Raw genomic sequence first — 72,089 nt, 5'->3', positions numbered from 1 at the left:
TCGCTGCCGGCTGCATCGTTCGCACGTTCTGAGTCTTAAAAAAAAAGTAAGGTCAGGAATCGCCGGGAATGTCGCCGGGGGGGGGGGAGGGGGGCAAAAAAAAGGTCCAAGAATTGCTGGACATGGGAGAGGAGAGGACAGGGAATGGAGAATTGGTGGTGGACATTGCTGGGAGGGGAAGGGAGGGAACGGAGAATTGGTGGTGGACATTGCTGGGAGGGGAGGGGAGGGCAGGGAATGGAGAATTGCTGGACATGGCTGGGAGGGGAGGGAACAGAGAATTGCTGGACATTGCTGGGAGGGGAGGGGAGGGGAGGGGAGGGAATGGAGAATTGGTGGTGGACATTGCTGGGAGGGGAGGGCAGGGAACAGAGAATTGGTGGGCATTGCTGGGAGGGCAGGGAATGGAGAATTGCTGGACATGGCTAGGAGGGGAGTGGAGGGAATGGAGAATTGGTGGTGGACATTGCTGGGAGGGGAGGGGAGGGGAGGGAATAGAGAATTGCTGGACATGGCTAGGAGGGGAGGGAAGGGCAGGGAACAGAGAATTTGTGGTGGACATTGCTGGGAGGGGAGGGGAGGGAATGGAGAATTGGTGGTGGACATTGCTGGGAGGGGAGGGGAGGGCAGGGAACAGAGAATTGGTGGTGGACATTGCTGGGAGGGGAGGGCAGGGAACGGAGAATTGCTGGACATGGCTAGGAGGAGAGGGCAGGGAATGGAGAATTGCTGGACATGGCTGGGAGGGGAGGGAACAGAGAATTTCTGGACATTGCTGGGAGGGGAGGGGAGGGGAGGGGAGGGAACGGAGAATTGGTGGTGGACAAGCTGGAAGGGGAGGGCAGAGCAGGGAATGGAGAATTGGTGGTGGACATTGCTGGGAGGGGAGGGGAGGGCAGGGAACGGAGAATTGCTGGACATGGCTAGGAGGGGAGGGAACAGAGAATTGCTGGACATTGCTGGGAGGGGAGGGCAGGGAACGGAGAATTGCTGGACATTGCTGGGAGGGGAGGGAACAGAGAATTGCTGGACATTGCTGGAAGGGGAGGGCAGGGAACAGAATTGCTGGACATTGCTGGGAGGGGAGGGCGGGGAACGGAGAATTGCTGGACATGGCTGGAAGGGGAGGGCAGGGAACAGAGAATTGCTGGACATTGCTGGGAGGGGAGGGCAGGGAACGGAGAATTGCTGGACATTGCTGGGAGGGGAGGGAACAGAGAATTGCTGGACATTGCTGGAAGGGGAGGGCAGGGAACAGAATTGCTGGACATTGCTGGGAGGGGAGGGCGGGGAACGGAGAATTGCTGGACATGGCTGGAAGGGGAGGGCAGGGAACAGAGAATTGCTGGACATTGCTGGGAGGGGAGGACGGGACAGAGGAGAATCGCTGGATATGGGAGGGCAGGAGACATGCTGGACATGGATGGAGGGGAGGTAAGATAGGAAGGAGATGCACATGGATGAGATGGCAGGGGAGGAAGGAGAAATGCTGGAAATGAATGGAGAGGAGAGCAGGAGATAGAGGAGAATTGCTGGACATGGATGGATGGATGGAGGGGTTGGCAGGGAGAGAGGCGAAATGCTGTACATGGAAGAATAAAGGAGGAAAGTAAAGAAATAAATGGAAAGGAAGCCCTGGAAACGGAGTTAAGAGAACAGATAGAGAGCAGCAGAATCAGACACTTGGACCAGTATGGATAGAAAACAGTCACGAGACAACAAAGGTAGAAAAAATCATTTTATTTTCATTTTAGTGTTTGGAATTTGTCCAATTTGAGAATTTACATCTGCTGTCTTATTTTGCACTGGGTATACTGGAGCTGTAACATCTTACAGAAATGATTTATAATGAAAAAAAATCACAAGTTATTGTTTTTCTACTATACCAGTATATTTTCAATGATGTCTGTTTATATGCGCCATGGCTGGTATAAGGGGTGTGGCTAATGTGGGTGTGGCTATCATAGGGGTGGAGCCATATGTGGTGACTCCGCCCATAATGAGTACCAGCACCTTTTTTTCTACAAAAAAAGCACTGTGAAAGCCATATACAATTGCTGCTCTGAGCATGTGCAGAACAGCCACCATAGCGATTGGCTGTTCTGCACATGCTCAACTGACCAACTAGCTTCCCTCCTATCGAGCTGCTTGGTGTTTTTGCGAACTGCTCATTTGCATGCGACTTGCTTTGGGAATTGCTCTGTTTTTCCAAATTGGTAATTTTTACCGAGGTAGAAATACCGGGCGGTTCTTTCCAGGGACGTTTGTGCATTTCCCAGTCAGATAAGAGTCCTTTTTGCCCATGAAAGACAGAGCTAGAATGAGTTTTATTCTCAGAATCTTGATGCTCTCCACTGCTGAGTCCTGAGGAACAGCCAGAAGCACCATCACTAGAACTTTATAGCATGAGCCTCTGCATCCACTGCTGGAACCTAGAACATAGGGCTTGCATCCTCACTCTCTACTTCCTATCCTAGAACAAGGATTCTCAACCCAGTCCTCAGGACACACCAAACCCAGTTTGGTTTTCAAGTTATCTCAAGCATGTTCATTGTTGATACATTTATATGCACTGCCTGCCCTGTATGCAAATCTATCTCATGCATATTCATTGTGGGTATCCTGAAAAACCTGACAGGCTTGTTGTGTCCTGGGTTGAGAACCCCTGTACTAGAGATAGAAGATTTCTCTCTCAGCTCCAAACCCTCTGACTGGATTATGTTTAAACAAATAAAGACAAAAAGCCTTAAATAATCACCCAACAAAAAGCTCAAAGTGATGTGCATTATATAAAATTAATACACATTATAATATAGATAAAAAAATATAAAGGAATCTAAAGTGTGATATTTCTCTAGAGCAAGGGTTCTCATCCCAGTCCGCGGGACACACCAAAGTAGTCCAGTTTTCAGGATATGCAAAATGAATATGCACGAGAGAGATTTGCATGCAGTGGCTCCCTCGTGCATATTCATTGCGGATATCCTGAAAACCTGACTGACTTGGAGTGTCCCAAGGACTGGGCCGAGAACCACTGCCCTAGAGTAGTGGTTCTCAACCCTGTCCTCGGGGCACACCCAGCCAGTCAAGTTTTCAGGATATCCACAATGAATATACATGAGATAGATTTGCATACAGTGCTTCCTTGGTATATAAATTTATCTCTTGCGTATTCATTGTGGATATCCTGAAAACCTGACTGGCTGGGTGTGCCCCGAGGACTGGGCTGAGAAGCACTACCTTAGAAATGTGCCATAGCAAAGGGTTCACTTACTGCTCTGACAAGCACAATATGGCCTCCACTGGCAGGAGGAGAGACCTAATAAAAGTGTTCATAACTCTCACTCTCCTTACTTAGGCATGGACTCTCCTTGTTTTGACACAAGTAGTACTCATTTTTGCTATACAATTCCAACATCATGGCAGCAATGCTGATAGCCGAAATCCAAAGAACAATCCACCGCTCAACACAGCAGAGGCAAAAAAACAGCAGAAGAGACAAGCACACAGTCAAGGTTGCTGAGAGACAAAGCTGGGCCTGCAGTAAATAATATTCAGAGCACCAATACTCCCCACCATCACCACCACCGCCCCCCTCCTGCAGCAGTGAATGAGAGTGCTCTGCCAGCTATAGGTCCTTCTTCCTGCCGTGTCCCGCCTCCTGTGAAGTAACTTCCTGTTTCCGGATAGGCAGGATGTGGCAGGAAGAAGAACCTGTGGCTGACACAGCAGTCTCTTTTGATCGCCAGTGCCAGGTCCTCATTGTAGGCCAGGCCTGGAGAATCTTGCCCCCCCCCCCCCCCCCGCCCCCTCTCTCGGCGACCCTGCACATGACTGGGAATTCAAGGTGTTGCTGTCAGTACTTTATTGGTTGAACAAAGACTCAACATGACTCGTGTTTTGGCACCTAGGCCTTCATCAGGAGTCTTATTGTAACCTATTTGCTCAACACAAGGTTCTTAACATTACGAAATACTAAACAGATAACACAAGATACAACCAGTAAAAAATGGCTTACCACAGGGTACGTTGAGGCATCCCAAGGTACTTTTTGGATGCGTGCGAGTGGAGAGTAGGCATGTTCTATGGTAATCAGTTATGGGCCGATGATCAGAAGCAAACGCAGGCTCTAGAGGCTGTTAGCGCCATACTAGCACCTGCATTTGCTACCACCTCATGATCAGAGCCCCTGAGTGCATGAAACAATGCTTTTGTGGGCTCTGAATGCACTAGCATGCAAATGCATGTAAAACAGGGCTCTTAGTGCAAGTAGCATGCAAATGCATGCTAAACCTATTCATCCCCAATGATCAGCGACCAGTGCGCCAAAGATTGGCTCGCTGGCCGCAGCAAACCCTACACCAACTCAGAGCTGGCGTTAGGGTTTGCAGAATATTGGGGAGGAATAGTGAGCCGTCCAGCATGCATTTGCATGCTAGCAGGCCCCCATTCCCCCCAATGCAGCAACTCCCCCGCAAGAACCGAAAATGCCCCCCAGCAACAGGGTGCTGGAGGTCCGGCGGACACAGGTTTGGGGGGGGGCTGGAGATCTGGTGGGTCTCCATCCCTCATAACCCCCTGCCAGCATTCCTGAGATGTCCCTGGTGGCCCAGTGGGCCACGGTCAGTCCCCCCACCCATCTGATGGTCTAGGTTCCCTTCCCCACCCCCTACCTGAAGTTGGAGGAGGGAGGTGGCCTTCCTCCTCTTCCATCGGCGATGCCTGCAAAATGGCTTATATGGTGTGAAGCCCCACCCAGCGCATCCCAGGATACACTGGGCAGGGCTGGGTGCCGCCATTTTGCAGGCGGCGCCGATCGAAGAGGAGGAGGCCACCTACCTCCTTCAACCTAAGATAGCGGGGTAGGGGGATTGACTGTGGCCCACTGGGCCACCAGTGACTTCCCAGGGTTGGGGGATGGAGACCCACCAGATCTCCAGCCCCCCCTGAACCTGTGTTGGGGGGTTGGGGGACTGGAGGTCAGCCAGACCTCCAGCCCCCTGTCGCGGGGGAGGGGGGTCATCGGTCGCCGTCTGAGCCACCAGGGACTTCTCAGGAATGCTGGGGGTTATGGGGGGCTAGAGACCGCCTGGATCTACAGCCCCCCCTGAACCAGTTTTTGGGGGGTCGGGGGGACCGGAGGTCCACCGGACCTCCAGCCCCTATTTCGCCTTGCTCAGGGCAGAGATAGTTGGCATCTGGTGGTCCCATGGACCTCTAGCCCCTGTGTTTGACAGGTCTGGGCTTTTGACAGCCCGGACCTGTCAAACAAGTGCGGGAGGATTGTGCCTGAGTGTACTTCTACCCCATGATCAAACAGAATTGTGTGCTTAAATTTGCATGCAATTATCTCTGATCATAGGTGCAGTAAAGCCCCATGCTGTTCCAGCGCTCCTTTTAGAGAGCTGTTTGGAACAGCACGGGGCTTTTGATCATCTGCCCATCAGTGCATGGGCATTGCCGCATGCTAACCGATTGGTGTAGGTTTAGTACTTGAGTCCGTATTACCTACAAAATAGGTGGCGGTAGGGGCTCATGTGCTAATGACTACATGCTAATGAGGAAATTAGCACATGGCCAATAATATGGAAAATTGAAAAATCGACCATTTTACCCCAGTGATAAAATGGCACTTAGCATGTAGGAATGAACTGCATAAGGGCCACGTTAATGCCATGTTTTACTGCTGTTTGGTAAAAGGGCCCCTGTGGTGTTGTCATTGCAAGTAGTATACCATACCATACTTTGTATTGTTGTTCGAATATATTTTTCTGCTCTAATTGCCTACTGCTCATGTTTGATCTATTTTTACTGTACACCGTCTTGAGTGAATTCCTTCAAACAGGCGGTAAATAAATCCTAATAAATAAAAAAATAAAATAAAAAAATAAATAATAAATATCTTACTTATGTTTACAGAAGCATATTTTTCTTCCATTTATTTTGTTTATGTTATTAATGTTTACTTAGTTATAAATTTTAAAATCATTAAAGTGTTTGAACCAAACAGAAAAAAAACACCACTTCAGGTTTGATCTTCTTAACATATGAAATGTGGCTAAAAACCAGAACTGGATCAACACACATCTGATAGCCTGGAGTCACTTGGTCATAAAAACAACAAGTAGCCATTGATTTTGGAAGACTGTCCAACAGCCTCAACATCTTAAAATCAGAGGCTATCAAGTTCTACCTTTCAGAGCAACAAATCTATGCAAAGTGATGCATGTGGCAAAGAGGAACCCGAATTATAGCTACGTCATGCAAGGTTCCACATTAGGAGTCACGGACCAAGAAAGGGATCTAGGTGTCGTCATTGATGATACGTTGAAACCTTCTACTCAGTGTGCTGCTGCGGCTAAGAAAGCAAATAGAATGATAGGTATTATTAGGAAAGGAATGGAAAACAAAAATGAGGATGTTATAATGCCTTTGTATCACTCCATGGTGCGACCACACTTCGAATATTGTGTTCAATTCTGGTCGCTGCATCTGAAAAAAGATATAGTGGAATTAGAAAAGGTGCAAAGAAGGGCGACGAAAATGATAAAGGGGATGGGACGACTTCCCTATGAGGAAAGGCTAAAGCGGCTAGGGCTCTTCAGCTTGGAGAAAAGGCGACTGAGGGGAGATATGATAGAGGTCTATAAAATAATGAGTGGAGTTGAATGGGCAGATGGGGGAGGTGTTGATGCACCGGGGGGGGGGGGGGGGGGGTGGTGTTGATGCGCCAAGGGGGTGCTGATGCGCCGGGTTGGTGTTGTGCTGCACCCTGGGGGGATGGACGCCGCTGCACCCGGGAGTGGGGGTGCGCAGTGCCGATCCGTCCCGGGTGGCAGCTGACCTAGGATCACCATTGTTGAACGGATAGATGTGAAGCGTCTGTTCACACTTTCCAAAAATACCAGGACTAGTGGGCATGCTATGAAGCTACAATGTAGTAAATTTAAAACGAATCAGAGAAACTTTTTCTTCACTCATCGTGTAATTAAACTGTGGAATTCGTTGCCAGAGAATGTGGTAAAGGCGGTTAGCTTAGCGGAGTTTAAAAAAGGTTTGGCCAGCTTCCTAAAGGAAAAGTCCATAGACCGTTATTAAATGGACTTGGAGAAAATCCACTATTTCTGGAATAAGCAGTATAAAATGTTTTTTTTACATTTTTGGGATCTTGCCGGGTATTTGTGACCTGGATTGCCCACTGTTGGAAACAGGATGCTGGGCTCGATGGACCTTTGGTCTTTCCCAGTATGGCAATACTTATGTACTTATGCAAATTACCTTACTTCTTAAACTTAGACCACATGTATTCAATAACATATATCAGTGGTCTCCAACCTTTTTCATGTAAAGTGTCGCAAAGTGGGCATGAGAAAGCTCTGGGGGCCACCAAAAGATTTTAGGCTTACACATGTAATTTTAAGGATATATTTTTTAAAAACTAATTTTTGGCTTATTAGTTGAAAAAAACCCCCAAATGTTACTAACTTGGAAAAGAAAATAGAACATTTAAATGTTCACTTTCCACTGATGAAGCTCAATTAAAGTTCAAGAAATCTCATGAGGTTCATAATCACTAATAATGTTTCCAGCTGAATGGAACCTTTTTATCTAACTGAGAATGGAGGGGGTTCAACTTGGAGCAGTCAATCCAAAGAAGTGTTTGATTGTAGCTGGACATGATGCGCCTTTGTATAGCTCATAAATCTGAGCAAATTTGTGCTGGCATTTATCACTGCTCATCAAAACATTCCCAAAACAAGTACAGCCGCATTTAAAGAAACTCATACCTAACCATCCTTCTGTGGGTATATTCTACATGCTACCCAAAATCCACAAACCTGGAAACCCTGGGAGACCAATCATATCTGGTATTGGCACACTCACGGAGGAAATATCTGGACTTATAGAGGGGATTCTGAAACTTTTCGTACACAAAACAAACAGCTTCATACAAGACACCACAGATTTTCTGAATAAATTAACATGAAGCAGTTACCACCAGGTACACCTCTGGTCAAAATGGATGTAGAATCACTATACAGCAACATTCCCCATGCACATGGCATAACTGCATGTGAGAAACTCCTAAAAACATCCACACTGGACCATCAATACTCATCGGAAACTATCACAGAATTAATCAAATTTATTCTAACTCACAACTATTTCCGCTTTAGCAATGATATCTATCTACAAATCATGGCCACTGCGATGGGCACCAGGACAGCACCCCAATATGCCAACCTCTTTATGGCTGAGCTGGAAGAGAATACATAGCAGACAAAACCCCTAAAATACTACTGGTTGGACTGAGGGAGAAGAAACTCTGAAACAATTTTACAGCTCCTTCACTGGAGTGGCCTAGTGGTTAGGGTGTGGACTTTGGTCCTGAGGAACTGAGTTAAATTCCCACTTCAGGCACAGGTAGCTCCTTGTAACTCTGGGCAAGTCACTTAACCCTCCATTGACCCATGTAAACCACATTGAACCTGCCATGAGTGGGAAAGCACAGGGTACAAATGTAACAAAACAAAATACCCTCCTACAATCAGATTCAAAATTAACTACTCCCCAGAAAAAGTCAATTTTTTGGACACCACAGTCTCAATCAGCAATAGCTATATACAAACATCCATATACAAGAAACCCACAGACAAATGCAGCTACCTCCACAACTCCAGCTTCCACCCTTCACATACAAAAAGACCCATTATTTATAGCCAAGCCACAAGATACCACCGTAGCTGCTCTGACCCAGGGGACAGAGTTAGACACCTCAAAATCCTGACTGCATCCTTCAAACAGAAAGGCTACAACCCCAAAATAATCTCCAAGAATATTGCCTCCTCCCTCAAAACACCCAGGGAAAATCTGCTACAGTACATGGTAAAGAAAGCCACAGACAGAATCCCCTTTGTAGTGGCATACAACCCAGAGCTGGACAAATTAAGAAAAATCATAAAAGATCTACAGCCACTACTCCAGGAGAATGAATTACTGAAAGAGATATTCCCATCCCCACCAGTGCTGGCCTTCCGACAGCCACTCAACTTAAAACACAAGCTAATTAGAAGTAAGCTCCCAACACAGATTCAAAGAGAAGAGAGTGGCACACATCCTTGCAATATATCCAGCTGCAAACTGTGCCAAAACATTTCACAGGACCCCCACGGTCATTCACAAAGGAAAAAATATATATTCAACATTAAGGAATCCTTCACAAGCTCATCTTCCAATGTAGTATATATTATTCAGTGTAAAAAATGCAATGAAGGGTGATACATTGGAGAAACAAGTCAGATGCTAAAGAAGAGATTTAATTTACATAGACATCTTATGAAAAATGCCAGTACCAACCAGGATGTCACCTCTGTGGGGCAGCACTTTACAAAACCAGAACACTGTACCAGTGATTTTATGGTAAGAATACTGAAAGGAAACTTTAAAACAATACAGGAACATAAGACCTTTGATGTCAGAATGATTAAATATTTTGACACCCACCAGACAGGACTTAACAAAGATTTGGGTTTTCTAGCCCATTATAAACCATAAAATTGTACTGCTTTGTTACCCTCTTATCTCCATGCATATCTCCATGTCCCTCATCCACCCAGCTCTCCCTATCTCTCACCTAACCCACCCTCATCCTGTTAGACTGTCACTGAAATGTTTTGATGTTTCACTTATATATGCTGTCATCTATCAACATTTGCTTATTTCCGATCTGACGAAGAAGGGCTACCTTCGAAAGCTAATCAAAAAATGTAAAAAGGTATCATCTTATTTTCTTTTCTATGTTTTATTTTGTTCTATTTCTATTGATCCCTGCTCATGAAACCACCTACATTTATTTTATTTATTTATTTGTAGCATTTGTATCCCACATTTTCCCACCACTTTGCAGGCTCAATGTGGCTTACATTTGCCGTAGTGGCGATTGCCATTTCCGGTTAACATAATTACAAATGATGTTGCATTCAAGTGCATATATACATGGTAAAAGAATATAAGTTCTACATTCCACCCAAACTCCTCTCTGGAGCATTCCTACTCTACTAGTACATGCCATAACAAAAAAATTGAAATTGGCTTACCTGAAGGATGCAGCAATGTTGGGGGGATTGATAACAGGCCCCACAAAGTTCTGCTGGGTAGTGTGTGCCTCATAGTTAACATGCATGTGCATGCACATCAATGTGACCATGCATGGCACGCAGGCACACGCAATCCAGAGAAAGTACACAGGGGGCCTTTTCTCTACCCACCTCCTGACAGTGCCACATTCTTCGGGTGAGCCAATTTCATTTTTTTTTGTTTTGGTTATGAGGCTGTAAACATGGCCTGCCAGGGCTGTATTGGAGGCCACCGACATATATGATGGTCTATTCATTGTGGATATCCTGAAAACAAGACCTGTTTGCAGTGCTTGCTGAGAGCCAGTCTGGGTTTTACTTCCACTGCTGTCAATGGAAGCAAAACTTGGACTGGATCAATGTGTCCTCATTTTCTGGAGACATATGGTAACCTGCCAACCCGAACAAGTTGATCGAGATTTAATTCTGACCCATGGAGATCTAGCTCCTACTTTTCTTAGGGAAATCTGAATTACAGCCCTGCCTGCTCATATGACCTAGGCATAGTGTAAAAGGTTAACAAATAAGCCAAGGGGGAGTAAAGCTCAAGACGCAATATCACATTTTTACTGAACTTAATCTATTCGCGAGACTAATATGTAAGAGCTCTACAGGCTTTCTGAAGTCATCGCAGATAAACTAAATCGATGTGCAGCAGAAAAAAAGCCGAAAAGGATAAACAAAACAAAACAAAGATCACAAGGATATCTCAAAGCCAGGGTTCCCGGAACTTTCAATTCAAAGCCCGCCCCCTCTGTCTGTCTGTCACCGGCTGTAGCCTGGCCCCCTCTTCTATTAGTCGTCAAGGCAAAGCTCCGTTGCCAGGCGACGTAAACAATCCCCAAAGCCGGACGTGGTGACGTGTGCGGCGGTGGAACGCTGTTTCCAGGGAAACGGGAAGGTTGTTTATTCTGGCTTGGTGGCTGCGAGCACGTGTGAGCTGAAGCAGCGACAGAGGGGGCCAGAGGGGACTTTAAAAACGGAACGGGGTGGGGGAGGGACCATAAATAAAACATACCAGTCAGAATTTCAGTTGGCAGCACACGGCGACTCTGTAGAAAATGGAACCATTAAAAATATGGAATAAAAGTAAGTCTCGCAATCTGAGTTTTATTTGTGATGCGGCCTGGACACCTTGAGCCTCTCTCCGCTTGTGATTAAGACACAAGTCATTTGAAAAAATTAGACGAGTTCTCTCGCTCCAGATAACATTACGGCTCTGAAATAAAAATTGCACTTATAATTTATTTGCCTCTGTGCGGTCCGGTTAAGCATCACAAGAGTGTGGCAGTGTAACAGGGATGAAAGCAATGCAAGCTGGTGGGCTAGAGGAAGAGACAGCCCCAGCTCCTCAGAGAACTACAAGTCCCTGCACACCCTGTGAGTGTGGGAGAGGAGCAGCCCCAGCCCCATCTCCTGCCTGCTAGACTCATGCTCAGCCGAGCGCTTCCTTTCTTCCTCCTATTCATTTGCAGGCTCGGGAATTACAACACCACTGCTTGTTTTGTTCTTTTGTTTTGTTAATTTAGAAGAGAGACTACAAAGGTTTAACTTAAGAACACGCAGTACTTGCCCAACTGGGTCAAATCAAAGACTATCTGGGACCAAAATCCACAGTGCTCTGAGATATGAAGTATTTTATTTCCTTTATAACTAATTTATTTTGTTCACACACTGGGTAGTTCCCTGTCTGGCTAAGTTTATACCAGAAGCAATGGAGGGTTAAGTGACTTGCCCAAGATCACAAAGATTTGAACCGGCCACCTCTGGACGTCGAGACTGGTGCTTCAGCCACCAGGCTACTCATCAATTTTTCTCGTCTCTCATATTTGGAAAAGAAAGGTCAGGTTACTTAATGTCCTCATTTTGTACAAAGGACAAAGTGCACTTTCTGTAAATCGAGAATCAAATATTTGAAACAAGTTTGTGTGTCCCTAGACCTATATTCAAGGCTGACCTAGTGCAGGAAGGCATCCCAGCTATTCTGCATCTGTAAACAGGGATTGCGTGATCCAGTGTCATTTCCACTCCCCAGGAATGTGCTCAGGGTTGCCCAGCCTCTGGGATCACAGCCATTCTTTCGCTGAACAGCAGACAAACTGTATTCAGCACTCATGGAGACAGCCATTGTGCACCACAGTGAAAGAGACAAAAGGGGTGAAAAGAGGGGCTGGAGGCAGATTTCAATAGGAAAGGGAATAGGAAGAAAACCAACCTATCAAAAAAGGAAGTAGGGTAAGGAGCTGCAGCACTCTGTACTCAAAACAAGAAAGATCAAAGAGAGAAGAGAAATTGGGAGGGGCAGGAGAGCAAGCCACCAAGGCTGGGATTTACAAGTATGACATGACTCAGCTGGGTTGTGTTAAGCATCAGAACACATGCCTATGTCCTGACATCACTGTGCTGTGTCACTGTCTCCCAACCACTGGAAGTACTTTGCCAGCTGGTGTATCCGAAGAGCTGTGAAACTGATTCATAGCCTGAATCAGTCAAACCCTTTGCATTGGAGGGGGGAGGGGGAGGACTGTTGCACAGAATTATGTATCTGAAATAGTAACTAGAGGGTGCTAGTGCTCCCACCTAGTGCTAATACTTTGCTATCCCTACATAATAACTATAAAGCTTGTCATTACAAATCTTCATTTACACTGTAAATGTACTTGCAATTATGCTGAAAAAACATTGCTCACAGAGGTCTCATTCATTAGGCTCATATTACTTTATAGTACAAATATCTGATGAGACCTCTTCTATATATGTATTATATATAATAGCAGAAGGGGTCTGCCTGTCTGCATAGGTAGGGTGTGCATGTGTTGGACACATATATACGCCACTGCATTCAATCTTACCTCCTCACCCATCACACATTCCCACTCACTACCCCTCTACCACTACACTCCTTCTATCTGCTTATATCGCTCTGTCCTATAATGTGCCACTCTCCCACCAACTGCTGCATACAACACTTTTAGGAGCAGAGAGGAGACTGAGGGCCATATGCACAAAACCTAATGAGCCAGCAACGTGGGTTTTACACTGGTTCTAGCCGGTTTAGCAAACATGGAGTTCAGCGAGACATGCACAAAAGCTCTACAAGCTCTTTTCCTATCACGGTAGCAGGTAATGAAAATTGTATGCAAAGCTATTATAATGAGCTAATTACTATACAAATGTGCATGCAAAGCGATGCACAGCCATTTTCTGAGCAATGCACAGAAGTAGCCCCTATCTTTACTGTGGAAAATTTAACGGGAGGTCTGAAGCTGTCGGTCCTGACAGTTCTTCATTGATGCAAGTAGGAGAAGTGGAGAAACAAGATGTGCCAGAGAAGGGAGATCGCTGACTGTGGTAGTGAAGTGTGGATCTAGTAGAACATGCTCACAGGTGGCACGGATGTCTTCTGCATACTTGAGCCCTGGAACGTTTTTTCATCCAATGGATCTTTTTGTGACTAGCAACAGCATCTTCAACAAAATTATAAAAGACTAGCTTTTATTTCTTTCCCCCTGAAGGTGGATGCTGCTTTCTCCTGGCAGCAGGGAGGCAGGGAAGATGCTGGAGCCCCAAAACTAGTCTGCCTGTCAACTGCTGCTCCAGCCCTGGATGTACACCCCTGAGCACACCCCACAACATAGAGAGAAAAAAAAGGCTACACCGGCTTTCATACACACAGCTTTATTTGCATGTATGAAAGCCATATACAAGCACCGTTCTGAGCATGCGCAGAGCAGCCACGCTTAGCGATTGGCTGTTCTGCGCATGCTTAGCTGACCAACTGGCTCCTCTCCCCCAATCAAGCCGCTCGCTGCTTTTCCGAGCAGCTCATTTGCATGTGTTTCACTTTGGGAATTCCTCTATTTCTAAATCAGTAATTTTTATCGAGATGAAAATATGAGTGATTCTTTATGGGGACCTTTGTGCATCTGGGCCTGGAGGGGTGGGTGGGTGGGTGGAAGGAGAGTGTTTGGATGAGGCTGGAAGACATGTAGATTTGAGCACTTCTCAGCACTTAGGGTAAGGAGAATGTATTTGATATATGCACTTTTTGTGGTACAACCAAAGCTGTTTACGTATTATATATAGGTACTTTTTCAGTCCATAGAGGGCTCACAATCTAAGTTTTTGTATCTGGGACAATGGAGGATAAAGTAACTTGCCCAGGTTCACAAGGAACTGCAGTGGAATTGACTCCTGTTATCCTAGTTCTCAGCCAATTGCACTAACCATTAGGCTACTCCTCTATGCAACCAGACTAGGATCTGGTTACTTCCCATCTAGACATACTGTTCACTATGAAATTGTAAAAATAAAAGAAAAATAAAATTATTCAATACACTTTATAAGGCAAAGAAAAAATATCTTCCTGCACAAAGTTGGAAAATAAAAAACGAAAAGTGTTTCCAATAAAGAGAATAAATCAAATAAAAAGTAGGAATAAATTGTTATTGCTGGTAAATATATGTACTGGCACAACTGAAAATAAAAAAAAGTCATTGGGCCTGATGTGTATGTCCCAGATTACTGATGGGCTGATGCTCAAAATGTAACACTGGCACTACAGGCAATTAGTGCCAGCATAGAATGCACAAAGGGCTCTAGCGCGGGAGACAATGTGCGTGCCAAAGGTTAGCGTAAATAGCATGCTCCTAATGCTCAGAGAATGTACAAAACAAAGTCTCTCTTACTGCTGAAAACCTAATGCCAGTTTGGAACAGGCATTAGGGTGTTTGAAGATAGGATTTCTCTTGATTCTTTCTTTAAAGATGTCTTTTGGAAGTGGAAGAAAGCCTCTGCAAACCTGTAAGCGCCAGTATTAAGAAATAAATGTGTGCAAGTCCAAGCAAAAGTGAAAGCACACATTGGCGCCTATTTCCTGGGCTTAAATATAAACCTTCCAAATTAAAAAAAAAATTTGAAAAGCTTATATTTAAAGGTGCAGAAAAAAAGTGCTAATGTGTGCTTTGCTTTTGGGTTTGCCTGGTGCATGTGAACAAGAGGTGAGCTTACCACAAGGCTCTGGAGTGGAGGAGTAGCTAGTGCAGTGGCCTGGGGAACTGGGTTCAATTCCCATTGTGGCTCCTTGTGACTCTAGGCAGTCACTTAACCATCCATTGCCCCAGGTACAAAATAAGTACCTGTATATAATATGTAAACTGCTTTGATTTTTTTGTTACATTTGTACCCCATGCTTTCCCACTCATGGTAGGCTCAGTGCAGCTTACATGGGGCAATGGATGGTTAAGTGACTTGCCCAGAGTCACAAGGAGCTACCTGTGCCTGAAGTGGGAATTGAACTCAGTTCCTCAGGACCGAAGTCCACCACCCTAACCACTATGCCACTCCTCCACAGAAAGGTGATATATCAAATCCCATCCCATTCTGCACATGTGCCAAACACATTCCCCCTTGCTTTCACTTTTACAGCAATGGATGGGCAGGGATCCACCCAGTTTTGCTTCAGACCCACTCAGTGGCAGTGCACACCATTAGTGTAGCTGGTGGGAATCCCCGGTCCCCGCCAGCTGATGAGTTCTCTCTAGAGATTCCTCCCCTGTCAGTCTCATCCCTGGAGCAGTCAGCAGCACATTTTCAGCTGCTGACACCAGCACCCCCCCCCCCCCCTCAATTGGCACCCGCACACATGTGTGCATGGGGCATGCTGGTTGAACTGAGCATGGGCAGGAGCCTGGAGTGGAGCAGTGCTGGTGTCGGCGGCTTTTAACAACCATGAGGATGAGACTGCTTGGGATTCTTTGGCTGGCAGGGCCCGGGAATCCCCGCCACCCAAGGTATTTATTTTTAATGCTGTGGGGGTGGGGCAGGGCAGTGGGACTAGCAGGCAGAGAGGAAATGTGGGTCATGCCCACCTGGTTTACTCCCTGGCCCTCCCAATAACTGTTTTACAGTGCTCTTATAATTTGAATACCATTTCCTTTGAACATTGGAGAGCTAGTTTTCCAGCGGTATGGCTTCTGCGCTGTTGGCTTTACTGCAGGATTCTCAGCATCAGCCTGTGAAGGACTAATGAAGGTGCTGCCTATCCCACACATAGTAACATAGTAACATAGTAGATGATGGCAGAAAAAGACCTGCACGGTCCATCCAGTCTGCCCAACAAGATAAACTCATATGTGCTACTTTTTGTGTATACCCTACCTTGATTTGTACCTGTCCTCTTCAGGGCACAGACCATATAAGTCTGCCCAGCATTATATCCGCCTCCCAACCACCAGCCCTGACACAGACCGTATAAGTCTGCCCAGAACTATCCCTGCCTCTCAACCACCAGTCTCGCCTCCCACCACCGGCTCTGGCACAGACCGTATAAGTCTGCCCAGCACTATCCCCACCTCCCAACCACCAGCCCCACCTCCCACCACCGGTGCTGCCACCCAATCTCGGCTAAGCTCCTGAGGATCCATTCCTTCTGAACAGGATTCCTTTATGTTTATCCCATGCACGTTTGAATTCCGTTACCGTTTTCATTTCCACCACCTCCCGTGGGAGGGCATTTCAAGCATCCACTACTCTCTCCGTGAAGAAATACTTCCTGACATTTTTCTTGAGTCTGCCCCCCTTCAATCTCATTTCATGTCCTCTAGTTGTACCGCCTTCTTCCCCTCTCCGGAAGGAAAGTCTGGAAAGACTATTATTTTGCTTGCAAAATTTTTCCAAATTCCTGGGCCGCCATGGACATCGACCCACTTGTGAGAACAAGCAGCCTGCTTGTCCTCGGAGCATAGAGGACAAGCAGGAAGAGGGAAAAACTTTTTCACATTACTGTATTAGGGAAACTCTGCTTCACAAGTTTAAAGTAATCTAAAGTCATGGGAAACAATCACTTCAAGAATAATATAGCATCAAGAAATGTAGGCAATTAAATACACAGAAGAGACCACCTGTATTTCTGGCTTCTGTTTATTTTATCAGTTCAAAGTGGAAAGAGTTTGTAAGAGAGTGGAGAAGAGCTTCACAAGGATGAGGACTTAAGAGAAAGTAGGAAACTACTAATATATTAGTTTGACATTAGTGAGGGACACAATAGTGTGACATCTTGAAGCCAGTGGGGTAAAGGATCACAGGCAGCATGTTTCACAATGGGAAAATTTTGCAAAACAAACATGATTTATTTAATGGATTGTTTGGGGGGGGGGGAGGGTAAACATAACCTATCTAGATTCCAGTAAAACCTTTGACCACTCAATTTGTGCATGTTACATGCTATGGGATAGGAAAATATGGGCTTATATGGATGTGGAAATGCTGCTCTTTTGCCACCAACATCTATGTATGTCTCTGTGTTTCTACATAAACATAAAGAAATTAGTAAAAAAAATCACCCCAAGGCTTCCAACTGATTCCATTTTGAGGGGGTAAAACTAGGAGTGCATCTACTTGTCCAGAAGATATGGAATCAGCTAACAAACGCCAAGATCCTACAAAAGTTAATTAACATGAAGTATAAATAATCCTTAGAAATGCTCGTGGTGTAGGAAAACATGACTATAATGAATGGGATGCCATTGTATAATAAACGAGAAAGTGTCAGTTTGGTGGCACTGAGAAAAATATTAGTTTTTTGTTCATAAATGGAAATGAACAATCCAGAGAGCAGTAATGATGCTGCTACGATGCAGGCCAACCAGACAGGTCAACCCAACCTGGCTTAATACTTTGAGACGGCAAAAGAAGCATTGTGTGTGTGGATGTTCAAGACCCCTTATTTGGTGGCACATATAAAGCCCCTGAAATTAAGCACATGAGTGATACTCAGGGAAAAGATATACACGGATACTGGCTTTGTATTATGGTTGTTAAGGACTCGTCAGGCAAGAAACATGACGGTTAGGTTTACGGCCATTGGCAGATCGTGGTAAAACTGTAACTTGTTCCAGAGATATAGATAGGAGAGGGTAGAGGGAGGGTCGGGCTCCTGTGCTTGTGCAGCCCTGGCTTGTTTACTGCTGGGTCTCCTGCGCAGCCTGCATGATTCAGCGCTGGCCTTTTGGCTTCACCAGACGAAAGCGAGACGGTTTTGTCACTCGCCACCCCCGAGCCCTGACACGCCAGCAGCGCCCTGTCCCTAGATGTCCCTGCCCAGACCAGGGCTCTTATTTATAGTCAAGCCTTCCAAACTCGATTGATCTCAGACTTGCCTTTTGCTAGTTTAATCACGATAGCACATTTATAAATAAAGCAGATTGCATCAGATCATGGTGAAATTTAATAATTCTTCTTTAATGCAATACAGGTAAAACAAACATGATAAAAATACTCTGCTGAATGACTCCTCCAGGAAAATGTATTTATGGGGCTGCTGCAGCGTCTTTGCTCCTTCGAGGTTGATGCTTCTTTACATCGGTTGCAGGATCCAGGTCGTGTCTCCCTTCATCAGTAGGGGGCAGCACAGCTATCAATTGAATAAGAGGGGGGTAGGTCGCTCTACGTCCTCAAGCCCTGATTCTCTTCTCTACATCCATCCTGTCTTCTGACCTTCAGTAATGCTTTTTATCATTATCGTAATAACATGTCTCTGTACTGCACATTTCATTCTAGCATGTTTTAAGACTTTTGCACATCTACCCAAATAGCAATGCAGCAGAATTCCACATCCCCGTATTGCACGCATGAAGGGATGAAGGAATGATTTAGTTTTTCTAATTTCACATTGGCAAACTGAGTCACAGGGACACGGAGTTGGTTACAACAGCTGAAGCTTAGACTTGAGAAGGGTTGCCAAGTGGCTCTAGCATTTGCCCAGTTTACCCCACTGCATGCAGGGATTTGTAGTTCAAATTTCCCTATGCGCAGCAACTCCAGCCATGCACTGGGCTAAACCCTGGAGTAGATAAATCTGATCAATTCAACCTTAGAAGTAGGTACTGAGAAATAAAGTGACTCGCCCAGAAGTCACACAGACAGAGTCAATAGTAGAACTAAGGCACAAGGAGATGTGAATTATCATAAAGATCACACTCAGAGAATCAGATGTGGAATCAGGGCTTAAAGAATAAAGTCAAGGTTTTGTCTCTTAACTACAGTTGCTGTGTTTGATTTGCCAGCCTGACTCTCTTTCCCAGACTCAATGGTTAGAACGGTGGGCTGAGAACTAGCCAAGTGTGGTTCAAATCCCTTGTGACCTTGGGCAAGTCATTTAACTCTCCATTGCCTCAAGTACAAGCTTAGTGGGTCTTTTACTAAAGATTAGCTCCAGTTATCTGCCACAGGACTCATTTTATTCCTATGGGCCCTGCTGTAGATAACATACACTTTACTTTTAAAGACCTCAGGGTCAGGGAAATATGTGCTGTACCTGAATGTAACTCACCTTCAGCTATAGCTGAAAAAACACTGTAATACATTATATTTTCCTGAGACTCACCAATTTCATTGAATTCTTTGACAGATCTGAATTCACTTGTTTATTTTTTTTGACAGTAACACGCAACAACTCAAGGAGGTGTTGTTTTGCTGTTCTTGATCAGGATTGCAATCAAACTGGACACAAATCAAACCTACACTATCTCCTCTGCTCCTCCTCCAAAATCTTAAAGTCCAAATTAGATGAGTTGACTGACGGTGCTTCTGACATGTACCTCCTATCTATGATGGGCCAATGTTATAAAGCACTGTACTGTACCTGTGTGGATGAAAGCCCCTTTATAAATCCAAAAAATGACCTTGTAAAGCCCTGTGTACACCTATGGCATTGTACAACTATTATGATTGTTACATTTAGAGGGCAGGATGTGGGTACCTCCTCCACCCCCACATTTAGATAGGCTATTACAAGAGGGCATCAGTAACCAGGAAATGCCCCAGGCAACCTCTTCTCCCTTACAGAATGTAAAGACAAAAGGCTGTCATGGGAACAGACACAATTTTGTTTAGTTTATTTAAAACAAAATAGGGCTTGTAATGATTGTTCCCTAGCTAATAAGAGAATGTCCTTTCTTAAAAAGATATTTGTGCCAGCCAAATCTCAGTGTGCCAAGTTTCCTGCAGGAACAGGGGCTCTTGCTTACTAAGAGAGGGCAGCTGAGTTTCACCTCCTGTCTCTCTATAAGTGTTTGGCTTGAAGATCAGCTCCAGGCTCAGGACCTGTCCTCAAAGTGGAACTGCTGGAAACTGAAAGGGCCTGGCAGTGGAGGAAGAATTTTACAAACTGTTTTAAATATCCTTTTCTTAGAGTTCCTGCTACTTGCTGCTGTTGGAGACAAGATGCTGGGCCTATGTGGATCTCTTACCAAGTCTGATGGTCCTTTTGGCCATTCCATTGACTAACTGAGTAGAGTAGAGTAGAGTAGAACTACACCAAATAGCATATTTTATTATTTGGTCGAATACGAATACTGAATATGAATATTAGACACTGAGCTTTAAAAAAACAAACAAAAAAGCAATGTGAAATCAGAGATTAAATGTATATTTCAGTAGGAATTAGCACAGTAGAGCCCTGGATTATTTGTATTCAAATTTAAATCACTATTCAGCTGAATATGAATAATGTATTTGGGACTGAATCGAATTGAATACGAATATTTGGTAAAACCCTACATCTGAGTAAACAGAACAAACAGTCCAGAGCCAATAAAGCTTATCTAAAATAAAAATGCACAGCAACAAGCAGAACTGAAGAACACAGGAGAAGGAAGAAGAAGCCCCTTCCACTGCCCAGCTGCCCAGGCTTGTTTACAGCTGCAGTGCTGATCCTGAACAGAGGATTTTCCAGGCATCCAGAAAAGAAACCCAGATCCCAGATTATATCAGAGTTTGTTTCAGGAAGAATATTTTAAAACTTCTAAAATCTGTTAGAATCAAAGGAAAATAATGGGATATTATTTCGTAGGGCGGCTACGAAATTAGTAAGCGGTCTTGAATGCAAAAATTATAGGGACAGGCTTATGAACCTCAACATGTATACAATGGAAGAGAGGAGGGAGAGAGGAGACATGATAGAAACGTTTAAATATCTGAAGGGCATTTATGTACAGGAAGAGAGCCTTTTTCAAATGAAGGAGAGCTCTGGAATGAGGAGGCATATGACAAAGTTAAGAGGGAATAGGCTTAGGAGTAACCTAAGGAAGTATTATTTCACAGAAAGGGTGGTGGAGGTGTGGAATGGCCTCCCGGTGGAGGTGGTGGAGTCGAGGACTGTTCCAGAATTTAAAAAGGCATGGGATAAGCATGTGGGATCGCTTAGGAACAGGAAGAATTAGGGGTTACAGAGGATGGGCAGACTGGATGGGTCATATGGCCTTTATCAGCTGTCATGTTTCTATTACTATTAACAATCATTGTTATTATTGATTATGTCCTTTTGATCTGTGTATTGATTTGCATTATGTATGTTTTATTTTTATGTTTGACTTTAGACACCTGGATTTATTTTACTGCCAAAAAGATCATTGTTTGACCCTGGAGACTGTGACTTAGTAGTGTGTGGGCCCTCGCCACTGACTCCTCATTCCTCCTCAGACAGCAGGGGCGGGGGAGCAGGGGTCTGAGGTAAGGCAACCCTGCCTGTTCCAGTTTAATAACAGGCAAATGACCTGGCCTTGTCTGTGTCTGATTCCTGCAGTAGCAGCAGACGACGGGTTTATATTTGGGGACAGGCCAGTACAATGGGCAGTGCCCGTCTCAGCCGTCTTTGTCACTGTCTTGTCTATCTCAAGAGATGTAGACTGACAACCACAGACCTTGATGTCTGTGGGTCGCCTCTGCAGATGATGCTTCCCTAAATACATCTTATAGGCCAGCTGGTGGTAATGAGCCATATCTTCAAGAATGTAAACAGGAGCCTTGATCAGAAAAGTACTTCCCTTTTCAGGCCCCTGGGTTTAGCACCTCTTTTAGGAAACTCTCTGAGCAGATGTTATCCCCCACCCACTCTGTGAGGATTCCCCTGCCTGGGGTTGCCCTCCCCTGGGTAAAAGGGAAGGAGGAGGGAAATGGGAGGTTCCACTTTCTCCCCTTCTGAAGCCTGCTCTACTAGTTTTAGATCTCTGTCTCACTGCCAGCTCAGCAAAAACCAGCTGGTGAGGAAACCTCAAAGCCAAACAGAAAGATTTATAGCACAAGTCAAACATAGGAAGCAGCAGACAGGGGCCTCTGCATATACACATGTTATTGCTAGGACACAGGACAAGGGAATTAGAGAGTTTGGTTTCTTCCCCCAAAATCTGAGGCCAAGAACCTCCAGCCTTCTACTAGTCATCTAGAAACCTCAACCTAACACTGTATTTTTATAATTAGATAGATTTATGACACTATTATATTCAGTAAAACTACAAAGTGGGATATCCAGTAATTCTATGGCATAAGGGCATGCATAGACTTGTGGAGGGAATTGTATAACAGGACATCTATAGTGAAAGTCCAACAAGGTGCCTGTTTTATCCCCATTTTATAAAGGTAACTAATGTGCTTTTATAAAAGAATCTCCCAGAACCAATTCTGACAGCATGCAAATGCCAATGCAGATGTGTGTGTGTGTGTGAGAAAGAGAGAGCGAGGAGACAGTATGTATCTGAGTTGGGTATTATTAGGAAAGGTATGGAAAACAGGTGTGAGGATGTTATAATGCCGTTGTATCGCTCCATGGTGCGACCGCACCTTGAGTATTGTGTTCAATTCTGGTCGCCGCATCTCAACAAAGATATAGTAGAATTGGAAAAGGTGCAGCAAAGGGCGACTAAAATGATAGCAGGGATGGGACGACTTCCCTGTGAAGAAAGACTAAGGAGGCTAGGGCTTTTCAACTTGGAGAAGAGACGGCTGAGAGGAGACATGATAGAGGTATATAAAATAATGAGTGGAGTGGAACAGGTGGATGTGAAGCATCTGTTCATGCTTTCCAAAAATACTAGGACTAGGGGGCATGCGATGAAACTACAGTGTAGTAAATTTAAAACAAATCGGAGAAAATTTTTCTTCACCCAACGTATAATTAAACTCTGGAATTCGTTGCCGGAGAAAGTGGTGAAGGCGGTTAGCTTACCAGAGTTTAAAAAGGGGTTGGACGGTTTCCTAAAGGACAAGTCCATACACCACTACTAAATGGACTTGGGAAAAATCCACAATTCCAGGAATAACATGAATAGAATGTTTGGGAAGCTCGCCAGGTGCCCTTGGCCTGGATTGGCCTCTGTCATGGACAGGATGCTGAGCTCGATGGACCCTTGGTCTTTTCCCAGTATGGCATTACTTATGTACTTATGAGGAATGGCACACATGTGAGAAATAAAAGAAGGCAATCTGTAAAGGTTCTAGACTTCAAAAAACCCTAACTTTTGTCAAGATAGAGGAATACCTTAAGGACTTGTTCACTGAATGGAAACATCTGAGGGATACAGAAAAGCAGTGGGCAAAATTGAAAGGAGCTATTTTAAGGATTACAAACCTGGAGGGCTCAGGGGACAAGATAAGGGAGCAAAGGTGAGATGTGTACCTGGGAGCATTTTTATGAAGTGCACAGAAGTGCCCACTAGGGTGCCCCATTGTTCTCCTGGGATGTCTAGGGGACCAGTCTGCTAAAAATGCTGGCTCCTCCTACATCCCAATGGCTTGAGTTTTTATGTTTTGCACTTATTCGTTTTTTTTTATGAACCAAAAAGCAAAATGTCCAAAGCACAAAACCTTGTATGAAACAGTATCTTCCAAAAAATAAATAGACATTTTTCTTTTTCAAAAATGACCTTCTTTCCTATTCGGATTTTGGACGTTTTGTGCAAAACATCCAAAGTCAGACTTAGACGTCATATTGAAAATGCCCCTCCACATCAGGTGTGGATGTTATTCAAAAATACCATCTTGGAAGACCAGACCAGATGCATTCCACATATTTGCAAAGATGGAAAGAAGAGAAAATGACAGCCAGCAAGGTTAAAAAGTGAAGTAAAAGAGACTATTACAGCCAAAAGATTGTCCTTCAAGGAATGGAAAAAGGACCCAAATGAAGAAAATAAGAAGCAGAATAAGCACTGGCAAGTCAGATGCAGAGCATTAATAAAGAAGGCTAAAAGAGAATATTTGTGACCTGGCTTGGCCACTGTTGAAAACAGGATATTGGGCTAGATGGACCATTGGTCTGATCCAGTATGGCTACTCTTATGTTCTTATGTCAGACAAATCTGATAAATTTTTTTTAGCCAAGTGAACAGTTGGTTCGAGGAAGAGTGTATCAGGCAGTTCCACATAGGCAATTTAAAATAAACTGAGTGCTCATGCTATGGGTTCTAAAGTGACTGACTGGATTAGAAACTGGTTGAGTGGAAGGCAATAATGGGTAGTGGTAAATGGAGTTCAACCTGAGGAACCAGTGATGTGCTCTAGCATGTTTTTGGTCTGGCTCTTTTTAACATTTTTGTAAGAGATATTGCGGAAGGGCTACCTGGTAAGGTTTGCCTCTTTGCGGATGATACCAAAATCTGTAATAGAGTAGACACCCCTGATAGTATGGATAACATGAGGAGGGATCTAGCTATGCTTGAAGAATGGTCTAGAATTTGGCAGCTAAGATTTAATGCTAAAAAATGAAGGGTCATGCATTTAGGCTGCAAAAACCTGAGAGAGTGGTACAGTATAGGGGGTGAAGTACTTACGTGCAGAAGAGTGGGACTTACCTCTGTATAAGTCTCTATTGAGACCCCCATTTAGAGTACTGTGTACAATTCTGGAGACTGCATCTTCAAAAAGATATAAAAAGGATGGAGTTTGTTTAAATGGCAGTTACTAAAACAGTCAGTGGTCTTTGTTATAAAATATATGAGGACAACAATCTCAATATGTATACTTTGGAAGAAAGGTGGGAGAGAAGAGCTATGATAGAGAAATTTAAATATGGTATATATGCATACTGGGCAAGTCTCTTTCAATTGAAAGAAAACTCTGGAATGAGGGGGCATATAGTGAAGGTGAAAGGACATAGACTCACTAGTAACCTAAGGAAATACTTCTTCATGGAAAGGGTGATGGATCTGTGGAGCAGCATCCTGGTGGAAGTAGTGGAGATGAAGCTTGTATCTGAATTCAAGAATGAAGGGATAGTAGATGGTATGCATAGGAAAATGGGACTTGAAATACTGCCTTTCTGAGGTTTTTGCAACTACATTCAAAGCGGTTTACATATATTCAGGTACTTATTTTGTACCAGGGGCAATGGAGGGTTAAGTGACTTGCCCAGAGTCACAAGGAGCTGCAGTGGGAATCAAACTCAGTTCCCCAGGATCAAAGTCTAGGGACCAAACCCTAGGCTAGGAAGACTGGATATGCCATATTGTCTTTATCTGCCATCATGTTCTATGTTTCTATTTTTCCAGAGAGAGGAGGGAGAGAGATGGAGGCACTGTGTGAAAAAGAGAGAAAGAAGGAAAGGAGGAAGTATATGTTTGAGAAATAGAGTGTGTTTGTGTGTGTGCATGATCGGGGGGGGGGGGGGGGGCATGTGTGTACATGCCCCTGATGATTTCCTTCCAAATTTTAATAAACCATAAACCATAATTCTTTAAAACAACTCACATGTGCATTGTTTCATACTTCCACTGTGGATGAATTTACACATGTAAGCTCCATGGCATAAGAAAATACATGCTGTTTCCATCCCAAGAATGCAATTTTGAAAGTAACCTGTCAAAGTTGAAAGGGGACAGGGATAGACAGGGCTTTTTTTGAGGGGGTACTTGAGGGTACTGAGTACCGGCACCTTTTCCATTGTCTGCTAAAACTGACCCATGATACCCAAGTTTTAAAGAAAGATCTTAGGTTCTACATACCAATTCTGTCTTGTCATAGATTCTGTGACTGGTTGCAGGGGGCCTGGCTATTGTGGGGTGGATCCCTCAGTAATCACCTCACTCCTGAAGGGTTGCCTAGCATTTGAGTACCGGCACCTTTTTTGCTAGTAAAAACGTACTGGGGATAGAATTCAGAGCCAACATCAGGCAGTTCCTGTATAGAGCACTGGTTTATAAACTCCCACTCCAGGGAGTGACACTAGTCTACTAAGTTCATGTCCCTTTAGTTAGATATCCGAAGAGAGAGGGGGATCTCTATTCATATAACCTTTCTGTTGGAGAGTTTTCATAATATCAAGGAGGGGTGGGTGTTAGAAAGAGGCTAATCATTCAAGAAGTCAGAGAGAAGGACAGTGAGAATAACCTAATCCACAGATTTACAAAACTGTTCTCAAAGAGTTAAAGATTAACCAGATGTTACAACAAGAGTAACTCTGATACAATAAATATATAATTAACTAAGACAAAGGAGTGGGTGTAGCTGCTTATTTAATTCTTTGCTTCACCTTTCTGCTAAGCTGACTCTTTTCAGCCCACCAGCAGTTAAATAAGTATGTGACTTTTGCATCCCCCTCGCCCCATTACGGTTGTGTGACTCCTTGCTGCTGTGTGTATGTGTTTTGAAAGGTGCTCTGAATAATGAGAAGGGTTCCATTGCTAGTCAGGGTATAGAACACCTTTAAATAATCTAAAAATCACTTCAGCAGTGCCATGAATTACACAAGTCCTGCACTTTTTAAAAACTGTTTTGTTATGTCATTGCAGGAGATGATTGTGGTATGAACAACACACTGTTCGAATTTCTCCTGTTCTGACACTATGTGGGGGAATAGTTTAAGACTACAAACTAGATCTCAGATGAAGTAGCCCCCACCCTGATCTTAGATGAAGTAGCTCCCACCTCTTGCCAAACCAAGCCATGGGAGGGGGCTCATCAACATTTGCCTTGTTTAGAAAGCACTGCATCTGAGCCATTAAGAAGTGCATTGGGGGAGGAGGAAAGTTTATACCTAGACTGCTCCAAAGGACAAAGGCAAATATGTGTTGTCAAAAGGACTGAACAGCAGTAATCTGAGCTGTCCATCTTCACACAAGTCTGGCCTGCTGACAGACACAGGCTAATCCAGTCAGCCATAAGAAAGTCACAAATGATGAATGAAAACAGACCTCTGGAGTTACCAGGACTGACCCAAGGGTTTGGATGCCCTAGGTGAACCTTCAACTTTGTGCCCCCTCCCCAGGGGTGGCTTAAGGTCCTACAATACCCCCATCCATTGTTCAACATCTCCCCTTTCCTTCCTTGTGTTCCCAGGTTGCCAGCATCTCTCTTTCCCCTCTCTAACCCACCCTTAAAAGTGGCCACATCTCCCTTTCTCCTCTCTACCAGGGTCATAAGAACATAAGAGTAGCCGTACTGGGTCAGACCAATGGTCCATCTAGCCCAGTATCCTGTTCCCAAATAGTGACCAAGCCAGGTCACAAGTACCTGGCAGAAACCCAAATAGTGGCAACATTCCATGCTACCAATCCCAGGGCAAGCAGTTGCTTCCCCATGTCTGTCTCAATAGCAGACTATGGACTTTTCCTCCAGGAAATTGTCCAAAACTTTTAAACCCAGATACACTAACTGTTGTTACTACATCCTCCGGCAAAGAGTTCCAGAGCTTCACTATTCGTTGAGTGAAAAAATATTTCCTCCTATTTATTTTAAAAGTATTTCCATGTAACTTTGAGTATCCCCTAGTCTTTATACTTTTGGAACGAGTAAAAAATCGATTTACTTCTGCTCATTCTTCTCGGTTTAATGTGAGCCACAGGAAAATGTGGGGTATAAATGTGATAAATAATAATAATAATAATACCACTCAGGATTTTGTAGACCTCAATATTATCTCCCCTCATCTAACTTTTCCAAGCTGAAGAGCCCTAACCTCTCTAGCCTTTCCTCATATGAGAGGAGTTCCATTCCCTTCATCGTTTCAGTCGCTCTTTTTTTAACCTTTTCTAATTCTGCTATATTCTTTTTTGAGATATGGCGACCAGAACTGAAGGCAATACTCAAGGTGAGGTCCGACCATGGAGCGATACAGAGGCATTATAGTATTTTTGGTCTTATTCACCATCCCTTTCCTAATAATTCCCAGCATCCTGCAGCACTCCACTGTTCACCCTCCTTCATTAAGAAAAATGACCATTTAACCCTACCCTCTGTTTTCTGTCCAATAACCAATTCCTAACCCATACCAGAGCATTGCTTCTTATCCCATGACTCTTTAATTTTCTTAGGAGTCTCTCATGAAGAACTTTAGCAAAAGCTTTCTGAAAATCTAGATACACTACATCAACTTGCTTACCTTTATCCACATGTTTATTCATGCCTTCAAAGAAACAAAGCAAATTGATGAGGCAAGAATTCCCTTGGCTGAACCCATGCTGACTCTGTTCCATTAAACCATGTTTGTCTACATGTTCTGTAATTTTATTCTTTATAATAGTTTCCACTATTTTGCCCAGCACTGATATCAGGCTTATTGATCTGTAATTTTTCCGGATCACCACTGAAACTCTTTTTAAAAATCGGCGTCACATTGGCCATCCTCCAATCTTCAGGTACTACAGATGATTTTAATAACAGGGTACATATTACCAACAGTAGATCAGGAATTTAATGCTTGAGTTCTTTGAGTACCCTTGGATGTAAGCCATCCGGTCCAGGTGATTTACTACTCTTTAATATGTCGATTTGGCTCAGTACATCTTCCAGGTTCACCAAGATATCTTTCAGTTCCTCCACATCATCACCCTTCAAAACCATTTCCGGTACAGGCAGATCTCTTATATCTTCTTCCATAAAGACCGAAGCAAAGAATTAATTCAGGTTCTCCACTATGGCCTTGTCCTCCCTGAGTGCCCCCTTTGCTACTTTGTGATCTAACGGTCCCATGGATTCCCTCGTAGGCTTTCTGTTCTGATGTATCTGAAAAAGTTGTTACTATGAGTTTTAGCCTATGCAGCAAGTTTCTCTTCATATTCTCTTTTAGCCTTCTATATTAATGCTTTCCATCTGACTTGCCAGTGCTTATGTTGCTTCTTATTTTCTTCATTTGGGTCCTTTTTCCATTCTTTGAAGAACAATCTTTTGGCTATAATAGCCTCTTTCACTTTACCTTTTAACCATGCTGGCTGTCATTTTCTCTTCTTTCCACCTTTGCAAACAAATATGTGGAATGCTTCTGTTGTGGGCTTCCAAGATGGTATTTTTGAATAACATCCATGTCTGATTTAGTGTCCTAACCTTTGCTGTCAATCTTTTAAACTTCTTTTTAACCATTTTCCTCATATATTATAGTCACCCTTTTGAAAATTAAATGCAGCTACCTTAGATTTCCTTTGTGGGTTCATCCCAGATAGTAGCTCAAACTCGATCATGTTATATAATCACTGTTTCCCAGGGGACATAAGTACATAAGTACATAAGTACATAAGTAGTGCCATACTGGGAAAGACCAAAGGTCCATCTAGCCCAGCATCCTGTCACCGACAGTGGCCAATCCAGGTCAAGGGCACCTGGCACGCTCCCCAAACGTAAAAACATTCCAGACAAGTTATACCTAAAAATGAGGAATTTTTCCAAGTCCATTTAATAGCGGTCTATGGACTTGTCCTTTAGGAATCTATCTAACCCCTTTTTAAACTCCGTCAAGCTAACCGCCCGTACCACGTTCTCCGGCAATGAATTCCAGAGTCTAATTACACGTTGGGTGAAGAAAAATTTTCTCCGATTCGTTTTAAATTTACCACACTGTAGCTTCAACTCATGCCCTCTAGTCCTAGTATTTTTGGATAGCGTGAACAGTCGCTTCACATCCACCCGATCCATTCCACTCATTATTTTATACACTTCTATCATATCTCCCCTCAGCCGTCTCTTCTCCAAGCTGAAAAGCCCTAGCCTTCTCAGCCTCTCTTCATAGGAAAGTCGTCCCATCCCCACTATCATTTTCGTCGCCCTTCGCTGTACCTTTTCCAATTCTACTATATCTTTTTTGAGATACGGAGACCAGTACTGAACACAATACTCCAGGTGCGGTCGCACCATGGAGCGATACAACGGCATTATAACATCCGCACACCTGGACTCCATACCCTTCTTAATAACACCCAACATTCTATTCGCTTTCCTAGCCGCAGCAGCACACTGAGCAGAAGGTTTCAGCGTATCATCGACGACGACACCCAGATCCCTTTCTTGATCCGTAACTCCTAACGCGGAACCTTGCAAGACGTAGCTATAATTCGGGTTCCTCTTACCCACATGCATCACTTTGCACTTGTCAACATTGAACTTCATCTGCCACTTGCACGCCCATTCTCCCAGTCTCGCAAGGTCCTCCTGTAATCGTTCACATTCCTCCTGCGACTTGACGACCCTGAATAATTTTGTGTCATCGGCGAATTTAATTACCTCACTAGTTATTCCCATCTCTAGGTCATTTATAAATACATTAAAAAGCAACGGACCCAGCACAGACCCCTGCGGGACCCCACTAACTACCCTCCTCCACTGAGAATACTGGCCACGCAATCCTACTCTCTGCTTCCTATCTTTCAACCAGTTCTTAATCCATAATAATACCCTACCTCCGATTCCATGACTCTGCAATTTCTTCAGGAGTCTTTCGTGCGGCACTTTGTCAAACGCCTTCTGAAAATCCAGATATACAATATCAACCGGCTCCCCATTGTCCACATGTTTGCTTACCCCCTCAAAAAAATGCATTAGATTGGTGAGGCAAGACTTCCCTTCACTAAATCCGTGCTGACTTTGTCTCATCAGTCCATGTTTTTGTATATGCTCTGCAATTTTATTCTTAATAATAGCCTCCACCATCTTGCCCGGCACCGACGTCAGACTCACCGGTCTATAATTTCCCGGATCTCCTCTGGAACCTTTCTTAAAAATCGGAGTAACATTGGCTACCCTCCAGTCTTCCGGTATTACACTCGATTTTAGGGACAGATTGCATATTTCTAACAGTAGCTCCGCAAGTTCATTTTTTAGTTCTATTAATACTCTGGGATGAATACCATCAGGTCCCGGTGATTTACTACTCTTCAGCTTGCTGAACTGACCCATTACATCCTCCAAGGTTACAGAGAATTTGTTTAGTTTCTCCGACTCCCCCGCTTCAAATATTCTTTCCGGCACCGGTGTCCCCCCCAAATCCTCCACCTCCACCAACACTGCCACCTCTCGCACTATGCCCTGCATGCCACCAAGGACCAGATCCAAAATGGCTCCCCGTCTTGTCAGTTCCTGGACCAGTTGCTCCAAGAAGCAGTCGTTTATTACATCTAGAAATTTTACCTCCCTGGCACTCCAGATGTAATATTTATCCAGTCAATACTGGGGTAATTGAAATCAAAATAATACCTCATTATTATAGTGTTGCCCAATTTGCCAGCTTTCCTCATTTCTGTAAACATTTCTTCATCTATCTGTTCATTCTATCCCCCCACAAGAGTACTCCTTCCCTTCACACATGGAATCTCTGTCCATAATGATTCCACGCTGCTATCTGTTTCATGTGGAATGTTTATTTTATTTGACTCAATTCCCTCTTTAACATATAGCGCAACCCCCCACCCTATCATTGTGATACAATTTGTACCCTGTTAACACAGGGCAGAAATTTAGGAGGGGCCTCAAAGCCTGTCCAATGGGTTATATCTCCTGCACCTTCAGACAGATTTGGGGCCCCCATTACATGGATACCTAGGACAACTGCCCTGTTTACTCCCCCTCCCCCATGCTGGCCTTACTCTCTACCTTCCCCCAAATGGACACCACCTTCCTTTCCCCCCTCTCTAATCCCCAGGTTGCCAGCATCTCCCCATCCCCTCTAATCCCTCCCATCTAGTTGCCCAGGATCTCACTTTCCCTTCCCTACCCCCTTCTAGCATATCCGTCCTTCCCTCTATACTCCTGAGTCATTGCAACGCCTCTACCTCCTTTGCTGCTGGCTGAAGTTAAAGCAGAGTCAGCACTGTACAGAATCTGTAACCACAAGCCTGCACTGAAACACTGCCATATTCTGCCCTCCTCTGACAGTAAGTCTGCCTCAAAGGGGGGTGAGGCACTGTAGCAATTCAGCCCATGCCTATAGTTGCAGGGCCCACTCAGTATTCACTCTTATCTAACTCAGGCCAGTGCAAGAGGAAGTAGTAGGCAGCAGAAGGCTCTCATGTGTGCCACAGCTGTGCTGCCACTCCCAAACTCTGCTGCCCTAGGCACATGCCTAGTCTGTCTAGTGGCAGAGCCAGCCCAAACAGTAACCATCCAAATGCTTTTAGTTACTGGAGAAGTAAAAGGTGTATGAAAACAGATTCCACCCTTCCATGTCACTAAAAGGTGGGGCAGACTTCCCAATAGTGAAAGTAACTGTCTAGGGGTGGCTGCTGTTGGGACAGGGATGGCAACCACCCTGCCATCAGATGTCCATCCTGTCACTGCTCCTATGTAACTGTGCTGCCACTATATTAGGAAGCCAGGCCAATGCCTATTGAAGAGAAACTCCCCACCAGGGCTAATCTCAATCTACAGCTCCAGATGGGAACTCCCCAGGATGCAAATTTGGAGGAGAGACAACAACAGTTCATGCCTACGCGTGGCTAGAAAATAAAATTGGCCATTGAGTATGGATTTTTCATACACTGCATCTACAAAAGCCTTTTGCAATTGGTACAATATCTTTTTTTAGGGAAAATAAAAAGATGTACTTTACTTTGTTTAGTAGAACAAATTCAGACATATTATCTTACATGCATAATCAACTGGAGGAGCCCCACAACTAGTTATGATCACTTTGGTTCTGGTAGTCCTCGGTGAGTCTGAGGCGAAACTCCACACTCCTGGGTGTGGGCTCTGATTTATACATTGTTTTACATTAACAGGAGTTTGTATCTCTGTCCAGTTGGTTTAGTTTAATGTTTTTATTGAAATTTCAGCAAAGTACAAAAACAAGTATCCAATATGAACCAAACAGAAAGGATGAACATCATCTGCATGCACAATTAACCTAAAGGTTTAATTCAAAAATTCCATCCCCCCTCCCCCAACAATACCATCCAACCCTCCCTCTCATTCCCTTCCACCCTTTCTCTCTCACTCCCCATTGAACACCCTCATCCTCCTCCCCCTCCCCCTCCCAGAATAAACGCCTAACCATGACAATATCCCAATCGAAGGCCTGTGTTCTTATAGCCTCCTGCTAGACAGAAGCTACTCCCCCCCCCCCCCCATTTCCCTGAGTTTATGTAAGTACCCTCCTTAGTCTAACCATACCCTCATCCCTACCCTCTTCTATTCCCCCTACCCTCCAACCCCTAATTGGGAATAGAAATGTATCTTCGATCTATAGGAACCTACATATGCAATTCGTTGAGAACTAAGCTGCAAGTTTTAGGAGATAGAACTTGAATATACCTTTCCCAAATCAACATGAACTTTTTCTGTTTCTTTAAAGTAAGATGTGCATCTCGGGCCTCCATAAACATGAGAGTATGAAAATCCCCCAAGACCAGAAAGTTGGGGGGGAGTGATCCTGCTTCCAGTGTTGCATTATACACTGCTTCCCCACCACACAAACCGTTAGAAAAGGGGATCATCCTCCCCTCCCTGGGGACCTACTATGATCTATTTTCCCAAACAATATCCCTAAGGGATGAGCCACCATGGGTTGTCTAAGCACACTGCTAAGAAATCCCACAATGTGGTCCCAAAACCTTTAGACAATCGTACAGGACCAGAGTGCATTAGTCATGGTATTTTCTAATATTCCATATTTACTACGTTTGAGAGACAGAATGCAGTCTGCATGCCATGCCTGCACTTGCAAAAAATAAGCTCTAATAATTGTGTGAAAAGAGCACAACTAGTACAATATTTTTTTTAACTTGGTCAGGCTCAACAGCTTCTTTTGAATTTATCTATTTTTATTTCTTGAACTTAATTATCTATTTGATCAAAAGCTCTCTAAGAGGCCTGTTTACTAAAGTGTGGTAAAGCTTGCCGTTATTGTGTGGTAATTGCCAAAATTACTACATGGTACCTGCAAAGCCTTTAAGTGTTGATGGCATTCCCAGCGTCTTCCCATACAGATAATGTGGAGGTAATACACATTAATCACATTAAGCGTAAGGTCCATTCCTCACCTATTCACTATCTATTTTCCACCTCATTCTGTATTAGCTGTTAACATAAAAATTAGCGTATGTTAATTGTAAGGATGCTGCAATGGCATAACATGGCGTCTGCTTTAACTGCTGCATTCATAGTGATGCTTACTGAATAAGCCTCTAAGTTTGACACATCAGACTTAAAATACAAATGAATAGATAGAGAAGTGAAATAGTGAGCTAATAGGTGGAAGATATGTTAGACCAGCTTAAATAATGATCAGATGGAATGTGACGTTGTCTTTTTTTCCCATTTCCTGTATATTGTTTCAATGCCTTTCTCTTCCTTCCTTGATGAGGACTAGCGTGTTTTCTTGATGTGCTTGATGTACTTATTATAATATTTAAAATTTCAATAAAAGAAATACAAATTAGCATATATAGAATCATAAAACGACAGAATACAAAGTGCAAGTGGCTTGAACTAGGACCATGGGGCCCTAAGTGAAACCCCCTTCCATACCTGGACAGGACAAGAGGACAAATTAGGAGCTGCTGAACCATCATGCAAAGTGGGACCCCTTCAGCAGATTTTAGCTTATAAATAGGGTGTCCTCAATATGGGCCTTAAAGTGATTGACTGGGTTAGGAACTGGTTGAGTGGATGGTGACAGAGGGTAGTGGTAAATGGAGCTCACTCTGAGGAAATGGATGTTATCAGTGGTGGGCCGCAATGTTTGGTTTTTGGGCCACTCCTTTTTAACATTTTTGTAAGCGATATTGCAGAAAGGCTATCTGGTAATGTTTGCCTCTTTGCGGATGATATCAAAATCTGCAATAGGGTAGACACCCCTGATGGTATGGATAACATGAGGAGGAACCTAGCAAAATAGTCCAGAATTTGGCTGCTAAGATTTAATGCTAAAAAATACAGGGTCATGCATTTGGGCTGCAAAAACCCGAGGGAGTGGTACAGTTTAGGGGTGAGGTACTTCTACTCACAAAAGAAGAGCGGGACTTGGGTGTGATCATATATGATTATCTTAAGGGGTTCAAACAGATAGAAAAGGTGACAGCGAACGCTAGAAGGATGCCTAGGTGTATAGGGAGAGGAATGGTTAACAAGAAAAAGGAGGTGATAGTGCCTTTGTATAAGTCTCTGGTGAGACCTCATTTAGAATATTGTGTACAATTCTGGAAACCACACCTTGAAAAAGATATAAACAGGATGGAGTTGGTCCAGAAGGCGGCTACTAAAATTGTCTGTGATCTTTGTCATAAAGAGTATGGGGACAGACTTAAAGATCTCAATATGTATACTTTACTTATCCTCTACTTCTATCCCACTGTCAGTTGGTGTACCTCAGGGATCTGTCCTGGGACCCCTTCTTTTCGCCATCTATACTTCTTCCCTTGGTACTCTGATCTCATACCATGGTTTTCAGTATCATCTTTACACTGATGACTCCCAGATCTACCACTCCACACCAGAAATCAGCCTGCCTGTCTGACATTGCTGCCTGGATGTCTCAGCGCCATCTGAAACTAAACATGAACAAGACTGAGCTTCTCATCTTTCCCCCTAAATCAACCTCTCCTCCTCCCCCATTCCCTATTTCTGTGGATAACACTCTCATCCTTTCTGTCTCATCAGCTCATAACCTTGGGGTCATCTTCGACTCCTCCCTCTCCTTCTCTGCACATATTCAGCAGACTACTAAAACCTGTCGTTTCTTTCCCTATAATATCAGCAAAATTTTCCCTTTCCTTTCTGAGCACACTACCAGAACCTTCATCCACACTCTTATCACCTCTCGCTTAGACTATTGCAACTTGCTTCTCACAGGTCTCCCACTTAGCCATCTTTCTCCTCTTCAATCTGTTCAAAATTCTGCTGCACGACTAATATTCCGCCAGCGTCATTATGCTCATATTAGCCCTCTCCTCAAGTCACTTCACTGGCTTCTTATCCGTTTCCGCATACAGTTCAAACTCCTCTTATTGACCTTTAAGTGCATTCACTCTGCAGCTCCTCAGTACCTCTCCACTTTATTTGTAGCATTTGTATCCCACCAATTTGCAGGCCTACATTCCTCCCCGGGAACTCCGTTCACTGGGTAAATCTCTCTTATCTGCACCCTTCTCCTTCACTGCTAACTCCAGACTCTGTTCCTTTTATCTTGCTGCACCATATGCCTGGAATAGACTTCCTGAGCCGGTACATCAAGCTCCATCTCTGGCCGTCTTCAAATCTAAGCTAAAGCCCACCTTTTTGATGCTGCTTTTAACTCCTAACCCTTATTCACTTGTTCAGAACTCTTATTTTATCATCCTCACTTTAATATTCCCTTATCTCTTGTTTGTCCTGTTTGTCCTAATTAGATTGTAAGCTCTGTCGAGCAGGGACTGTCTCTTCATGTTCAAGTGTACAGCGCTTTGTATGTCTAGTAGCACTTTAGAAATGATAAGTAGTAGTAGTAGTAGTACTTTGGAAGAAAGGCAGGAGAGGGGCAATATGATAGAAACATTTAAATAACTCAGTAGCAGAAATGAACAGGAGGCGAGTCTCTTTCAACTGAAAGAAAGCTCTGGGATGAGGAGGCATAGGCTAAAGGTGAAAGGGGACAGATTCAGGAATAACCCGAAGAAATATTTATTCATGGAGAGGGTGGTGAATTCATAGAACAGCCTCCAGGTGGAGGCAGTGGCGTTCCTATGTCAGCTGCCACCCAGGGCAGATCGCCACTGTGCACCCCCTGGCGCATCACCCCCCCCCCCCCCCCCCCGGCGCATCACCTCCCCCGGCACTTGATCTCCTGGAGGTGCAGGGTGCAGTCATGTGGCTGTCGGCTCTGCTGGTTCCCTGCTCCGGAACAGGAAGTAACATGAGAAGGAGCAGGGAACCGGCAGAGCTGACAGCCATGCGGCTGCAGCATGCACCCCGGGTGGACCGCCTCCACTGCCCCGTCCTTGGTATGCCACTGGGTGGATGTAGTGGAGATGAAGAACGTATCCAAGCTTGGGAAAAGTACATAGGATATCTAAGGGAGAGGAAGGGATAATAGATAGCATGGATGGGCAGACTGGATAGGCCATACGAGGATCGATATTCAACAAGATGTAACTGACCGGAAATGGCTCCTGGCCAGTTAAATTGCCTGTTAACCGGCCAGGTTAACTGCATAAATAGGACCGTACAAAAGTCAGTCCTGTGGTGACCCATAGCAGGTTAAGTGCTGAATATCGCACTTGACTCGCTATGAAAGTCAGCCAGCTCCATAAACCCAGAAATTCAAAGCTGGTGTCCGGACATAGCCCAGCATTGAATTTCTGGGTTTTGCATCAGCGGCAATTAGCAAAATGCTGATTGCTGCTGGCTGAATATCAAGCATATGGGCAGGAGCGTAGCCAGACCTCGATGGGAGGGGAGGCCACAGGCCAAGGTGGGGGGGGGGGACACATTTTGGTCTGCCTCACTGCTGCCGCCATCCCGCCGCCTTCTCTGGCCTCCCCACCGTTTCTGCCTCCTTGCCGCCGCCACTGCTGGAAGGTACCTTGGCTGGTGGAGGTCCCCAACCTCTGCCAGCTAAGCTGCTTGTCCCGCGCTGGTCTTACATTGCTGGTGCCCAGTTCTGCTTTCAGCACCATGCATGCTTGATTTAATGAAACTGAGCATGTGCGAGCATGCTCAGTTTCATTAAAATGAGCATGCATGGCGCTGAAAAACAGGCAGGGCACCAGCAATGTAAGACCAGTGCAGGACAGATGCCTTAGCTGGCAGGGGTTGGGGACCCCCGACAGCCAAACCAGGGGCCTTGGAGCCAGTTTGAGGGAGCCCAGGCCCCTGTAGCTATGCCACTGCATATGGGGCCTGATATTTAGCTGGCAGCACGTTTGCTGTCCACCACTGGCATTAAACCTGGATATTTAATTCCAGGCCATTTCTGGCAACCGGCATTGAATGTCCAGATTTTGGCCACTAAAAGGTTAACCAGCTATGTCGATATTCAGCACTAACTGGTTAACGTTTTAGCAGTCAAAGATAGGCCTGCTATATGAGCAACCTGTTTTGACTGCTCAACATAGCTGGTTTGTGCAATAGAGCTGGTTAAGAGCTAGCCACTAACTGGGATCACTGAATATCCACGGTTAGGCGCTTTAACACTATTTAACCAGCAAGGAGCTATTTATGGCCAGTTAAATAGTTCTGAATATTGGGGGGATAGTCTTTATCTGCCTTCATTTTTTCTATGTTTTTATGAAGCCTTGCTTTAAGGACCATAGGGCCTGGAACTGAACAAACAAACTTCCTCTTGGGCTTTAAAAACAAAAACACATCCACATCAAATTGTGTTGTTCAAAAAATGTTTTAAGTTTACTGAGAAACTTCTTGAATGGTGATAAATTGACAAAAAACACATTTCCATCTGCAGGGCTAATGCAAGGGTACTGGGTGCCCTAGTAAACCTTTCACCTTGTGCTCCCCCACACACAAACCTGCTGTCTGCTTCACCCAATCCCCAAGACTCCACTCCCCCCCCCACCCAAATTGCACCCCTTCTTATTTTTCAAACAAAACGTCAGTTTCATAGTTGAAACCTTGAATTTAGATATTAGCCAACAGGCCTAGAAACTGCTTTTGAAGAACCAATTATAGGTAGGGTTTAAATTAAATGAAAGAGGACAATGAGTTACTGCAAATGTAATAATACTTAGATGCTCTTTTACTAAGCTGTGTTAAGCACTAACGCATGCTTAACGCAGGGAAAATTACCTAACATAGGACATGCTACAGTGTTTTGTACTAGTTTTTCCATTTCAATGCACTAAGCACATGGTATTTATTTTTATTTATTTATTTTGGAGAGGGTTTGTCAGGGGCAGAGAAATGGGTGTGAAAGTGCTATTCAGCTAGCCCACTAACATTACTCGCATGCTAACTGGTTAGCGTGTCCATAATGCAGGAGCCCTTAGTGCCACCTAAATAAGAGGTGGTAAGTGCTCCTGTGTTAACTTTTAAATGTCCATGTGCTATTGCTTACCTTAGCACACAGCCAGAAATTCAACAAATATAAAAATACCTATTTTACAGCCACGCTAGAAATGGGCTTAGCATGCAGTAAAGTCCTCCATTAGGGCTTGCTAAGTCCATTTACTAGCACAGCTTAATAAAAGGGCCTCTTAACCATTAAATATAACCATTGTCGTGAAGAAGAACTAACTGGATAAGGATGTAAAGCAGAACTAGGATAATCATAATTAATATGATTTTATAATAAGAATAGCTCACAATCAGTTCAATTAGCTGAATAAGAGATGAAGTTGAGTGGACTGATTTGAAAAGTGTGTCTGCTTGTGTGTACAGAAAAAGCGAATTTAAATACTGAATCAATATAATTAAAATTAATATCGTACATATATATACATACAAGCACATATATTTATTTCAGTCCTCTCAAATTTCCCCCATTCTCCATACATTTTGCAGCTCACAAGTTCCTTGCCTATTTTCTGTCTCTTTCACCTCGCCTTCTTGCAAAACAATTCCGAGAAGTCTTATTTTTAAAATGTTTCCTTTCTCGGACACTAGGGCCTTACTCTTTTCTTATCCATATATACCTATATATTTTACAGACGCCTGAGGATGAGAAATCTGTCTGACTTTCCACCATTTCCAGATCATAGTAAAAGTTTCTATTTATAAAAAAAAACCCTTCTCAAGTCGATCCCCGCCGCGGCTGTGAGAACGGGATTCCCTCTGACGTCATTGCTAGGTTACCAAACAAACACAAAGACAACGCCATATATGGCTATCTGCGTCACAGGAACTCCAGCTGGGCGGGGTTAGGAATCCCGGCTCCAGTTAGGGGGGGCAAGAGAAAAGCCCCGAAAACTCATGAACGGCGGGGCGCAGGGGTCTAGACTTTAAGGGGGTACTGATAAAGGACCTTCTGAGAAGGACCCTCAAATTTGGAAGCCCCATGTAGTCTCGATAGCAAGTTTCGGGGCGGTTGTAGGCAGGCTTCCCGGTGACGTCAGGAGAAGGGGGCGAAACCTCTTCTATAAATAAGGAAGCTGAGCCGGGTTTCATTCATAAGATTTCAAACAGATCTGTAGCGAAGATCTTTCTCGTCGAGTCGGTGGAATTTCTTGCATTTTATTTTATTTTATTTTTAGCAGAAAAGTAAACGGGGGAAAGGTGGAATAAGAAAACTCCGCCTCCAGTTTTATTGTTTTTTTTTAATTATTATTTTCCGCAAGGCATCTAGTCTGTTTGAAAATCTGTAAGAGAAGACAAGCATCAAAAATTGCGTTGGAACTTTCCTTCAGTTTCACAGTTTTTGCAGTCGGTACCCTCGGATTTGCTTCTTTCCTTTTTCTTTTAATTTATTGTTATTTTTCGCTGTGGTTTGAGATTGCAAAGGGAAAATCTTAACGGGACCCGCAAGGCACTTTTCATTTCATTTATTTATTTATTTTTTAAGACATCAAAGTATTTCCATTACAAATATGCAGTATTTTTCTGACTTCTGCCCGAAGATTTCCAGACGGACCAAAGGTTCTTCTTCTCGAGGAAAGTAACATTGGAGTGGAAAGAAGGAGCAGAAATTAGAACTGCCTGGCTGCTTGCAGACAAGGTTTATCCTTCTGAAGTTGCTTCCTATATGTTTCAACCATTATAAAAAGAACTAATACAGACGGAAAGAAGGCCAGCAATCGAACTCCTCGGGCCAAGAAATTGAAAACAACCTACAAACTCTTTGTAATACTGTGTCCAGAGAGGCACAGGCTTCCAATTTAGTATCGTCCTTTGATCTACCTATATACGTTTACATTTGTAGTGACATTTACTCACTGCTGGATTACAGGCACCCCAGACGCAAACCGCCCTTGCCAGAGGACATGTATCAGGGGTTCCCCGGAGACTACGATTCGACCTCCAGGTGCAGCTCTTCGCCCTCTGCCGAGTCACAGTATCTGTCTTCCGTTGATTCTTTCGGCAGCCCCACTACCGGCGCCACCTCGCAGGTAAGCGAGTATAGCGCTCTGCTTCTGCCTCCTGCCCCTACCCCCACCCCAAGGGCTTTTGGATGGGAGAGGAGAGGGGACAGTAAAGGGTGAACTTACACGTGCTGAAGGTGCAAGCCAAAAGATACACTCTCTTTCAGTCTTACACTATTGTTTGCCATTTTCTCACCGTCAAAGAACTTTTTAAAAATAAAAATTAAAGAAGTGCAGATTATGGGTGTTAAGAAGGATCAGGGTTGACAGATGAATTCAGAATCACGAGATCAATGGATAGTAAACAGTTGGTAGTTCACAGATGGAGCTTGAGTTTGTTCAGATATGGAAGACGTGCAATACATTTAACAGAGAGAAATCGAGGGTAGCGAGGGTCGGGGGTCACCAAGGAGGACAGGCTGGCTTCTGAAGTCCTAAATTTAGTTCACAGAATTATGAATTGGGGGCGAATGTTATTGTTTATTCCTGCAGAGATGCAAAAATATTTATTATAATTGGACCTGTTCAATATATTTTTAAATTGCTGATCAAATAGGAATAACGATCCTTTACAACAGTCATTATTTTGCCAACTATTGATTCTTTTAGAGGAAACTCGCCGGTGCACAGTATGCAGGCATGCATAGAAACCAATGGCACTCTTTAGGTCTCGCCAAACATCATCAAGGGTCTTCCGGGATGCGAAGAAACCCGGGACAGTGCTATGATTCCGCAAACAAAAGAAAACTCTATTGCTCATAACTCACAGGCAGATTGCTCTAGTCCCATAGCATAAGTTGTAGGGTAAAAAGGTAGCACCCTCTGAAAAAAGGTCTGAGAGGAATCGCTGTTCGTTTCTTCCCGGTAGTCTCTTATTTTAAAAAATTGTTGATTTTTTTTCTTGCCGTGTCGACTCGTTGGTTGTGCTGACGTGATGACTGTGTGGCGTCAGCGAGAGGGCGGGGGAAGTAGGGCCACGCCCACGACTTTACACTGTAAGAGACACGTGGGAAAACTTTAACCTGATTCGAATAAGAGGGGGGGGGGGGGCATTTGTATCACTTTCCTTGGTTATTCCAGTACAATCAATAATGCAGGACTATACTATGATGTTTTTTTTTTAAATACACTAATAATACTAGAGAGTTGTGTTAGAAAAAGGCTGCCACAAGTCCCAAAATAAAATCTTTATTTACTTTCTTAATAAAGAAAAGCTCTTTTTTCTAATATTTAATTACTGTTAAAGTAGAAACACATTTAGTAAGGGGCCCTTTTACTAAAGCTTGAAGTGCATTTAAATGCTAAGAAGTCCATATACCTATGGGCTTCTTAGCACGCGCTAATTCTATTAGCGCGTGCTAAGCTTTTGTAAAAGAGCTTCTAAATCTTAAAGCACTCCTTCTCTTGGGATCTCGGAAAATTACTCTTACGAGTGCTCCAGTGAAAAACCAGGTAAAAATTATACACTGGAGTTTTTCAGTACTGCAGATAATTGGAGTGAGACATTTTTATTATGGCTATATGAAATACAACTAAATATATATATATATAAGGGAAATATATGCTCAAGTAAACTGGGAAGATGAGCCTAATATCATCAGATGGAGAAAGGGAGACAAGAAGCAAGGAACACAGATTTCAAAGACCAATTGGTTCCACTTTTTTCAGGAAAGACTGAGCCAGTACTGGTTTAACCATACTGCATGCATGGGCATGCAATTCTGATGTACAATCATTATTTGTATAGTACTACCAGGCATATGCAGCTCTGTACAGAGATACAAACCTGTCCCTACTCAGTAGAGCTTATAATCTAGTCAAGACAGAGAAGACACACAGAAAATAAAATATTACAGGCTTTAGTTTTTACACACAAATTACATTTTGAAAAGTTATGAGCAAAAAAGGTATACATTTACATGCTTACTTTACCCTCTGTTTTGCAATGGATAAAGTACTATGGGCTAGATTCTATATATAGCGCCTGAAAAATCTGCACAGAAAAAAAATACACCTAAGCGTATTCTCTAAAGTCCACCTAAATTTTATAGAATAGGCTTAAATTTCTGCTTGCTATATAGAATACACTGAGTGCCTCTCCACGTGACCAAATTTGGTTGTGTCTATTTAGGCCATGTTTTACATGGCATAAATCCCGACACCTAAACTAGGTGCAGAGTGGGTGTATTTTATAATTATTTTATTTAATTTATTTATTATGACATTTCTACCTCCGCATTTTCCCAAGAAATCTCAGTTTCAATGAGGCTTACATAACAAATTAATAAGAAGCATTACAAGACAATCAGGGCCCCTTTTACCAAGCTGCAGCATTGGCGCATGTTTTTCATGTGCACCAAGGCCCCCTTTTACCACAGCAGGTAAAAGGGAAGTCTTTCTTTCCTGCAATAAATGGCCACGTGGCAAGTAAACCACTTGCTGCGCGGCCATTTAGGGAGGGAGCCCTTACCGCCACCCATTGAGATGGTGGTAAGGGATCCCGCGCTAACCTGCATAGCACTGCCCGATTACCACCAGGTACACCCTGGCACTACAAAAATAAATATGTATATATTTGTAGTGCTGGATATGATGGCGCACTAGGAGTGGGATGTACCACTGGGCTGCTGCGGTAGCCCAGCGGTACTTCCTGTTTAGCGAGTGATAAGCCCGTGCTGGGCTTACCACTGCTTAGTAAAAGGAGCCCTTAATATTAATACAAGAATAATGTGCATAGATTTTAGAAATATCCAATCCACGCCCATGGCCAGCCCCCTCTTCAACTATGCGACTTAGAATTTACATGCACTACATTACAGAATACACTTAGTGAGTTGTGTGCATAAATCTTAATTCCAATTAATGCTGATAATTGTGTGTTAACATCCAATTGACAGTGCTGATTAGCTAGTTAAACAATTAAGTTACGTGCATTGTTATAGAATACACTTCGATTTCTGCACAGAGATTAAGGCACAATATATAGAATTTTGGGGCATGTGCATAACTGGCTGAATAACAACTCAAGAATCAAACCCAGTTTGTGTGTGACTAAGAAAAAGGTTTATGTCTATCAGCTAAAATCAAAAACTGATTAGACTGTATTGAAAAACGCTGTCAGATGGTAACCATATGACACTGTGGTATACACCTTGTCCAAACTTTCATGTAACCATGTGGATATGCATCTGAGGAGTGGACTCTTGTCCTTCTATAAGGTATCACAAATCTGTCATTTTTGTGTAGATTGCAGGATAATATGCTGGCCATATATTTGTCATCATTTGTCACTGTTCTATCTCAGGTTAGTATGTTATTTACAAATCATTTCTGAGAAGTAAGATACCAGTTGGAGAATTCTAGAGGAGATCTGCTTTTAAAGAACCCCCACCCATTCACAAATAATATAGGGAGAAAGGGAAGTTGGCAAGGGTCATAGCTGAGGACACAGATGAGCAGTAATTATTTTCAGGGTTCAGAATTGTGGATCTTAAGATTGTTGAGAACTATAAATATGAAAAACTATCAACTGTGATACTGTACACCCCCCTCAAAAGTGCAAAACCTGTATGATCAGAGTCCTGTCTTGGAAAGCCTTATTGCAATGTGAATTTGTATTGGTGATGTCCTGTAATGGACTAGTTAAAGTGACAGCAGTATACCGTTTGCTTCTTAGTGGTTCAAATATATAGGGAGAGTACTGTTGTTTGCCAGGTGCATTTTTGAAACACTGCGCTGTGTCACACTACATGATTTCTGCATGATTTACCTTAAAGAGGCAATGCACATTATCCCCTATTTGGGTTCTTAGGTGCACTTTGCTATAAGCCAATTAAATCCACTAAATTTCCAAAATCCCATTTTCAAGAGATTTAATACAATACTGGATACTACTGGACAACTAGAGAGGACAAGGATATTATTACAAAAAAAAAAAAAAAAAGCAGAGCACATTAACGACAGGGAACATCGATTTGTATCAGCAGCTTGAAAGCAGAAAGAAGCCAAAATTGCTCTTCCCCTTTTATCCAGGTTGGAAGGATTCCCTGGTTCCTATGATACATTTTTAGGAATAACACAAATCCAATATTTTAGGGGTCTTTTTACTAAGCTACAGCAAAAAGTGGCCTTAGCACGCCCTTATGTGGGTCTTTCCCACAGGCTAAGACCATTTTTACTGCAGCTGTAAAAAGGGCCAATGTTCTATTTGTTTTATGTTAATGGTCATGCACTAATATTGCCATTAGCGCATGGTCATTTTTGAAAAATCATGTAAGCACTTACTGCCACCCATTTTGTAGGTGGTAAGGGCTCATGCGATATTCCTGTACTAAGCAGTTAGCGCACAGTAATGTAGATGTGGTTAGTGCAGGAAGCCCACTCTCTGCCCATGACATGTCTCCTAAAAAAATTTTTGAAATATTTTTTAGCGCACACATTTTCAGAGTTACCACAGGACACCCGAGTGTGTCCCACAGTAGTCCATTTTTAACTGTGTCAGGTGTGCATTAGCACCTAACGCAGCTTCATAAAAGGGTCCCTTAATTTGCTCAAGATTCAGGTATTAGAAAAAAAGAAACAGTTATACGTCTTAGAAAATGTATCATAACACATCAGTTTGGATTTGTATAGTAACTTTCATCCAAATTCTCCTAGCATTTTATCAATTCTGTTATTTAAGCATCAAGTATGTGGCCAATACTGTGAAGGTTGGGTTTTTTTTTGGGAGGGGGGGTACATTTCTGGTCTCTAGACTCTCTGATAGTTTCCAACTGGGGAATAAATATGTTATTTTTGTTCATCCAAATTTGCTTTATTTCAACCTACTAATAATTCAATGTACATGACAGATTGTGTGAATTAACACAGCTCCTGAGATTTACATGCCAGGGGCTGTTTAGGGAATTAAGAGTGCTCACCCTATCCCGTTTAATGAAAGAACAGCATGGTTGAGGAACTGCAGCTTTTTCAGACCACAAGGGGTGTACTCTGGCTGGGGTCCCGCAATATTTGGAAATGTGGGAGGAGGAATGATCCTTTAAAAAGGGGATGTACCATTTTTTTTTTAAAAGGATCTGGGTATCCCCACCCCTCGTATGCACTGACTCTGGATAACTGTTCCTACCTGACATTATGGAGAGGCTACCAGAGGTGGGTAGGGGAAGGGGTAGAGGATGCCACAGGGCTATATAACCAGCAGTTGTGTGGGGCTAAGGGGAGGCCTGTGTCTGGAGCCAGTGGGTATCAGAAATGAGCAAACTAACATATAGTATAATCCTGCAGAGATTCTGTAAGTTCTAGTATGGCAATAACATGCCTGCTAGTACCACAATTCCACAAGAACAGCTAAACTATATCTGAAAGAGTGGGCTGATACACTGAAGCCTCAACTACCAGCTGATCAAGCTGTTTAAGAGATTCATTTCTGAGTAGTGGATGGACAGAGAATCAGATTCTTTTCAGCTCTTGTAGCTTAACATAGACATGCAGCAGTTTCAGCTTGAAAGAAAATAAATCCTTACCTATGGATTCAGCACCAAGAGGCAAGCAATCTCTGATCTCCTGCTATGCATAAAGCAGTTTTAGCATGCAGTGTGAAATTTTAAATTCTCCAACTAGCCTTCTGCGAAGACTCTAAACTCTATTCTCGAATAACTGAGGGAGTCTAGGTTAGTAGGGAGGCCTGCTCTTTAGAGAAGGATACACCCTCAAAAAGGAAAGACAAGATGAGTAACTTAAGGCTGTAACTTAGGAGGGAAGTACTCTGAGGCCTGGTGAATGGCTCACATGCCTGAGTCAGGATCCCACTCCAGGGGCTGGGCACACCAGGAGCTCTTGAAGCTCAGCATTCACATCAGCACCCGCTAAGCCAGTGGTATTAATTTAAATTGAGGGAAGGAGTGGTAGCCTGCCATGGGGAATTCATTGAATGAAGGCCCAGAGCTGGTGGGGCTTAAAGCTCCTGAGCACCGGCAGATACACTACTTGGTGAGGCTGCACTCAAATGAATGAAGGACTGAAACTGAAAGACCTGGGAAAGGGACCTATAAAAGAAAAAATAGAAAGAATTAAGAAATATGAAAACTGGCTGTATACATGTTATGATTTCTGGCTGTCACTTAATGTTTTTAGTGCATCTGGCTTCAGCTTCCTCAGTGTGCATGCCGAATTTATAACACTAAGCATGTTAATATGTTTCTGGACTTACCCATTACTAAATAGGATAGGGAAGAATAAATTTCATACCACTGCTCTGCAATGATAGTCACTTTTCCTTCATGTGCCAAATGAATTGTGGAATAGGGATCCAATATAACTTATAGTGTTTCTTCTTGAAAATAATGTTTCTCTCAGCAGATGAGGAGGGAGCTGGTGACTTCACAGTGTTCTTATTGAAAGTTATTCTCTGTATTTCAGGAGTGTAGTGGTGCGGGTGACATGCCTGGATCCTTTGTGCCAACGGTCACCGCAATAACTACCAGCCAGGATCTGCAGTGGTTGGTGCAGCCAACATTGATCTCTTCTGTGGCACAGTCCCAGGGGCAGGCCATGTCTCATCAACAGACCCCCCTTGACCCATATGACCTGCCTGGGACCAGCTACTCCACCCCAGGGATGAGCAGCTATAGTGGGGCTGCTGGAGCATCATCAGTGACACCAACAGCTGCCTTGAGTAGGCCAACACGAGCAAGGACCAAAAGACAGCGTGAAGAATCGGTGAGCTTGGTTAAATTTAGTATTATATTTGATTATCCCAGTGTAGCTGAAGATGAAAAATTTTCAGCATAGGGAACCCAAACATATTTGCTTAATTTTCATTTCCCATATCGTTTGCAACATTGCTTGTTTTGTTTTGGTTAGTCTTCTTTTTTCATTTCGGGCAATATTGTTAAGAGTGTGTGCTGTGTGCACCCTCTTTCTTGATAGTGCATACAAGCGTGATGGTTATGTGCAACAGTTTACATATGCACGCACTGTTGGGAAAGAATGTGCACTACAGTATAGTCTCGCTAATGCAACCATCGGCATATCCGACAGACCCCCCTGTGATGTCATCGCATTTATTTCTATTAAAAATCTTTGTTTTAGAACAATTTTTAAAATTGGAAACTATATGCCCTTGTTTATGCATTGTTTGAGGAGTTTATGCATGTTTTCTGTATTATCTGACTTCTCATTTATCTGACAACATGTTGATCCCATTTTATGTCAGATAATCGAGACTGTACTTTTGGCAGGACCCATGAACTCAAAGAGCTGGTAGAGGCAGGGATGTTTGTTTTGCTTATTTTTTAAGGGTCTTTTGTACCAACACATCCTGTTTTTCTCATTGGAGAATAAACCTTTAAACTCTCTTGGTCATCTTATGACTTAGTTTTTTGGATCTTGCTTGTTTTTTTTAACCATTTTGGGAACAGGCCCTGAATATTTTGTGTGCCTGGGCTTTGAAAGAACTCTTGGTGGCCCTGGGAGAGCATGCATGTTGATTATATGTCTTTCACCTTGACAGCTGACACCTGAGGAAGAGGAAAAGAGGCGGGTTCGCAGGGAGCGGAATAAGCTGGCAGCAGCCAAGTGCCGGAATAGACGCAAGGAACTGACCGACCGTTTACAGACGGTGAGTATCTTAGGGGTTTTGACCCAGGACTAGAATAAAGACTTGTGAATTTAGAAATAGAAGAGAAGCACTTTGCAGCATCTGCATGCAAATATTTTGCAAAAATATTCCAGCAATTAATTTCTTGCATCAGTTTGAAATTACAGAGTTGTGCTAAAGTTATGAATTTGACACATCTCAAAAATGTGGGCTAAATTCATTGCTTCCAATAAAAAATGAGCATATAGCATCCATCCCTCTGCCCCAGACAGGTGTTCACTTTTGCAGGGAATGACACTGGTTATATGGGGGCCCTTTTACAAAAGGCATGCCAAAAAGTGGCCTGTGGTAGCATGGGTGCATGTATTGGACGCGCACTGGACCATTTCTCCACCGCATCTGGAAAAATGGGGGTTTCTTTTTGACCATGAAATTGACATGTGGCAAAATTAAAACCAGTGTGCGTCTGTTTGTGGCCTGAGCCCTTAATGCCACCCATTGACTTAGCGGTAAGGGCTCACGCATTACCCACGTGGTAACCGTCCAGCATGCGCCAACTGCCGATTACCGCCGGGAATGCCTTGCGGTAGAAAATAGAAAATGATTTTCTACCATGGGTTTTCAGCACACACCAAATTCTGAATTACCATCAGGTTCACGCGCTAGCCGGACGGTAATGCCAATTTGATGTGCGCTGTAGGCGTGTAGGCCCTTATGCGCCTTTGTAAAAGGGCCCCATGGTGCCCAGATGTGACTGGCAATCATACTAGTTCCAGATGGCACTGCAGGGGGCAGCTGCACATTGGGTTGGGGGAGAAAGTACATTTGCATCTTTATTTCATTTTTTTTAAGGAACCTCTATGGTTTCCAAAGGTCATGTACTATACAACACCTTTTTTGTTGGTCTTTTAGGTGTGACGGCTACTATGATGCTGCATTTTTGCACCTGGGTCATTGGCTTCATTACAGAAAGGAAACAACTAGCCAGAGAGGAAAAATTGCAGAAGAACTGAAGAAAATAGATTTTTAAAAAATCATTAGCAAACAGAGGAGTCCTTTTACAAAGGCAAGCTAGTGTTTTTAGCACGTGATAAAAATAAGCGTGTGCTAACCCCCGGGTTCTATATAGCACACCCAGAGATCCGCGCCAAAGTCCAAGCATATTCTATAACAACGCACGAAACTTAATTGGCAATAATGAGCACTAATTGGCAATAATTACAATTTATGCGTACAACTCGGTAAGAGTATTCTGTAACTCAGTGCGCCTAACTTCTAACGCACGCAGGCAAAGAGGAACATGGTTATGGGTGGGGAAATTTGTGGGCATTCTGAAATTTATGTGCATGGGCACATAGGCACATAGTTTTAGGTGCTGGGATATCAACTAAGCGTATTCTACATACAGTACCTAAATCTAGGCGCCACTTATAGAATATGCTTAGTCGGAAGTGTTTTCTGTGTGGAGTTTTTAGGCGCCATATATAGAATCTCCCCCTAAATGCTAGAGACACCCATATATTCCTATGGACATCTCTAGTGTTTAGCATGCGCTAAAAATGCTAAAACGCCTTTGTAAAAGACCCCCAGAATGCAAAAAAAAAAAAAAAAAAGAGAGGAGGACTTGATTTGCTTATGGGTTTTTTTGTTCCTCCTCTTCCCCCCCACTTTGGTATTAGAATCAATTTTTTAACTGCAAAGTTGATAGCAGAAAAAGTCAGGTGATGTAATGGGTCAGGATGCCAACCTCCATGGGTGTTCTTGCCTGGTTTTCTCTTTCCCTCATGCCATGGATTGTGTTAAAGGTGTGAGGCTCAGAACATGCAACACACACAGGACATATTAATTGGCTGACAACCTGCCAGCCTGACTATAATAGACTGCGGTGTGTACTTTGAAACTGAACATAAATCCTGATACTGGGGTGCTTCGCTGTGGGTTCTGCTCTGCTCATTGTGAACCCTGGCACTTGTGTTTTGGAGTGTAATTCTTCCTGCACTAATGAGGTGAAGAGTAGGGAACCTGAAAGTAAGGTTATGGAGAAGTTCACGATTAAATCAGAATGAAGAAGTCTTTGCTATGCAGTATAGGAGGTGCAATAGATAAGGTACCTCTGGTTTATCTGTCCTAATCGTGGCTTGTGCATTGCTATTCAACCTGTAGGAAACAGATGTCCTGGAAGAAGAAAAAGCGGAACTGGAGGCAGAGATCTTGGAACTGCAGAAGGAGAAGGAGCGTCTGGAGTTTGTCCTAGTGGCTCACAAACCCAGTTGCAAAATCCCTTACGAGGAAGTGCCTGATCCGAGCCAGCCCGGTACTTCAAGTGAGGTGAGCTCTTTGGGGATAGCTGTCAAAGAGGACCCTTTTGGGCCATCTGGCTACCAGTCCGTACCCCTCCATTACCAGCAGAACCTTGGCATCCCGGTCCAGGGCTCCGGACCGGCGGAGGTAGCATTTTCTAGTTCTTTCTATACACACAGTGAACAGCTGAGCGAGCAGTACCCTGTCAATCCCTCATATACGTCTTCGTTTGTGTTCACCTACCCAGAGGGATCCACGTGTGGAGCCACTCACCAGCGGAACAGCAGCAGCGATCAGTCCTCCGACTCCTTGAATTCTCCCTCCCTGCTTGCTTTGTGAACAAACTAGGAACATATATCACCATCCCCCTTCTCCAAATTACAGAAATGCGAACTCGGCACAAACTCCCACGGTGGGAGGGGGGAAATGGGAATGCCAAAAAATGTGATGCAGATGGAAAAGGATTATATCGACTACTACTGCCAACAATGCTCCCTTATTTTCTGCTCTTCAATCTTTAGAAGTGAAAATGTGGCAAATAGTTTTTTTTATTGTTGTTGTTTTTTTTTTGGAGTGAAAGGAACCCCTCACCTCAATGAACTCAAAACAAATTTCCCAGGAGCGCAAGACATATTGATACAAATGGAACTGTAGAATCTGAGGTGTCCTTTGTGCATTTAATCTTAATATGATTTTATAAAAACCAACCCTCCCCCACCTGTTCGTGAATATGCTGCCACACTCATGCTTCATATGTGCTCATCATTTGGATCTTTGCACATCATTTCATGAGAAGAAATGAGAGGAAAACCACATTTAGGTCCAAAGCTTTCTTTTGCAAATTCCAATCCACAAAAGTTATTGTTTTAAATTATAAAGAAAAAAATCTTTTAGCTTCCAGAGTGGAACAGACATTGCTAGATTTACCCATAAAAGGTGGATGTGTGTGTGGGGGGGGAGGGGGGGGGAGGGGAGTACAATGAAAAGCATTTTAAAGCTTGTCTTTCCCTTCCCTTCCCTGGGAAGTCTGCTAGTTTGGAGCTTGTTACCTTGTGTTATATACCTGGGGTCTATTTTTTTGAAAGCTTTTCCAATATCTTCTGCTTTGGGGTAAAAGATTTGGGTAGTAGAGGGGTTGGAAAGTGTTTAATTTCATATATGCCTCTGCTCTTGTTTGAGACCTGCAATTTTGATCTATACATTTGATTTTTAATGTGTTTTTCTTATTGAGCAGTGTTAAACCCTCTCCACTCCAAAAAAATGGATCACTTTGCCAGCATTTTTGTGAAGAGCATGCACACACTGGAAGCCTGCCTTGAATTCTTGGGTTTTTCCTTATTTTTGGCAAATCCTGAAAAGTGAACAAAAAGAGATGGGAGATATACATATATATATTTTTTTTAATTTTTTTGACTTTTATTTTAAATACTGTGAAATGATCCTGAAATATTGTACTGACTTTTTGTGTCTGTGTTTTTTTTTTGTTTGTTCTTTTTTAATTCTATTTTGGCTTAGTTAATGTTCTTGCACACATTTTCTGTACTTAAGGTCTAAATGCTGGGGTAATTTCTTTCTGCTAGCCACAAATACTTAGTATTTCCTTTTCCACTCAAAAATTAGAGATCCCCCTTCTCTGTACTGGCAGAATATTTTAATTTTATTTGTCTTTCTGACCTTCTTACAAACCAGTGCAGGCTGCAGAGTTAATGGAAACACAGAAAATGACAGCAGATAAAGATCAAATGCCCATCCAAACTAATTACTAAGCTCTGCAACCTTTCCTCTCCTTTAGACATCCTCTCTGCTCATCTGATGCTTTCTTGAATTCACATATAGTCTTCAGCTCTACCACCTCCACTTGGAAGTTGCTTCATACATCCACCACCCTTCCTATAGAAATATTTTCTTAGATTACTCCGAGTTTATCCCCTTTCACCTTCATCCTATTTTCCCCTTGTTCCAGAGCTTCTTTTCCACTGAACAAGGCCCCACCACAGAGATTTAAATGTCTCTATCATATCTTTCTCTTGCTTTCCTTCCAAAGTATACATATTGAGATATTTAAGTCTGTCTGTTTATGCTTTATAATGAAGATCACTGATCTTTTTAGTAGTTGTCCTCTGGATAGTTGTATGATGTTTGCTATGGTCTTTGCAGATAAATTTCCTTCCCTTGATAATTTTGCAGGAGGGTTGCAAGCCCCGCCAGGTATTTGATCTTTGTTCTCCAAGTAATGCTCTTTCCCATACAAAATGAGAAAGGGGTAGAGGGCCCTGATTTATGCCTGTAGCCCCTGTCTTCCAAAACATCCTCACCATCATATAAAACACTAGAGGATAGATCTCCCTGAATCTTGGTTTAGTTTTGAGTCTATACCCTCCAGTTCTGACTGCCCCCCGCCTCAATGCTGCTTGGCCTGCATTTCAAATTTTTTGCCATGGAAAACTCATGATAGCAAGCACCTCTATATACTGAGATTTCCGACTGACCCAAATCTAGTTGGCAGGCCTCTGGTTCCTTCAAACCTTGCCTTTCCCCCACCCTTATACAAACACACTCCGGAGCATTAATGCAACACCCATGTATACACTACAGTTTAGAAAATGAGTCCCAAAACAACAGTTTCCCTATACAAAAATCACTAGAAATGTCAGTTTTGGGGCTCCCAGGGGTGGTGAAGCTTAATGCAGTCACATTGCATTCTGGGAATTATCCTACTGAAAAAACCCCCATCTTTGGGGTGGGGAGATGAGCTGTTACAGCTGTTACAGATTAGTTGTTAAACATGAAGACACCCAGCGTCGTGTCCCCAGTAGAGGCAGGTTTGCGTTGACTTGGAAACTCATAGTAGGAGGCTACCAAGTCAATGCTCACCTCGCCTCCAACTCAAAATGAAACTTGAGAATAAGAACCAAAATTTAGTGAGCAGACATTTTAAAAATACCAGGATTACAGCAGTTGGCCCTGGTTACTATGTTAATAGAACACTAATGAATATTTAAACAATAAACTTGGAGATGCCCCTTTAGTGGGAGGTCTATCCCAACATGCTGTGCCCAAGACTGGCAGAAATCCTCCTAAAGTAGAGATTTTCAGGGGATGTGTGTATCAGGAAGGAAGATCGCAAATAACTTAGAAGAATAAGAAAGGGAAACTCTAAATTTCTGAGTACTAACTCTCAAACAGCCTAAACATGGTGGTGGGGGTAGTGGATCCAGAAACAACCTGCAACAACAACAATGGGTTTGCAAAAGTGTGATTTTTAGACTTTTTAGGATCAGATATGTGGTTGCCATTAGTTCACTTGAATATGTAGAAATCAAGGTGATAAAGTATAGGGTAGTGTCTTTTTATTGGACTAACGAAATGCCTTTCTTGACTAGCTTTTAGGGATTACACTGCCTTCATCAGCTCAAAAAAAAGGCTATCCAAGAAAGGTGTTACGTTAAGCCAATAAAAAGGTATCATCTTATTCTATTTCTGAAGTCCTTTTTTTGAGCACAGTAGCATTTCTGCTGAAGATTTCTGTATATGTCCTCTTCAAGAAAAGAAAAAAAAGGTTTTAATCTGTGCCGCACAAAATGAGATGAAAACCAAGAGCCCTGTTTACTAAGCTACGCTATAGGAACGCTAGCGTTTTTAGCATGTGCTAACACTAGAGACACCCATAGGAATATATGGGCGACTCTAGCGTTTGGCGTGCACTAAAAATGTTAGCGCACCTTAGTAAACAGGGCCCCAAATCTTTACAAATAAAAGAACAAATTGTTGTGCTGGATTGAAACATTGAAAGAGTGCATAAAAAATTGGGGGAATAATCCTCATTATGCACTGACCAACTTGGTAATGTGTGTGCATCAACATTAGAGCTCACCGGTCATGCTTTGCTTTGCTTTGCTGCTATGTTGTGAAAAATACACAGCACAATTCTCTTCTCCAACTATTTAAGATTTTGTTACAGATCTATTAAAAATATCTATTATGTGTACATATGAAAGCATTTCTATACATTAGTGCTTTTTAAATGCAATGTATATTTTATAGAACTGTAATTGGTAACTGAGACCCATGCGCATTGACAAAGACCTGTGTAGCTTTTAGTGCCTAAATGTTGCTAACTTGTTAGTTTGTGACCAAGCTCATTTTTAAATTTTCTTTTCTAAAGGTCTATTTTTCTCTATGTAGTATTACACTTGAGCAGAGGCAGGCTGACAGGTTTTCTGTACTGTATTAGTAACCGTGTTAGCACTAGAAGCATCCCCATTCTGTGTTTCCAACTGCACCCTTTGTTGAAACTCCGTAAAAATGTCGAATAAAGCTTTTAAAACACAACTTCATAGACATATTTTTCAATGTTGATTTTAAGGGCAAATAGAAGTTAGTGTTTGGATTTGTAAGACATATTTGTAAACTGTTGTTTGTATATTCTATGAACACTTTGTCCTGCTTTCTGGGTCAAGTTTTGATGTCTTGATAAAAAAAAAAAATGTACACCCCTTATGTTTGGAGTCAAATAGCTTTTGGTCAGTATGAATGACATGATAGCTGACTATAGCAGTGTGTGTTTAGAAATGTTCTTTATTTTAGAAGTATGTTGCAAAGTCCATTTTAAAAATACATTCATAGATTTTAAGGGATAAAAAGTTCTAATCCTGTCTATGATACACAGGGGAAAATTTTCTTGATGAGGTGAGTGATTTCTGCATGTTCTGGGCAGTGCACCAGACTAACAAATGCAGTTCTGGACTTGCTGCATTCATTCTGTTGATAAACTGTGCTTGCCCTGAAGTGTTTGAAAGTCCAGTTACCAAATAGCAATAGCCACCCTGTATCCATTCCAAATATTCTTGTTTCATAAATACTTGTTAGGAAAGTAACTAAGATAAGATGTATATTGTTATTTTAGATCAGGATAATTTTGTCTAATCATTGTTACATCCTAGATTCTGTCTTATAATCTAGTTTCTTTGTTGTAACCCGCTATAAACTATTTTATTGGTATTAGCAGGCTATACATGAGCTAACGCTAAGTGTAACTTATTCTAATTTACCCTCTTTTGATAGCTGAACAGGTGGCAGCCATTAGGTTCAGAGCAGATGTGGCATGGTGCATGGTGTGCTGTTTCTTACTGTTAGGATGCTCTTTACAATATTAAAGCCAGTGTGGACTAGATCTTGAGGTCACGGCTAACCCATGAGCTCAATATGGTGACTCCCGAGCACATGGAGTTACAGTGGATGAACACAAAAATTTCAAAAGACAATTTAGGAAGTCAGACTTTTCATTGCTAAAGGATTTGGACTTTACATTTAATTACTTACCTTTATAAATCCAAGTTCAAAGCAAGTTACACTCAGTTATGTACAGTATGTAATTTCCAGCCCCAGCAACTTACAATCTAATTGTATATTATTACTACTACTTACCATTTCTATAGCGCTACTAGACGTACGCAGTGTTGTACACTGGACATGAAGAGACAGCCCCTGTTCAAAAGAGCTTACAATTTAACTAGGATAGACAAACAGGACAAATAAGAGATAAGGGAATTACTAAGGTGGGAATGATAAAAATGGGTGCTGAACAAGTGAGTAAGGGTTAGGAGTTAAAAGCAACATCAAAAAGGTGGGCTTTTAGCTTAGATTTGAAGACAGCCAGAGATGGAGCTCGATGTACAGGCTCAGGAAGTCTATTCCAGGCATATGGTGCAGCAAGATAAAAGGAACGGAGTCTGGAGTTAGCAGTGGAGGAGAAGGGAGCAGATAAGAAAGATTTACCCAGTTAACGGAGTTCCCGGGGAGGAGTGTAGGGAGAGATAAGAGTGGAGAGGTACTGAGGAGCTGCAGAGTGAATGTACTTGTAAGTCAATAAGAGGAGTTTGAACTGTATGCAGAAATGGATAGGGAGCCATTGAAGTGACTTCAGAAGAGGGCTAATAAGAGCATAGTGACACTGGCAGAATATAAATTGTGCAGCAGAATTTTGAACAGATTGAAGGGGAGAGAGATGGCTTAGTGGGAGTCCTCTGAGAAGAAAGTTGCAATAGTCTAAATGAGAGGTGATAAGAGTGTGGATAAGGGTTCTGGTAGTGTGCTCGGAAAGGAAAGGGCAAATTTTGGTGATATTGTAGAGAAAGAAATGACAAGTTTTAGCAGTTTGTTGAATATGTGCAGAGAAGGAGAGAGAGGAGTCGAAGATGACCCCCAAGGTTATGAGCTGGTGAGACAGGGAGGATGAGAGTGTAATCCACAGAGATAGAGAATGGGGGAAGAGGAGAGGCTGGTTTAGGGGAAAAGATAAGAAGTTCAGTCTTGGTCATGTTTAGTTTCAGATGGCAGTCAGACATCCAGGCAGCAATGTCAGACAGGCAGGCTGATACTTTGGCGTGGATTCCTGGTGAAATTACTGGTGTGGAGAGGTAGATCTGGGAGTCATCAGCGTAAAGGTGATACTGAAAACCATGGTATGAGATCAGAGTACAAGGGAAGATGTACAGATGGAGAAAAGAAGAGATCTCAGGACAGATCCCTGAGGTACACCAACTAATAGTGGGATAGAAGCGGAGGAGGATCTATCAGAGTCATTTGTCATTTTGGGGTCAATATTCGGCCGGCTGTGGTCAGCATTTTGCCGACTGCTCTCAGCTTTACTCCTGGATATTCGATGTGCTGAGCCACATCCAAGCACTGGCACTGAATATCTAGGCATATGCGAGTGGCTAAAACATAGCTGGTTAAGTGCGATATTCAGCACTTAACAGACTATGATGGACTGCATAAAGATAGGACTGTATTTTGTGTGGTCCTATTTATGCCATTATTTTAGCCAATTAAAAGCTGAATATTGGCACTTAACTGGCAAAGTACCAACTCTGCTCCCTGAAATGCCCACAAAGAAGCCAGTTTCGGCTTAGGTGCTAATCGGGCATTTTCAGCAGCACTAACCAGTTAAATGCTGCTGAATATGCCCAGTTAGCCTTGAACAAGTGATTTAAATGGCCAGGAGCTTTTTCTGGCAGTTTAACTTGCTTTGAATATTGACCGGTTTGTTCTAGTTATACTGTTAGATTCCTACATACAGCTAGCTATTCCTGCTGTACATCACCTCAGGTGAATCTGTTCATAAAGGTGGTTAATAAATGTAAGTAAAGAAAAAGATATAAGTTTGTACCTGAGACATGTGCACTTCTCTAACAGCCACAGAAAGTAAGTCCAGTTCTTGAGTGAAAGCATTGATATAATAAATGTGACCGCATTCTCCAGGCTTCGTACAGGTCACAGCCTCTTTTCTGTCCTGCACCAAGAACATATGTGAGAGCTCTTGTCTGCATACATCCCCTTGCAGGGGTCTCTTCACTCAAAGCTCAAAGGAGAGGGTGTTCAGAATTCAAGGGCTTGACTCTACTCCTCCTGAAACAATGGTAGAAATGCATGCTGTTAATTTGGCATAATCAGCTGGGCAGGTGGTGCCAGTCTTGGATTTGCCCCCACTACATACAGGATGGTATGATTTCCAAGGGAAATCAGAATTACATCTCCATGCACACAAAACAGTCAGGATCCATAATTACAAAAAGTGGTAACCCTGATTTCCTATTGGAAGGCTACATGTGAAGCCTTCTAAAGGGTGGAAATCTCCCAGGCCTTGTCCTTTGCAGTCAGATGGGCATGTTATCATGCAGTAGTATTAAGAGCCTAGAATGTTCTCTGCAATATGGTTTCCCATCTCTTTTTATTATTTTCATATATACTGTATGGCTCTGCCAGTCTCATTGCACAGAGCACTGCAGGGCTGAGGTGGGCAACAATTTACTGTTGAATGTCTCACTGAGTATTACTCAGAATGTGTTTTTCAGAGCCTCCACAGACTATAAAACCCAGCTTAAAAATGTTAAGAGTAAATTGATGTGACTCGCCACATTGTCGTGTGGCCTTCTGAGTAACATATGCTGATAGAACTCTGGTCTAATTTCAAATCAGGTGGCATGCAGATCTTTTTCTTCTGTTGGTGTTTCTTAAAAAACAAATGCAAAATGTTATCTGCATGCATGAACATGTATAAAGGAGGCTGGGACATGGGGGAAGGAGGGAGTGTGTAATCACTCTCAAATGATGCAACATCCCCCTAATCTATGGACCGATTCATTTGTTCTGAGGGGTAACAGGAGGAGGTGGGCGAGGATTTAGTCACCTAAACTTTTTATACTGAAACTGGCTTAAAATGATCTGGCAATACAGGATCCTTTGAAAAACAATGTTTTGTTTTTAATATGAAACTGTGTAGAGTGCTTGCAAAGATCTGTATGGCATCTGGGCACTAATACAAATTCTAGAAAGGGACAGGCTCATATTTAGAGCAGAGGCATAGCCAGACCTCACTTTTTTTTTGGGGGGGGGGGGGGGGCTGAGCGCAAAGTGGGGGTCACATTTTGCTCCGCTGCAACTCCACATATGGGTGGCAGTATAGCGCTGCGTGAGTCTGGTAGCGCTTTGGAAATGTTGAGTAGTAGTAGTAGAGCCGGTGGGGGGAGGCGGGGCTGGTGGTTGGGAGGCGGGGCTAGTGCTGGGCAGACTTATACGATCTGTGCCCTGACAATGGCAGATACAAATCAACGCCACCTGAAATTAAATATGACCAAAACCGAGCTTCTCATTTTCCCCCCCAAACCCACCTCCCCGCTCCCCCGTTTTCTATTTCTGTTGATGGCTCTCTCATTCTCCCTGTCTCCTCAGCTCGAAACCTTGGGGTCATCTTTGACTCTTCTCTCTCCTTCTCTGCTCATATCCAGCAGATTGCCAAGACCTGTCATTTCTTTCTTTACAACATCCGTAAAATCCGCCCCTTTCTTTCCGAGCACTCTACCAAAACCCTCATCCACACCCTTGTCACCTCTCGTTTAGACTACTGCAATCTGCTTCTTGCTGGCCTCCCACTTAGTCACCTCTCCCCTCTCCAGTCGGTTCAAAACTCTGCTGCCCGTCTCGTCTTCCGCCAGGGTCGCTTTACTCATACTACCCCTCTCCTCAAGACCCTTCACTGGCTCCCTATCCGTTTTCGCATCCTGTTCAAACTTCTTCTACTAACCTATAAATGTACTCACTCTGCTGCTCCCCAGTATCTCTCCACACTCGTCCTTCCCTACACCCCTTCCCGTGCACTCCGCTCCATGGATAAATCCTTCTTATCTGTTCCCTTCTCCACTACTGCCAACTCCAGACTTCGCGCCTTCTGTCTCGCTGCACCCTACGCCTGGAATAAACTTCCTGAGCCCCTACGTCTTGCCCCATCCTTGGCCACCTTTAAATCTAGACTGAAAGCCCACCTCTTTAACATTGCTTTTGACTCGTAACCACTTGTAACCACTCGCCTCCACCTACCCTCCTCTCTTCCTTCCCGTTCACATTAATTGATTTGATTTGCTTACTTTATTTATTTTTTGTCTATTAGATTGTAAGCTCTTTGAGCAGGGACTGTCTTTCTTCTATGTTTGTGCAGCGCTGCGTACGCCTTGTAGCGCTATAGAAATGCTAAATAGGAGTAGTAGTAGTAAGGTATAAACAAAACGTAGCACATACGAGTTTATCTTGTTAGGCAGACTGGATGGACAGTGCAGGTCTTTTTCTGCCATCATCTACTATGTTACCATGTTACATATCTGGGCTGGCAGGGGTCCCAAAGCCCTGCCAGCAGAAGTCTTCCTGTGGTGATACTCAGTTCCGCGCTGCTTGCCCCGCTTTCCCGCCCTGGCAAGTATGCTCGATTTTAGTGAAATTGAGCATATGCAAAGCTCATGCATGCTCAATTTCATTAAAACTAAGCATGCATGCGAGGGAGGGGGAATCAGGGCAGGCAGTGCAGTGGTAAATATCGCTGGGTCACCACTGTTTCCGTGCCTTACGAGAACATCACTACTCTAGTCTTTAATACATTAACAACTGTGCCTTGTGACCATCCCCACTTCAAAAAGAAAGCAGATGTGTTAATTCCCAGAGCAGGCAGGGAAATTTGCTGTCCAGTTAGAATGTGCCATGGATTAAAGGTGAGCGACTGGTGCTTGAGAGCCGATGCCTGCACTAAGAGTGAACACTGCAGGACAGGACGTTCGACCACAGTTAGTCCAGGGGTAGCTTCCCATTGTGAGAAGAACAAGAAGCACAGTAAAAATAATTTATCCAGAATTATGAATTATGTTATTACGGTGCTTATTTTAGAAGTGCCGTTTGTGGTTTGAATATCCATAACTGGCATTTAGACAGCTAGGGCCTGATATTCAAAGGATTTATGCTCCTACCTTTGAGAGCTATGCTCATAAATTGGTCTCTTTGAAAATTTACTAGGGCTGAGAACATAAATTTGTACTCAAAATTTCACTGAATTCTTACTCTTACATTTAGGAGCTTAAAAAGTGGGTGGCAATAGGGGCAGATTTAGTGCAGGGAAAATAAATTAGGAGCTTAGCACTGATTTTCAGAACTAGGCTCAAATGTAGGAAAACGAATGATAGGCATAAATTTATGAGCACAACTTTTAAGCTCCTAAATTAGGATGAATTTTCAGCTAAGAAGTTATGCTCCTAAATATGGCTGAAAATAGGGCACAAATTTAGGAGCTCAGCATTTTTTGAACATTACTACTACTACTAATCACTTCTATAGCGCTACAAGGCATACGCAGCGCTGTACACCATACACCAAAAGACAGTCCCTGCTCAAAGAGCTTACAATCTAAATAAGACAGGTAAACAGACAGAACAACTAAGAGGCAACGGAATAAAGAGGTGGGGATAAAAGGACAGGGTTAGAAGTCAAAAGCAGTGGTAAAGAGGTGGGCTTTTAGTCTGGACTTGAAAATGGCCAAAGACGGGGCTAGACGTACAGGCTCGGGAAGTCTACTCCAGGCGTGAGGTGCAGCGAGATAAAAGGAACAGAGTCTGGAATTAGCAGTAGAGGAGAAGGAGACAGATAAGAGAGATTAATCAACAGAATGGAGTACCCGGGGGGGGGGGGGGGGCGTAGGGACAGACAAGAGTGGAGAGGTACTAGGGAGCGGCAGGATGCACTTATAGGTCAATAAGAGAAGTTTGAATGGAATGCGGAAACGGATAGGGAGCCAGTGAAGTGACTTAAGGAGAAGGCTAATGCGAGCATAGCGACTTTGGCGGAAAATGAGTCGCGCTTTTACTAAAGCTTAGCTAGAGTTATCCACAGCAGGGCCTGTAGGAATAAAATGGGCACTGCTGCACATAACTCGAGCCAAGCCCTAGGAAAAGAACCCCTATATTAATTAAGCCGGATCAAAAAGATATGTTTTCAACATCTTATGAAATGTCAAATAATTCTGTTCCACCCAAATTATTGAAGGAAGAGAATTCCATTCAGGAATAGTAATAGCCAAAAAGACAGATTTGACCACCCTCAGAAAACTCACTTTTCTAAAAGGAGGACTGGAAATGAGCTGATCCCACAAGCATAAAAAGTGAACAAATAATAATGATTTAGAAACTATATTTATTAGTAAATGAGAAGTTGAGCCATAAATAATTTGGAACAGTAGGCAAAGTGCAAAATTTGGAACATTGGCTCACTAATTTCCAGTTTTACAAAGCTGGCATATGGATGTCTAAAACTGAAATATGTCAAGGGGGCTTGGTCTGGGTATGTTTTAGGAAGGACTAGGGAGGGCCCATAAAATAAGCATTTATTCCCCATTTCAGAAGGGATATGAATATCTGTCCTGCTACCCTGGGCGTCCAGGTTTCAGAAAAGTTCTCCTATTTGAGTAGCGCTGCACTGAAGGGATTAGGAGAGCTCACCTCCTTCATCCCACAGAGGTTGGTGTCCTCCCTTTTCCCAAAAGTGAAACTAGCAAGTAATACGGGGCTCTGTGACTGCTTTGGGAGAAATAGCTACATTTCTAAAATGGCTGATATTAACGTTTATGTTCCAGCACATAAACCTCGGCTGCCATTTCATAATATAGACATTCATGTGCTGCCACTAAAATGTTTATGTTCCTTTGTTGTCTTGTTGATATTTTAAACATCTATTTTTCTAATTTGTATGTTCATGCTGTATGTCAGTTGGCACATAAATGTCTATTTCTCCCTGTATTTTAGAACAGGCTCTATGTCACTAGATCCTGTCCCAAGATTCCAGCTGAACTTCAGAAATCTCGACTTGGACGTCTAAATTCCGATTTGGACAACCTTTCTAAAATGCCATTCCATGTTACTATCACCCCCGTTTACTAAGCCACATGACAATGCCGACACAGCCCATTCAAAGTGAATGGGCTGTGTTGGCATTAGCGGACGGCAGTAGCTAGCGCGGCTTAGTAAACAGTGTGGGGGGGTATATTACTAATTTAATTCTGAGTACTATAGTAATAACAGATTAGGAAGCAGTTTATGAATGAAAATAACATAAATATTGGACCCGATATTCAGCCAGCAGCGATCAGCATTTTACTACCCAATGCCAGTGTTAAACTCGGAAATTCAATGCTGGGCAACATCCAGGCACCAGCACTGAAATTCTAGGTTTCTGGAGCCAGCTAATAGGTCTGATTTTTATGTGGTTAACCTGGCCAGTTAAGTGCTGAATATTGGCACTTAACCAGTCAAGTGTCAACTCTACCCTCTGAACATCCCCCAAAATAGTTGGTTTTCAGTTTGGGGCTAATTGGTTATATTCAGCGGCACTAACCGGTTAAGTGCTGGTGAAAATTAGTGGTTAGTCCCAAACAAATGATTTAATGGGCCAGGAGACATTTCTGGCCAGTTAAATAGCTTTGAACATCAATCTCATTATTTTTAACTTAATATTTTATAAATGGGACCATGAATATTTAACATAAATGGGTTTTTTTCCTGGGCTCCACAGTTGCTCCTTCACCATTTTCTTCCAGCTCTCTTAGAGCCATTGCTGAAATTCTAAATCCATCAGCCTTCATTCACACCTAAACAGTGATTTTTCTTCAATTTTAATGGACTCTCCATTCCTAGTCTGGTCATGGCAGCAATGGTCTTGAAATTGGGAGCCATGCATTTCAGCTCCTTCCAAAACCCTGTGTATCATAGGTAGAGTTGCTTTTACCTCAGGACCAAAGGGGCAATCCCCAGGCCCAGTACAATAGCAGGGCCTAGGTAAAAGCAGCCTTGAACACAAGGCCAGTCACCAAAGGCATCACTGCTCCCCACTCTTCTCTCTTCCGGGTACTTGCCTTCTGATTATCCTCCTCACTGTATTTCTCTGTCTTACCTCAGTCAATAGATGTTATATTTATGTATTTATGCATTCATATAGACTATATGCCTAATAAAATGACACGGGGTGGGCATTTACCCCAGGATTCTACATATCCGTGCATAAAGCGAAGCATATTCTATAACAATGCACATAATTTAATTGTTTAACTAGCTAATCAGCACTGCTAATTAGATGTTAAATAGCAATTACCAGGGGATCACGTGATGCTGTGAGCCGGTCATGTTGTGTTAGCCTTGTTGGAATGTAATTGTATTTTGCATGCATTGCCTGTCACCTATTATTTCTCTGTGATTACTCTGTGACCTCTGATGTGAATTACTTAGAGAGGTCACACAGCTATGCAACTTCCTGTGGGGGTTAGATGCAGCAGATGCAGCACATGGAGCACATGGAGCTCATGATCTCTCCTAACCTGAGAGGATCTATGGTGGTGTGAGCATCCATTACCATCTAAGCACATGGAAGGAGCTGATAATACAAATGTATAGTAATATGTATATATAAGCCTGTCTGATTATAATCTAACTACAAACTGTGAGTAAACAGATGTTTTGTTACTTCAACTTTAAAGTGACTCAGCAGTGAATTATTCAGGGGTGAATGAGAGAGAGATGAAGAAAGAAATTAACATTTCTAAAGCTGAAGCTGTGTGTACTCAAATCTGCTAATTATTTACTACAAATAATCCAACAAAAGGGTTATGGGCCCAGGCCCAGGAATTGAAAAAGAAGAGAAATATTACCAGGCAGAAAAAAAAAAAGCCACATTTTTCTCTTAAGTTTTAAAGGAAAGATTCAGTCTGTCTCTCTCTCCCCCCACACAGCAGACAGAAGGCTAAGAAAATGGCTGAGGGAAGAAATTCACCATTGTTCTATTCTCTCAAGGTGCCTAAATTAACTGAGTTTAATTATCAGCAGTGGGAACTAAGATTCATATGTCTCCTTCGAGCAAAAAGATTAAATATATGCTTAGACCAAGACAGAACAGCTGAAAATATGGCTGAATGGGACAATGCAAACTATTATGTGAAGTGCATGCTTTTGGAAGCTCTCTCAGAGAAACAAGCCATATTAGTGGAGGGAAAAGATACACCAAAGGACATTTTATATAAACTGAGAACTATGTATGCAACTACATATGCAAAGAAGCAACCAATTTGGCTGGCAGAGTTGAATGAAACCAAATTAAGGGATAAAAGTAAATGTAATGATCACATTATGCATCTTATGTCTTCATTTCAAAAGCTAGAACTTTCTGGAATTCCCATGTGTGATGCATTGAAAAGAGCATTTCTTTTTACCTCACTATCAAAGAAGTTTGATGTTTTTAGGTCTGTAAATGAGGCCATTGAAGGGCAATCTTTTGAACAGACAACATCAAAACTAAGGCAGGAATGCATAATAAATGATTCTGAGGAGATGTGTTCTCAAAGCAAGTCAGAGAGAAATGAAACAAATTTCTTGGCAAAGAACAGAGGAAGGCGGAGCTATGGGAAAACTCCACCCAAGGGCAAGCTGATTTGCTACTCATGTGGAAAGGAGGGACATGTATCTAAATGGTGTAAGGAAACACAAAACACTCCCTCTAGCTCACCTAAGCCAATGGAACTAAAGAATTTTCAAACCAGGAAATGTATGAAGGACAAAGATAAACACAAGGGCTTTCTAATGGCAGAAAAATCTTTGACTATGGTAAATAATAATTCAAATGAAAGTACTTGGATTTTGGATTCGGGGAGCACATGCCATTTAACCAATTGTAAAGATTTCTTTCAGGAAATGTGTCCAGAGGAAGGTATTCTTAAAACTGCAAACGCAGGGACTGCTAAGATCCAAGCAAAAGGTATTGGATTCTTAAAATGCAAAGTGTCTAATGAAGTTAAAGAAATTCCTGTAAGTGATGTCTTGTATATTCCCCAAGCAGTTTGCAATATGCTTAGTGTATCTACATTAGATAAGAAGGGATTTGCGATTCATTTTGAAAACAGTAAGTGCACAATCTCTAAAAATGATGAAGTGTATGCTGAAGCTTTTATGCATAATGATGTTTATAAGCTGAACATTTCAGGTGAAGCCTCACATATGGCGCAAGTAAGGAAGAATGATGGTAAATGTAGTCTGGAAATCTGGCACCGCCGCCTGGGACATCGTGATTCTAAGGTGATCCAGGATCTTTACAGTAAGCAACTGGCCACCGGCATTCAGATAAGTGCAGATGCTGGTAAAATGGAGAAATGCATAGACTGTGTTACTCAAAAAGGTGTGAGACCCTCATTTCCTGCATACACAGGAAATAGGAGTAATAAAGTGCTGGACTTAATACACAGTGACTTATGTGGACCGTTTAATATCCCATCATTGGGAAATAACAGATTTGTGCTAATATTCTTGGATGATTTCTCTAGATACTGTGTGGCCTATTTGCTGAAAGAAAAAAGTCAAGTCACAGACATGCTGAAGAAATACGTAGCCATGGTGAGCGATAAATTTGAAAGAAAACCAAAGGTTCTTCAGACCGACAATGGTGGTGAGTTCACTTCACAAAGCATGCGCACATTTCTAGAACAAGAAGGCATTCAGCATATCACAACAGTAGCTTATACACCAGAGCAAAATTCTGTTGCAGAGAGAAAATTTAGGTCACTTGTGGAAATGACCAGATGTATGCTGTCAGATAGCAATCTCCCTAAAAGACTATGGGGGGAAGCCATTCTCACAGCAGTGTACCTACAAAACAGAATGCCAACTAAAGGCGCTGAGCGCACACCACATGAGACATGGCATGGTAGGAAGCCAAACCTGTCACACATAAGAACATTTGGAAGTACAGCATATGCTCATGTACCAAAACAAAGAAGGCATAAGCTGGATTCCACAACAGAAAGGGGCATTTTAGTTGGCTATGCTCCAGGACACAAAGGATATAGAATTTTGAATCTGAAAACTGGCATTGTTGGCATAAGACATGTTACATATTTTGATGAAAACAAAAGGGTTGATAAAGGCTGGATTATCCCAGATGAGCCTTATCATCCAGAATATGAAACTAGAACCATAATAGACATGCCAGTGTATATAAATGCCATACCAAGGCAGATGTCTGAAAGCAACTCATCTGTATCTAACGAGGAACAGGCAGAGGAAACAGACACAGAAAGGATCATTGAAGAAGACAGTACAGTTGGAGAAGGGGAATCAATTGGAGAAGAACTCTCAGATTTTGAGGATGCGGAAAGGTCAGACCAACCTGTTGTCAGACGCTCATCCAGGGAAAACAAAGGTGTTCCACCCCCAAGACTGTCTTACCTAACAAAGTCAGCAGAAGCTCAAGAGCCCTTAACATGGGATGAGATTGAGAAAATGCCAGCAGAAGAAGCTGCTGAATGGCATAAAGCTGCACAAGAAGAAATTGATGCATTGGATAAAAATAATACTTGGATTCTTACAAAATTACCTCCTGGCAAGAAAGCTATAGGATGCAAATGGGTATTCAAGTTAAAAAGGAATGCACAAGGAAAAGTGGAAAGGTATAAAGCCAGATTAGTCGCAAAGGGATATCTTCAAAAATATGGAGAAGATTTTGATGAAGTGTTTGCACCTGTAGTGAAACACACGACAATAAGAACACTTCTGAGCATTGCAGTCTCAAAAGGCATGCAAGTCAACCACATTGATGTGAAAACAGCGTTTCTTCATGGAGAAATAACTGAAGACTTGTACATGGAACAGCCAACAGGTTTCATAAATACAAAACAAAGACAGCTAGTGTGTAAATTAAACAAAGGTCTTTATGGATTAAAGCAAAGTGCAGAATGTTGGAATGATAAATTGCATGAAATATTGACAAATTTAGGATTTAAGCAAGGTGAAGCAGATAAATGCTTGTACACTAGGTGCAGAAATGGACAATATGCATACATTTTAGCTTTTGTTGATGATCTGCTCATTGCAAGCGAAAGTGAGCAAGAGTACAAGGACATTGTAAAGTGTTTAAACCTCAATGTTGAGATAAAAGAACTTGGTAATGTGTCATACTATCTTGGTATAGAAATTGAGAAACAAAATGATGGTTCTTATCTTCTAAGCCAGAAGCAGAAAATAAATGAGCTTATTGAAAGTTTAGGTATGCAAGATGCCCAAGTTGTAAGCACTCCCATGATCACTGATTTTCTGAAGGATGAAACAGTAAGAGAACCTTTACCAGATAACATCCAATATAGATCAGCCATAGGTAAGCTTTTATATCTAGCTACCACGTACAGGGCTGATATAGCAAATGCAGTAGGAATTTTGAGCAGAAGGGTCAGCTCACCTACCAAATCAGATTGGACTGCAGTTAAAAGGATGGTAAGGTATTTAAAGGGTACCATTGATTGTAAATTAAAGATTTCAGCCAATAGTAATCCAAAACTAATATGTTACTGTGATTCAGATTGGGCAGGGGATCATTCTGATTATAAATCCACAAGTGGATATGTGTTTATGTATGGAAATGTACAAATTTCATGGGCCAGTCATAAACAAAGTATTGTGAGTCTGTCTTCTACAGAAGCTGAATATGTGGCCGTATCGGAAGCGTGCAGAGAACTGATGTGGATTGAAAAACTTTTGCTGGATTTCGGAATAGCTGAACAGAGACCAATCCAGATAATGGAAGATAATCAGAGCTGCATCCGACTGTCACAGAATGACAAGGTTCAGTCACGTACCAAGCACATCGCAACGAAATACCACAACGTGCGAGAGTTGGCGAAAGAAGGGGTCATCAGTCTACACTATTGTCACACCAGTGAGATGACAGCTGACATCATGACCAAACCGTTACCCAGAGAACATTTTGTGAATCTGCGTATAAAGCTTGGACTTTGTATGAATAAATAATTGCATGACAGTTATGCATGAGAAGGGGTTTGTTGGAATGTAATTGTATTTTGCATGCATTGCCTGTCACCTATTATTTCTCTGTGATTACTCTGTGACCTCTGATGTGAATTACTTAGAGAGGTCACACAGCTATGCAACTTCCTGTGGGGGTTAGATGCAGCAGATGCAGCACATGGAGCACATGGAGCTCATGATCTCTCCTAACCTGAGAGGATCTATGGTGGTGTGAGCATCCATTACCATCTAAGCACATGGAAGGAGCTGATAATACAAATGTATAGTAATATGTATATATAAGCCTGTCTGATTATAATCTAACTACAAACTGTGAGTAAACAGATGTTTTGTTACTTCAACTTTAAAGTGACTCAGCAGTGAATTATTCAGGGGTGAATGAGAGAGAGATGAAGAAAGAAATTAACATTTCTAAAGCTGAAGCTGTGTGTACTCAAATCTGCTAATTATTTACTACAAATAATCCAACAAGCCTGAGCTGCTTGGAGGTCCCCCTCATTTCACCTCGTATTTGAGGAACATAAGCTTTAAATTTCTACCAGTTGGTGTCTCAGCGTGAGGATATTATATGGACAAATATTTGGCTAAATCTGTCGAACAGATGGTGGTGAAACCTCCGAGGAAGGGCACTGACAGAGGGAAATTGGGAGAGGATAAGATGGTAGATCCATCCTCTAACGTCCCTTGGCTGACAGGCAAACCACTTACCGCTAAGATTATGGACTCGGTGGTACATGCACTGGATTCAAGATTCATCTCTCTCTCGGAACAGTTTTCGAACATGCAACAATTGATCCAGGAAGTTGAGACTTATACGGGAGAAATAGAGGTCCGTGTGTCAGACTTGGAAGACCGAACGCAGCATGCAGAGCAGGAGATGAAATCTTTGATGCGGTGGTCTTTCAGCAATCTGCAAAGTTGGAAGATCTTGAAAACCAGGCACAGAGGGAAAACTTACATTTTATCGGAATCCCGGAGACAATTCTCGACTCGGCTGTGTTGGACACTTATTTGAAATGGTTATCAGATATCTTCACTCAAATGGCGATGAGTGCCAAATTTGGCTGGAGCAAGTTCATTGAGTTGGCTGCAAACACGAAGGTGACCATAGACCCTGCCTGATTATCACCTGCTTTCATTCATCTCCTCAAAAAGCAGACATTTTGCAATACTACAAACGCAAGCGGGATGAGATTAAGTATAAAGAACTTCCAATAAAAATTTTTCAGGACTATTCTACTGCTCTAGTGGAGAAATGTAGAACCTTTACCCTTTTGTGTGCAAAACTGTATGAATGCAATATTCGCTTCATGCCGATTTACCCAACCATATTAAAATTTTACTTTGGAGGTCGGTGGCTGGTATTTGAGGATGAAAAAAAAGCGGCAGACTGGATCAATCAGCTGGAGCCTAACACATGAGACACTGGATCCATTACGAAAGAAGCACAATTATTTCACTTCCAACTTAATTGCCGCCTGACGGTTTGTAGACCTTTTGGCTGGGACACACTGCTTTTGCCAATCATTATTGGTGAGATGGAGAACGGGGTGCATGATTGAAATGTTCTGTTTATTTGACTTGTTTCAAGTTGACATTTTACAATTTGGGGTGACTTGGGCATAGGGCACATGATCAGCACTTTCCCTTACAATGATCGTGGGGCGGGGAGCTGCACCGCAATCAGTATGGGGGGTGTTGTTTTGAATGGGGGTAGGACTGTATGGGGGGGGATTTAGTTCTCTGACGGTCTCCAGTGGGTTTTCTTTTGTATCATGTCTAGTCAGTAATGTTTTGAGTTATTTCATTCTGTTTGCGGCTATGCTGCGCAGGCCAATACCCTGGGTGAGGGCTGGGAAGTTGGGGTGTGGTAATTTAGTTTGGGTCTCAATTTTCATACTCATGTTCATCTCCGGTGTGGGGCCCTAGATTGCAGCTCCTTCCATGAAATGTAGCAGGCATTACTTCACCTATAAAAAGGGGCAAAATTTTAATACATTTAAAACGAAAGGGAGCAGAGACAAAGTTAACTGACCAGGAACATCAGAAGCTGCAGAGGGAATGGGTGAGTGAAGTGTTTTATTCTTCCACTAATCATAGAAAGGGGGAGTGGCTGTACTTATCAGAAAAAATTTGCAGGGCTCTATTCAGTCTGTCAAGCGGTATCTATATGGTCGTTTTTTGTTGTTAAAGGTGAGATAGCAGGATCAAGCGTTTTATCTTTTACCAGTATATGCGCCCAATAATTATGAGCATGCATTTTTCTAATCTCTTGTGATGCTGGAGCTGCAAAATTTGTAGATGTTGAGCATCTGTTTACTCTTTCCAAAAATACTAGGACTAGGGGGCATTCAATGAAGTTACAAAGTAGTAAATTTAAAACAAATCGGAGAAAATAGTTCTTCACTCAACATGCAATTAAACTCTGGAGTTCGTTGCCAGAGAATGTGGTAAAGGCGGTTAGCTTAGCGGGGTTTAAAAAAAGGTTTGGACAGCTTCCTAAAGGAAAAGTCCATAGACCATTATTAAAATGGACTTGGGGAAAAGCCACTGCTTATTTCTGGGATAAGCAGCATAAAATGTTTTGTACTGTTTTGGGATCTTGCCAGGTGACCTGGATTGGCCACTGTTGGAAACAGGATGCTGGGCTTGATGGACCTTTGGTCTGACCCAGTATGGCAATACTTATGTATTTATGTCTTTGCCTTTGGTAATAACGGGAGAATTTAATCAAAGTAATGGACCCCCTGTTGGATCGTTCCCAGGGTGGGGTGGATTTGGGATCATCCAAGGGACTACTCCTTCCCTTTTCCTCTTTGATGTTGGTGGACCCCTGGCACACATTAAATCTGGAAGCTCAAGACTATGCACATTTATCTAGGGCCCATAGAACATTATCTCGGATTGATTA

The 72,089-nt window shown here is 42.8% G+C and overlaps 1 protein-coding gene across 3 annotated transcripts; it reads left to right on the top strand.

Annotated features, from left to right (window-relative positions):
* Window positions 1-40,223: 40,223 nt before the first annotated feature.
* On the top strand, window positions 40,224-52,889 carry FOSB (FosB proto-oncogene, AP-1 transcription factor subunit). Of its 3 annotated transcripts, none has more exons than XM_030219380.1 (5): window positions 40,224-41,140; window positions 47,531-47,830; window positions 48,624-48,731; window positions 50,874-51,038; window positions 51,259-52,889. In XM_030219380.1, exons 1-5 carry the CDS (start codon window positions 41,015-41,017, stop codon window positions 51,322-51,324), a joined length of 765 nt encoding a protein of 254 aa, XP_030075240.1. In that variant the 5' UTR covers window positions 40,224-41,014; the 3' UTR covers window positions 51,325-52,889. The 3 variants fall into 3 exon arrangements, with proteins under 3 accessions (XP_030075240.1, XP_030075239.1, XP_030075238.1); XM_030219379.1 differs by having other exon boundaries at window positions 50,874-51,158; XM_030219378.1 differs by having other exon boundaries at window positions 50,874-52,889.
* The last annotated feature ends 19,200 nt before the right edge of the window (window positions 52,890-72,089 follow it).

Source organism: Microcaecilia unicolor, chromosome 11 (genome assembly GCF_901765095.1).
Source record: "Microcaecilia unicolor chromosome 11, aMicUni1.1, whole genome shotgun sequence".
NCBI lineage: Eukaryota > Metazoa > Chordata > Amphibia > Gymnophiona > Siphonopidae > Microcaecilia > Microcaecilia unicolor.
The sequence above is the reverse complement of the archived record's forward strand: the minus strand, read 5'-3'. Positions and strand labels throughout refer to the sequence as shown.

Bases quoted from the DNA above. Each gene is read 5' to 3' on its own strand.
- FOSB (XM_030219378.1), top strand. From the start codon at position 41,015: ATGTATCAGGGGTTCCCCGGAGACTACGATTCGACCTCCAGGTGCAGC. The intron at 41,141-47,530 runs GTAAGCGAGTAT...TCTGTATTTCAG, and splicing joins CTACCGGCGCCACCTCGCAG to GAGTGTAGTGGTGCGGGTGA. The intron at 48,732-50,873 runs GTGAGTATCTTA...TTCAACCTGTAG, and splicing joins TGACCGACCGTTTACAGACG to GAAACAGATGTCCTGGAAGA.